Raw genomic sequence first — 72089 nt, forward strand, 5'->3', positions numbered from 1 at the left:
AACTATCTCATGATTAGCCTTTCTCTTTACCATACGATCAAACTGTTTGACCTTGGCCGACCCTTTTCCATTGGGACGGAAAATCTTTTCTGGACTACCATTGTCACCATTGTCAATTTGGGAGAGTCACAGGAGGAGGAGGTGGAAGAGTTGAAGAAGCATGATGTCTAGTTCCACCATTTCCCGAAGAAGAGAAAATATTTTCACCTTGATTAGAAAGTGGAAGATCATCTTCAAAAGGGAGGGGAAAACTTTTTCCAAAGGAAAGAGAAAGACTATTATTGTCTGATATATTCAACTTTGTGCAAGATCAATGAGAACAATGATTCTGATACCACTGATGGGTTTTATATGTTACAAAAATCTATTTTTTGCGAAAAAACATAAACCCTAATTTCACATGCACCCTAAAGGATCTATGTTCTCACTATTATTTGCAAACAACTATTGAATATAAAGAACCCAAGAAGTATGTTACTATTTTCAAAAATATCAAAGGATTATAGAAATTACATACCTTTTGTTTATTATAGTAAATAAACAATGATTCCTTCTTAATCTAGCTTTAGAAAGCAAACACTAGAAATCTTGTGCATCTAATGGTTCACACTCAAACCCTAGAAAGTTGGAGGCTAAAGAGGAGAGAAGAGAGGGAAGGAAATTTTTGTTTCTACCTCTTGTAGAAGGGATGAACGAAATTGTGAACCCTTAGGAGGGTTTATATAGGTGACTAGAAGAGCTAGGATAAGACAAGTTTCCTTGGATAAGCCCTATCCCTTTTGCTTTACCCTAGGCATCCAAGTTTCCTTAGAGCCCAAGAAAAGCTCTAGAAACCCTCTAGAAACCTCATAACCATCTAGCATTTCGTCCCCCCTCATAGGGAGGTTCTAGAATTGGTTAATGTTCAACTTTTGAACATTGTCACCTTTTGTCCTCCCATTCTTAATTAATCCCAAAATTAATTCTAATTAATTTATGATTAATTCTTAGTTAAATAATACTATTTCTAATTAATATGTTATTCTCATAATATATTAATGATGATATATGGTCCATTAGCATGGCCTTGACTGCTCTAGCGTGCCAGCCCTGCTTAGTGCGCTCCCGCTAGCCTCGCTGGGGACTCCCTTGCCAGCCTTGCTGGGGACACCCCCGACAGCCCGGCCTGGCGCTCCCTGGCCTGGCTCTCCCTTGCCAACCCTGCTGGGGACTCTCTTCTGCCAGCCCGACCTGGCGCTCCCTTACCATCCTTTCCTAATGCGTGCCCGCCAGTCTTGCCTGATGCGTGCTCGCCAGCCCCGCCCGGCGCCTCCGGGCGGCCTCGCCTAGCTCCTTGCTAGTTGGGCCAGAATTGGGCTAGCCCAAGGCCTGACCTAATTCCCCTTGACCTAATTGTCCCCTATATAATGAACAGTACCTCCTCCATAGAGGAGGATCTTCCCCTTGGCTCAGCCGCCGCTCTATACTCCGGCCGGGTGGCTCAGCCGCCACACGCCGCCGTCATCCACCATACACCAACACCAGCACCAATATGGTTCTATCTAGCTAAAGAGAACCATCTCAGATCTACCAAATGATCTAACTTGACCGTCGGAGTCCGCTCCCGGGCCACAGTCCCTGGGGCGGCTCTAACGGGCTTGTATGTTGTGACCTCGCTGATTTGTCTCCGACGTAGAAGCACTCCCTCAGAGCAGGTGGTCGGAGCCGATGTCGCATCATTTGGCGCCATCCCAGATTCGAGCAAGTAGCAAAATCCTCAGTCGGTTTCAAGCTCGTTCTTCCTCAGATCTGATGTATTTTCATCTCAGGTTTCCTCAGATCTGTTAATTTCCAGTATCATTTGTTCAGATCTATTTGTTTCTTGAAAAGATCTGATCAAATTTGCTTCACAATCTTTTAGATCTGTAGATCCATCACGTTTTCTAGTTCAGATCTATGGATCTATATGATTTCCTTCACTCAAATATTCCCAAAGTTTGCCAAAATCTTTTGAGATCCGTTTTTGTTCATATTCTGTGGATTTGTTGAGCAAGTTCAGTAGAAAAGAAATTTTTATATGTTTTTATTTCATTTTTAGCTCATATGTTGTTAGAAAATCGTTTTAGTTAAGATTTTCTATGAACAACTTCCCTACTTGCGTCAGCTGTTTGTAAGTACAGCTGAGATGCTTGTATATTTCAGAAAAACAAAAAATCGAATTCTTATCTTATTTTGTTCATATTTTGGTGTTTCGTTTAAGAGCTTAAAGAAGGAAAACGAAATTTTCAGATCTGTTCATTCTTATCCCTCATCTAATCAGATCTGTTCGGTTCTTTTGAAAATCTTTTCAGATCTGTTTTGCCATTGTTTAGATCTCAAGATCTACTTCACTTTCAGTTTAGATTTCTTGAGATATTTTCGTTTTTTAACTCAGATCTCTAGATCTGAATGTTTTTGTTCACATAATCACCTCTCAAGTTTAAAAATACCAATTCAACCTCGTTTTTACTTATATTTTCGGAGATAGAGGAGGTTTTTGCGATCTTTCCTCCATTTTTGTTCATATTTTGGTGTTTATGGAACCAACTTGAGAGTTGAAGAAGTTTTTGGTAAATATTTACTTTATTCCCAGTTTATGTTGTGGAGAAATCACCTTCAGTTTATGGTTTTCTTTACAAAACACTTTTAAGGCTGTCTATTTTCTTTAGATGCTTAGAAAAGGAAACGAAAATTTCTCAGATCTGTTTGCTGTTCATACTTTAATGGTTTGTTGAGCAAGCTGAAAAGAAAAGAAAGTTTATGAGGAAAAATCCTCATCAAATCCCGTTTTTTGTTTATATCTTAAGGCTTTGCAGCAAATTTTGACAAGAAAAGAAAATTTTGTTATTTATTTGGTGTTTTTTCCTTAGAAGTTTGAAAAAAGAAGAAGAAGAAGAAGAAGAAGAAGAAGAAGAGATAGCTTTTCATGGGTTTTTAGAAAATCCCATTTGGGGTATGATTTTCAAGTTATTTAGAAGCTTGAAAGAAGAAATAAGTTTCTATAAATTTTTTACCTTCTCAAATTTCAGAAAACTCATTTTTCATTGGAGTATTTTTATATATTCTCAGTTTAGATCCTAAGACCTGCTGAGATTTTTGAGCATGTTTGAAAGGAATTTTTCAAATCTATTTTTGTTCATATTTTGATGGTTTTATTCAACTTTGAGAAAAAAGGAAGTTTTTATGATTTTACCAACTTTCAGTTTACATATTGTTAAAAGTTCATTGTAATGCATCTAAATGTACAACCTCCTTTTAAGTTATGTTGTAGTTCGTTTACATTTCACAAGGTAAAAGTTACCTTTGCCCTATAGTTTACCATCGGTAAATGGTTTTCCAAAAAAAAAAGAGATGCATACAAAAAAAGGGGGAAAGTATAGGTGTATACTGCGTACACGAGAAACCAAAAGACAAAAGCTTGGAAATAAAACCATAAATGACAATCGATTCAGAAAAAGCAATGAGTAAGGACCCAAATGCATTTCCGGGTGGGGCCACCAGGTTCAATTCTCGATACACACAAAGTCAAACTACAGCTGACCTGACATTTGTTGCTACTCTCCACACATAAAAATGTGTGCGGGCCCCGCTTTGCTCTCTCTTTCCAAAGGAAGGTTGGTCTTTTCGTTGCACAATGAGTCACCGGACACATAAAAATGAGTCGCCAACAAAACAGCCCAACAGCTATTGCAGGCCCCCTGTACTCGATTAATCATCATCGGCCCAAGCAATGGCACAACCAATCGCCAGACCACCTGCAATTCAACCACTCTCAACCCCGGTAACCTAACAGATATATGCTGTCATTCGCCTCCTTGGCACCCACCTTCAGCACAGGTGGCATAAGAGAGTAGCACCACCCGACGAATTATAGCTTCGGTCGCATCCAGCTCCTCTACTAATCTGAACCTCCGGCAAACAGCAGCGCATTACCACTCAACTAGCAGCAAACTCTAGACTCCGGCTACAATGGATTAGCTCCAGCAACAATCACCGTCTCCGGGTAACCCTAGCAAGCTCCGATACCTCCCTGGCGAAGCACCTCCTGCCAACGCCAATGGAACCAAACCCACCTTCCTTTTCTCTATTCGCCGGCAACTGCTAAAGCAAACCAACCACCGATCATCACCGATCACCAACTGCTAAAGCAAATTAGCAACCTTCACCAGTCATCCCAAGTTAGCCGACAGCCTCCGTTACCTTCTCCAACTGGAGCTGCAACCGCGACCACCACTGCTCTGACTTCGTCCCTAGTTGTCGATCATTTCAATTAGAAAACCATTAGGCTTGCGTCGCCGGTAAAGCTTGCTGCTCCGACCTCCTTCTACGTACAAGCGAAGAGTCTGGCGAAGAATGAACAAAGCCATCGCCGCCTGACCGCTCCTTGCCGCCGAGCACTTCCAATCGTCGACCCAGCAGCTCCCGATGTCCGGCGACGAACCACCAGGATTATTCGACATTCGCATATTGATGAAACTCTGCGATTGCTGATTTTTCTTATTCGACGTCGAGCACCAATTGACGGGTCTCGAGTTTTTCCCCAAATCTGAACAAGAAAGAACATTGGGTCAAAGATGTACCCTCCATATTACCTGGATGCAGCCCACACAAAAAGAAAAACTCGGGCCTATTGCTTTAAAATGGGTTGCATGACTTAAATTGGGCTCCCTATTATATTGGCTCTCATATTGGATTGGCTCAACAAATTAATGGGCTAATTCTGTAAGACAAGGATCGACAGTATAAATTTCGCATGTTGCAAAATTCATTTTGCATAATATGCATTGCCACTTGAACTCGTGCGACAGTTTCAAAAAAAAGGAGGGAGAAGAGTAGTACGCTACCACTACTCGTGATGCGTTCTGAAATAACCCTCAACAATTGTGTTGCTCGGCTATCAGCAGCTATGTTGACCAACTTCAGGAAGTCTCGTTGCTCAACCCTCACCAGCCATGCGACCCAGCTCAGCAGCTGCAAAACCTAGTCATCAGCAGTTACGTTGTCTGACTCCCTACAGTCATGCTGCCCAATTTTTGTTAGTACTTGGCTCGCCTAGCTTTCTTAGTAGCTGTGTCGCCCAATTTCCTGCAACTATGCATCCATCATTTCCATTCCCCGCCTCCTCTAAGAAAAGGAGGAGGGAGTAGGGTTGGTACGACACTATGTAGAAGTGATTTTTATTCCCAAGGGGAAGAGTTAAAGTACATGAAGAACTGACGCTATACATGATGGTGCATCCCCGAGGTAACATTGGTATTTCGGATTGAAAGAGTACCCTCGTGGTCCGACTCTCGGTAGTCTTGTTGCCCAACTCTCAATAGTCGTGTTACTCACCTATCGCTAGTAGCTCGCTGCCCGGGCCTCAACGGCCCTGCTGACCAGTTCATGACAGCAGTTTCGCTGCGCACCTCTTAACAGTAGCTACACTATCAAGTTCTAATTAGCACCGCCACATAGCTCTCCGCAAACAGCCAAGACACCGATGCATCAATTATTAGTACGACTAGCGATGCAGAAAAGCATCAGGTACCATTCCGCTTTAACCCACATTGATCACAAGAGCTAGACACATAGATTGTGGGGTGCTACGCCCAATCGTGCGAGGTTCAGTACCCTCGCCTCGAGTCGCTTGGCTTCTCAGCCCGACTCCATTATAGCGGCAAGCTCCGCATGCGAGGTTTAGTACCCTCGCCTCGAATCGCCTGGATTCTCAGCCCGACTCCATTATAGCGGTAAGCTCCGCATGCGAGGTTCAGTACCCTCGCCTCGAGTTGCCTGTCTTCTCAGACAGAATCCATTATAGCGGCAAGCTCCGCATGCGAGGTTCGGTACCCTCGCCTCGAGTCGCCTGGCTTCTCAGCCCGACTCCATTATAGCGGTAAGCTCCGCATGCGAGGTTCAGTACCCTCGCCTCGAGTCGCCTGACTTCTCAGCCCGACTCCATTATAGCGGCAAGCTCCGCATGCGAGGTTCAGTACCCTTCGCCTCGAGTCGCCTGGCTTCTCAGTCCGACTCCATTATAGCGGCAAGCTCCGCATGCGAGGTTCAGTACCCTCGCCTCGAGTCGCCTGGCTTCTCATCCCGACTTCATTATAGCGGCAAGCTCCGCATGCGAGGTTCAGTACCCTCGCCTCGAGTCGCCTGGCTCCCCGTCCCGGCTCCACTACGGCAGCATACTCCGCCGACGAGGATCAAAGGCTTTCTACCTTTGGCTATATGATTCCACGCGATGCTCTCCCGTGTGATTTATCTACGATCGTTGGCAGCCAAGCCCGATCCATCCCACGCGATTCTCTCCCGCGTAAATTATCTACAATCGCTATTAGCCAAGCCCGATCCATTCCACGCGATGCTCTCTCGCATGATGTATCTACGATCGTTGGCTGCTAAGACCGATCTATTCCATGCGATGCTCTCCCGCGTGACATCTCCTCGATCGCTGGCTGCTAAGCTCAAACTATTCTTCTAAGTCGCACAACATAAGTCGTGTGTTGTCGCGCATCGTAAGGCATGCATCATAAATTCAGGTCATTCTTAGCACCATATTTGGTGTCTCTTCTCTTATAATCAACATGGTTTTCCTATGCTCATACAATCAATAAGGCGTTTCCTACATCTGGTTGTCTATCATCATAGAAGACAACCTTGCTATGTATTCTTATAACAACCTCGCCTATGCACTATAGTCTGATACGACTACCTCCACAATACAAAAAATGACCCAATTTTGCAAACCAAAATTAACAATTTGATACTCGCGCACCGCAAGCTCCGCTCAACAGAATGCGTTGCGACTCGAACTCTAGCGACATTTTCAAGGAAAAAAAAGGAGGGAGAAGAGTAGTACGCTACTACTACTACTCGTGAAACATTTCGATAGAGCCCCGGAAGAAAATCAATTGGTTTATGATTTAAAAAAATACTAAATATTTGATCAAGTTGTCTTTTCAGATAATCGTTCCAGCATCGCGACACTCAAGGTGCGCCAACAGCAAACTTGTGGAGCAAAGCCCGGTCTGTAAAGCATTTACAGGGGACTTGCGAAGTGTGAACCGCTGACCAGTCACTCAAAGTTCCCATTCAGCGGGGATAGAAATATAACTCCCCACCTGGTGTTGGCTGCGGGTCTCGTCCCCCTCACCAGGGTGCGCGCGCGATGCTCAGAGCGTCTATTTCTATTAACAACTTTCAACTGTGACTGGAACGCGGGAATCATGGACCAAGTACGTTGTATCTATTTACAGACTTCGGAGCTCGACAACGGTCTTAGGGATTGTATCGAGGTTACGCTTCTTAGCCACCCCGAACTGACATTTTATCGACATTAGTGTCGCGTAACACTCTTTAGCAGCCTCGGTCCGCATGATCGCAACAACAGTTACGTTACATCGCACCGAACAGCTTGCACTCCTCTCAATAAAGGAGTATCAAGTCAGCTCAAGCTGCATAAGCAATGTTTGGCTCATATCACAACCCCACGGCTCTCGTGGGCGAGGTTCGGTCATTCTCTATATTATTTAATGCATTGGTGCTTTATCTAGTCCGATCCGATTGTCAGCACCCCAATCGCATCAGACTAGGGGGACTTGACGACGCACAGTTTATATGACTAAGTCCAGTCCGATGTCATTGACCGTGTACTAATAATATCAGACTGGGGGGACTTGATTATATATGGTCCATTAGCATGGCCTTGACTGCTCTAGCGTGCCAGCCCTGCCTGGTGCGCTCCCGCTAGCCTCGCTAGGGACTCCCTTGCCAGCCTTGCTGGGGACTCCCCCGCCGGCCCAGCCTGACGCTCCCTGGCCTGGCTCTCCCTTGCCAGCCTTGCTGGGGACTCCCTTGCCAGCCCCGCTGGGGACTCTCATGTCGGCCCGACCTGGCGCTCCCTTACCATCCTTTCCTGGTGCGCGCCCGCCAGCCTTGCCTGGTGCGCGCTCGCCAGCCCCGCCCGACGCCTCCGGGCGGCCTCGCCTAGTTCCTTGCTAGCTGGGCCTGAATTGGGCTGGCCCAAGGCCTGACATAATTGTCCCCTATATAATGAACAGTACCTCCTCCATGGAGGAGGATCTTCCCATTGGCTCAGCCGCCGCCCTATACTCCGGACGGGTGGCTCAGCCGCCACACGCCGCCGTCAGCCACCATACACCAACACCAGCACCAAGATGGTTCTCTCTAGCTAAAGAGAACCATCTCAGATCTACCTGATGATCTAACTTGACCGTCGGAGTCCGCTCCCGGGGCACAGTCCCTGGGGCGGCTCTAACGGGCTTGTCTGTTGTGACCTCGCAGATTTGTCTCCGGCGTAGAAGCACTCCCTCAGAGCAGGTGGTCGGAGCCGATGTCGCATCAATTAATATATCATTTATTTTGATTTCTAATTAATTTATTAATCATATAATAAATTAATAAACCAGTCTCTCTCTCCAAAAAGCATTTCAGTCAATTACTAGGTTTGAGGGCAACCCAAAAGGACTTTGCTAATAATTCAATATTATACTAATTTAGTTATTGGCTTAGACACCTAATCCAACAAAAATAAGATTAAATATATTTGGTTTGGAATATAATTAAAAAAGAAAGGATTAAATCCATTAAACCACTGAATGATCATACAACTCTCACATTCAACTCTCCTCCATGTCATCACCCACACTCCATTCAACTTTTATTCAATCCTAAGGCTGAAGGGAGTGGTAACACCCTTAGGATATCGCCACATCATTTCCCGTGTCGCCACATCATTTTTTTGCTGCCAACTCACTAGCATGTTTTTCTTACAATTTCGTAGGGAGTGGTGGTGTGTTAAATTAATATGGTTTATTTTGAAGAAAAAAACAATAGCTATAAACCAATCAGAATTCACCAATATATTTTATCTCTCCTCTCTCCTCTCGTTACCTACTTGGCGACCAATTCTTAACACATCCCTTAGCGAATCATAAGGAGTGGTGTTTGATATTTAACGAATTGCTCTGCGAGAGAGGTGACGAGTCCACTCCCTCAAGCCTAATCACCCTCTATTCAATACTTAGGCTACAGTGAATGGTAGCATATTAAGCACATTGACACATCACATTTTTACCTTCCACCTAAGCTTTCATGTATACTTGATTTTAAAATGATAAAAGAAAAAAAAAGTCAAATGAACAAATAACTAATCAAAAGCCTGATTCCAAAACAAAAAACAAAAAAATAACCAATCACAAGCAAGCCAAGTCTCTCTCTGATCTCGTTAAGATGGTAGCGAGTGTTGCTTAACACCTCCCTTGGCACATGCTAGCGTTGGGGGTTGCCTTGTGCTAGCGTGGCTAACGAGGGTCTAAGCGACCCCCACTTCCACCAACCTTATTAAACCCCCATTATGGATATTCTAAAGTACAAAGTCGTGGACTTTCCCCTTTTACATTTTAAGTCTCTACAAACACAAACAATTTCAATTAGTTATGTTCTATTTTTTTAAAAAATAAATTAAATTGCAATTTAATTATTATGTGTAACAATGTCAATTCATGTTTACTTAATAAAAATTGGGTAAATACCAAAAAAATCTCAAGTTTTACACACAAAGTTGACAAAAGCCCTAACTTTTATTTTTAGTTGGTAAAACCCATAGGCTTTCTGATAACCTTTCGTTTTTTTAAATAAAATTTTTTCTGAAAACTTATGGTTTTTACCAAAACAAAAAGTTAGGTTTTTTGTCAAAAAGTCGTGTAAAACTTTGACTTTTTTGGTATTTTATACAAAAAGATCACACGTTTTGTTCGCAAAGGTCTTAAATTTTTTGTTTTGGTAAAAATCATAAGTTTTCATATAAGTTTTCATTTTCTTTTAACAAAAACTGAGGTTAAAAATAAAATGATTTTAAAAAACTTATGGCTTTTACCAACAAAAAAATAAAAGTTCTTACTTTTGCTAAGTGTGTGTAAAACTTAATACTTTTTGCATCTTCCCATAAAAATAGATCGGCTCAAATGCTTTTTCTCAAGAAAAAAATCCGAAACAAATATATTGGCTAACAACTCTTTAAGGATGACTTTTATGTGGGTCGAAATGGGTTCAAAATACATAGTTTTTTCCTTAAACACTCATTGTCCATATATTAATCTAACTTCTTGTAATACATAACTTGTTAATCATGACTAACAAACTATGTAAGAAGAATAATAATATAGGGTTTTGAATAATATAAATCAAGTTGTATGCTAAAAGATAAACATAAAGACTTTCTAGGGATGTCAAAAAGTCCCGTAGAATTCCAAACTCGTGGTTCTTAAAACCTAGAATCCATTGGGGGGTTTGACAAAACAATAATAGTCATTATCTTTTATCTTTAGTTTGAATACAATGGTTGTTATTGTGGGGGTGTGAAGTCTTGATCAAAGATATTTTTGGAAAACAAAGATGTTATTGATGAGCAAAAATGCTCTCAATGAGCAAATATGTTATATGCTCACTTGTTGAGAGAATGGTCCCCCAGTTGGCGAAATGATGTTAATTAAAGTCCTTGAAGTGATTAGATAGTTAGAGAAAAGCTAAGGCATTTGGAGAATTTCTAAACAGTTTGGATTTAGTTTGAATAAGACTATGGAAACATCGATGGATGCGTAGTGACGACGTCAAAAAGAAGGACAATGACCGTAACAAATAAAAGTTTAAGGGAAGATTAGTTGAAAAAATTGGACTTTATTAGAAAAAAATCATATAACTATATAGATCGTTTCTAAGTTTCAAGGGCAATTTAATAATTTTAAGCTTGTGTCCTATCGTGTCCTAGTCTTATCATACAGCTGCACAAATAATTTGTTTGGTTCCGTCAGTTACAGTTTCGTCTAGTCCCATTCTGTTTCGTCCAACCATACCCCATATACCAAACACCGTCTAATTCACTCCCATGTTTTTCTACTCATTATTTTAGTAATTTCATTCTCTCCTATTTTGTTCCTATAATCAAATTTTATATAATACCTTCTTCTCATTTTCCATTTTATTAATACAAATTCTCGTGCCTTGTTGTTCATCTGTCTCCACTTTACCACATTCTTATTGGATTTGGGTATTCTTGTTGCATGAGATGACTATTAATTGATTTATTTTTATTTAAACCAACGATTTTAGCTTAATATGATATATGTTTCTTTCTATGCTTTACATGTAATATTAATTTATACAAAACATTTTTGAATGCAATTATGCACTTTTGTTAATTATATAATATGATTAAGTGATTAACAGATAATTGTTGTAGGAGTACATAAGTTTGATACGGAAATTTAACCTCCCAATATAGAAAATTTTAGCTTCAATGTCAATGAATATTTACGTCAGAATTACCATTTTCATCTAAATCGATTTTGATGTGTCCCTACATTTTTGATGCTTTCCTCTTTCTACAAGATTTTCCTATTAAATAATACCAGAGCTCATTGTCATCTTCGTAAAGATCTTTAACTTCTACTTTATTTTAAGAATAAATGGGCTGACAATGAAATATAATTGGCGTCGACATGTTTATTGTAAAATTGCTCAATTAAAATTGCATTTTATGGATAACGAACTAAATAGATAATACTATTAAACACACACTCAAAGATTTATGATTTTCTAAACTTTATCCTAAATATTCTTTGGATAAATACTTAGACAAAAATTTGTATACTTGTGATAGTCATTATTATTACTCTTTTTGCCTAGGGTTCATTCAAATTCATTTCTGCATATGTAAAAAAAAGGTTATTTTCATAAAATACCTTATATTTTGATTATTTTTTCTTTTTAGACCTAAAACTTTTTTCTTTTTCGAAAAAGACTCAACTTTTACATGTTATTTGTTATTTTAGACCCTAACAGGTCACCAAAAGGGAAGTTAAGTATTATTATTTCATAAAAGACCCTATATTTTGTATTTTTTTTCCAGTTTAGACCTAAAATGTTTTTTATTTAGACTAGCTGTATAAAAAACATGATTATATCATTTTAGTTTAAACATAGACATCGATTTAAACAATGTAATTATTATGCCTACATTTATTTATGATTGGACAATTCTTTGTCCATGTATATTTAAAAATAAAATAGTTGTAAAAGCTATTTTTCACTACACCAATTTCATGTAGCTTAATTTCGTCAGGGCATAAAAAACATAATTATATTCCTTTAGTTTAAATAATAGACAACGATTTAACTTTTGCATCTTTTGGCATCGTATTGATTTACGCATTAAACATTTTTTTAAACCATTACACATACAACGATTTAACTTTTGCATCGATTTATGCTCAAATGGTTTCATTCCCATAATATAGTTTTATGTATTTGTATGTGATGTTAACATTTTTTAAGAATGTCTTAAACTTGAATATGATATATCTAAGCAAAACTATTACGAATGTTTAAGATTAATATTTTTATGTATGTATTTGATATAATTATAACATATTATTCAATAATGGCATGGCCGGTCCTAGAGATGTATATATCCTCAAATGTCCAGGACGAGTCAGGGAAAAATGACCCATGTCGCTATTATAAGTTTTTTATTTTTAAATAAATGTATGTGTGTGTGTGTATATATATATATATATATATATATATATATATATATATATATATATATATATATATATATATATATATATATATATAATAAAATATAATAAAAAAATTAGATCATGTGCAGCTGCCCACTTTGTCCCCCTCAACGCCACCCATGAATAATGGGCTAATGCTACAAAATATTCTATGACTTTGGTTTAGGAGTATAATAATGAGTGCGTTTGTTAACTGTTCTAAAAAATTGATTAAAAAATTCGACCAAAAAAATAATATAGAAAAGTGAGAGAGAGAAATATGTCCAAACTCACGAAATAAGTATAATAGACAAACTAAAAAAAATTATTTTGTATACAGTTTGTTAAATTACGTGGTATGTTTTTTTCTACAAATAAAAAAAGTTGTTATTATGCTAAAAGATTCTTCCTAACCATGTATTATCCATGTTACCATAAAATATCAAATTAACATCAAACTTTTTATTAGCGGTAATAATAACATTTTTTATAAACAATATATCAGGTTTAATGATATATATATATATATATATATATATATATATATATATATATACATCCAAGATAAAGTTTAATTATATATTTTACACAAAAATAAAATTTTGCAATTCTTGTAGGTTATATTCGCTCAAAAGATAATATATTAGATAACATTATTTAGTTTATACATGTATACTTTCTTTTTCGGTGTAGTCAAGAAGTACTTTATATATTTGGTCTTGAAGATTATTACCAATTTTAAAGTTGAATTTATTTTGAAAAAAACATTTTAGGTCTGAAATGGAAAAAACTATAAAATATAGGGTCTTTTATGAAAATAAAAAATACTTAATTTACCTGTTGGTGACCTGCTAGGGTCTGAAATAACAAATAACAGGTAAAAGTTGGGTCGTTTTTGAAAAAAATAAAAAAGTTCTAGGTCTAAAAAGAAAAAAAATCAAAATATAAGGTCGTTTATGGAAATAACCCTTTAAAAAATTTCTTCTACATGGACTTTCATGTCCCTACATCTTCAATACTTTCCTCTTGCTACAAGTTTTCCCTCTTGGAGTATAACAGAACTCTTTGTCATCTATAAAAAGGTCTTTAACTTCTATAATTCTATTGTATTTTAAAGATGTATATAGGACCCTACGGTGCTCATTTTATAACCAAATTCTTATATGTACCCGCATATCTTCTTTACAATGTTTAAAAATACAAAAGACTACTATACGGCTATACCAACTACAGGCTCTGTTGCCTACAAGTTCATTGGATGTTTCTCTTTTGGAAGCTTCCCATTTATTCTTTTCAACTAAAATTATAATTTAATAAGAAATGTTATAGTAATGATTTATGGTCTAAAATATTTTTTGACATCCATTTTATATGGAAAGAAAAGGTTAGTGAACACCTACCATAATGAAATGACTCGTTCAGTTATATATTTTGTGCAGTCTCTATCGCAAAATGGATCAACCTCACGAATCTTTTGTATCGTTCGCGGCACTGAAAGGCACTTTTTTGGAACTGTAAAATTTTATTAATTAACTAGCAAAGCACTTGAAAACAAACAATCCATAACATAAAAAGAGCTAAATCAAGATTATGCAACCAACCAACCTAGTTGAAATTACATTTTTTTTGTTCCCATTAGGCCATTACTAAATCCAAAAGTTTCTCAACCATCTTGTCAAAGAGCTCCACCTTTCTAGTCTTTCACAGTTCCACAAAATATTGTGTCGATAGTTCCAAAAAGAACCCATATACATGTAATAATGATTTCATCAAAACTTTTCAATATTTGAGCTACATTTAGCTTAATTTATCTGGCTAAAAAAATCAAATACGCAAAAGTATTAAATGAAAGCATATAATTAGATTATGAAGTGCTTATGGTATTATATTTGGAAATAACATACTGAAATGTTTTTGGTAGCGTCTTCATTAATATGTTATACGGTATGGGAATGAAGTAAAAACCTTGTGGCTTATGTGGAAATGCCAACTCATGGTGAACATCACTCCAAGCAAGAGTAAGAACTTTGTCGTAGTGATATGAAGTGACTTGAGCTACAAAGCTCTCTCTCTCTCTCTCGTTTATATAAAAGTGATGATATGGATTGGTAGTTCTTTCTTAACGTGAATAAGGATGTATTAAAGTTGGTGTGACCTGAGGTATATACGTTATAGCCTAACTAACCATAGTGCGCCACTTATTCATATATTCGAAACTAACTCTATATATGAATTGTTTTTTTATGTATATCTCCCTTAAACATTATATACTATCGAAAAAAAATATAAAGTTATCCCCAATCTTATATTAAAAATGTCACTTTTATACTATAAGTTATATTATAATGCTCAAACCCTATATTATACCTAACACTATATAGTATTGAATTTTAGTGTGATATTAAATATAATGTTGAATAAAAAAAATATAGCTAAAATATTTTTTTAATGTTAAATATAATGTAATAGGTTTGAGGACTTTAATTTTTATATATATCTTTTACACTGTAATTACTATAAAAAAAAAATATTAAGGATGAGAGCTAGTGTAAGTAATTGACATTGCTCTACACAAGATATATTTTCAACCAATTAGCTAACCTACCCACATGGCTACATGTATGCATTGTGCAACGAATATCTGTACAATTGCTAAATTATTGCACAAATGCACTAAAAGGTACAACCTCCCAATGACTATTGTCACAGAGAATTCTAATATGTTGTACTTTATTCACAAATACACAAGATACATATATAAGGCTACATACAGTAGGAAACCCACGAAAGAAAGAGCTATACAAGGAATGGATATGACTAATAACTATACACAATATTTTCTATTGTTATATAATCTTCTCAATAATATTCAGAGTTAGTTTTGCCTCCTCCAAAATTAGCTCTCGTCAACACTCCCCCTCAAGATGGAGAATGTATGTTTGTCATTCCCAGCTTGTCCAGAGAGTTGTGGAAGGTGTTCTTACATACCGCTTTAGTTAGCATATCAGCTAACTGATCTTCAGAATTCACAAATGGCAGCTTAATTGTTTTCTTCTCTAAGTGGTCCTTTATAAAATGACGATCAATCTCTACGTGCTTCGTTCTGTCATGTTGTACAGGATTATTTGCAATCTTAACAGCAGCTTGATTATCACAATACAAACTCATTGGCTCGTTTACTTTAATTCCAAGATCCCTTAGAATCCTTTTGATCCATAGTAGTTCGCATATCCCGTGCGCTTGACCTGGCCACTACCTTTTGCTTCTTACTCCTCCATGTAACCAAGTTACCCCATACATATGTAGGGCTGTTCACTGTTTGGATAAAACCGAATTGTCCAATTGGACAATTTGGATTGGACTATTTGGTTCGGATATTTGGATTTTTTGGATTGGTTTTCAACAAAACAGAATTATTATTTTGGATTTCGGATTGGTTTGGTTTATAAAATAAGAACCAAATAATCCAAAAAAACCGAATAAACATTTATTTATAATATATATCTATAGTTATTTATTAATTTTGTAATTTATTTTTTCCAATAGGTTCAAAACGTCTCACATGATAAACAAAACATTAATATGCATTTTCTCTCAAAAGTTTTCTATCTATAAAATATTTAACTATAATATATCTTCTTAGTAATTGTTTATAAATTTCAAATCACAACAAAATAATTTGTTTTCACTTCTTGTGTAAAGTTGGGTAATATTATAATTATATGTCGTTCTAAAATGTTTCGGTTTTTTAAAACCGAATTATAAAAACCGATCCAACTGAATTGCAATTGGATTGGATCGGATCGGATTTGAATTTAGTTTGGACTATTTGGATCCATGTTTTGAAAACCGAAATCAATTTGGATTCACTTGATTGGATCGGATCAAACCGATCCATCCAAACGAACACTCCTATACATATGTGAAGTAACCTGAGGTAGACTTCCCGTCTGACTTATCTCCGGCCCAATCTCCGTCTGTATACCCGTGAACACCTTGACTGTCACTCTTTCCAAAAAATAATCCCTTTCCAGGACACGATTTAAGATAACGAAGAATTCTGTATACCGCCTTCATGTGATCTTCATTAGGTGCATGCATGAATCTGCTTACGACACTCACTGCATATGCTATGTCTGGACGTGTGTGAGCTAAGTAGATTAATTTCTCAACTAGTTTTTGGTATCTTTCTTTATTTGCGGGTACTTGAGCCGTTTGTAAAGTTAAACCATGGTTTATTTCAATCGGCGTTTCTACTGGCTGACAGTCAACCATGCCGGTTTTTGCTAGAAGATCTAGTACATACTTTCGTTGACACATAGTAATACCACGTTGCGATCTTGCAACTTCAATACCCAAAAAATATCTCAACTGACCAAGATCCTTCAGCTCGAACTCAGTAGCCAAAACCGTCTGTAGCCTTTTTATTTCATCAGGATCGTTGCCAGTTACTACCATATCATCTACGTAAACTATTAGAGCCGTCATTTTTTTACCTGTATCTTCACAAAAAGCGTGTGGTCAGCATCGCTCTGTTTATACCCCACGGTCTTCATGAAGTTGGAAAAACGCCCAAACCAGGCCCGGGGAGATTGTTTCAGACCGTACAGTGCTTTCTTTAACTTGCTTACTTTATCTCCACAATTTATTCCAGGTGGTGGATCCATATATACTTCCTCCTCTAGTGTGCCATTTAGGAATGCGTTTTTACATCAAACTGATGTAACAGCCAGTTCTTATTAGCAGCAATCGATATGAGAATTCGAATAGTATTAATTTTTGCCACTGGAGCAAACGTATCACCATAGTCTATCCCATATTTATGCGTATAACCTTTCGCGACGAGTCTTGCTTTATACCTTTCAATCTTTCCTTCAGCATTCAATTTAACTGTGAAGATCCACCGGCACCCTACCATCTTTTTTCCTTGGGGCCTCGAGACTACATCCCACGTACCACTCCGTTGCAAGGCATCCATCTCATCGTTTACGGCCTTTCTCCATCTCGAGTCCTTTAAAGCATCATGTATATTCTTTGGAATAATTACCGTTGACAGCTCTTCTATCATGGTTCTTTGTGGTTTTTCCAACTTATGGGAGGAGACGTAATTATTAATAGGGTACTTGGACCCTGACTTAAGTTCTGGTTGGTACTGTTTCTTGGGGACCCCCCGATTTTTACGGGATACCTAGTTTCGATAGTTTCTTCCTGTGTAACATCCTGGTCAAGAGTAACAGATATAGGAGTAGGTGATATACCTTGCGATGGATTCGGATCTGGCTCCACAGTTGTTGGGATCGGGTCTGATGTACTATCTTGAGGTGAGTTCACATCTTCGTCAGTTTCTTGATTCATGTCCCTGTTATGTTTATCACCTTCTTCATCCATGTTCCCGTTATTGTTATCACCTTCCGTTCTATCTATTAAGCTTTCAGTTTCGTTTTCTGTTACCACTTCACGGATGCTTTCATCATTAGACAGCATCATCTCCCCCTGAGGGAAGCAGCCGGGTTAAAAAAAAGATATATTTTCATGGAACTTAACATCCCGAGTGACATACATCTTCTTCTCCTTTGGATCATAACACCGATAGCCCTTCTTGAATTCTGCATATCCAAGAAAGACGCACCGGAATGCTCGCGGTTCAAGTTTTCCGGTATTTTGATGCACATAAGCCGTACACCCAAAGACACGTGGCTCGAGATTCAGAACCATTGGAACATTCATTATTTCAGCAACTGTTGTAGGGGAGTTTTAAAATTAATAACTCTTGGTGGAGTTCGATTCATGATGTACGCAGCAGCCCGAACCGCCTCACCCCAGTATTGCCTTGGGACTTGCATGTCGAATAAAGAAGCCCTAACAATCTCCAAAATTTGTTTATTTCTTCGTTCCGCTAATCCGTTTTGTTGTGGTGTATTTGCACATGAAGTTTAATGCCTAATTAGCTTTTCCTTGCAAAATCTCTCCATGTCTTTACTTATGTACTCGCCTCCGTTATCGGATTGGAGTACCATAATGTTACTTTGATATTGTGATTTTACCACCCCATACGGTTCCTGAAATGCGTTACATACTTCTCCTTTGTGTTTTAAGAGAGCAATCCAAATCATACGGGTACATTCGTCAATAAAGGTAACAAAGTAACGATAACCATTAGGTGTGGGAATTTTTGCGGGGCCCCAAACATCGCTATGTACAACCATGAATGGAACAGCGACTTTTTTCTCACTCGGCAAATATGAAACCCGATGACTTTTGGCCATTTCACACACACCACAACTAAATTCAAATTGTTTTTCATTCAAAAAAATATCCGGTTTCAGTTTTTTTAAATAAGTAAACGATAAATGCCCTAATCTACGATGCCATAGCCAAGGCAGTGATCTGGTTTCTTGTTTTGCTTCTGTATTGTGTGCTGCGACATGTTTTTCTTCCTCAAGATAGTACGAATTTCCCTTCCTAATACCATAGCCAATTATCCGATCAGTCGCTATATCCTGAAATATACAATTGGTTGGCCAGAAAGTTACATAACAGATTAATCTGTCTATAATTTGGCTAATAGAAAGAAGATTTGATGATAAGGAGGGGACAAAAAGAACAGTATCAAGGTTCATTGTTTTTGAACCTTGAGTAGATCCTTCATATGTGTGACATCCCCAATTTCACGGCCAGAAAAGACCGATTTGTTTATGCTTTGTTTTTAAAATCAGAGTAATCGTTTAAAGAAAACTGTTGCGGAATTTGTCCCCAAAACAAAATATGACAAGAATTTATCAAAGCATTTCTTAAAGAAAAGTATTTTCATTATATAACAAAATCTCGGGATGTCATGTTACGATACAGACACATAAGCATAAATAGAACTTACATTTATTTACACTAATGATTTACATCTCCTTTAATCTCTCAGTGAAATATGTCTTCGTATTGATACCTGTGATACAAAGAAAACTGAGTGGGTCAGGCTTGGGAGCCTGGTGAGCATATAGGGTTTTCAACCCACAATAATACATTTATTATTCAATCATCAAACAATCAACCCAAATACTCATCCCCATTATCTCCTTTATTTCTTAAGGTTTTACCCTAAGAACCAATTATCCTTCATTCATTCATTCCTAAGGATTTACCTAAGGAATTGGCACGAAGTTCATTGCTGCCAAAATTTATCTATCAAATACTAAATCCATAGCTATCAGGCGCTAACTCCATAGTCACCAAGGTTTACTCAACAGGCACGAAGTCACATCGTCACCAAGTTTTATCAAATAGGCATGAAGTCGCATCGTCACCAAAGCTTACTCAATAGGCACGAAGTCGCATCGTCATCAAGGCTTACTCATTAGGCACGAAGTCACATCGTCTCCAAGGCTTACTCAATAGGCACAAAGTCGCATCGTCACCAAGGTTTATCAAATAGGCACGAAGTCACATCGTCACCAAGGCTTACTCAATACCATCGTTCATCACACACCAACTATTCCATCTACCCATGTTCTACCCAACATTCTCGTAGATATAAATACTTACACAGTTTAAATCATTAAACACCCGTATAAAAACATCAATTCCAAGCCCATCTCAAATAGACAAATAATATATAACACATAGCACGTATTTCATAGCTAATACTTTATATTTATGTGTTAGAAGAAAGTAACTATACACTCACTTGATCAGAGGATGATCGGACAGCGTTACGGCTTGTAGAAGTAGTATTCTTCAGTGAAACCGGGAGATCTTCATAAAAACCGGGCTTCTGGCGGGCAGAGCTTTGGCTCGGAAATTTCACTTCTCGGGATCTTCGGGGCTTTGGGACTTGCTTCGGGGCTCGAGAATGATACTGGGGCTTCGGGGTATCTCTTGCACGAAAATCGATGCAAAATGGGAGAGAGAAGAGAAAATGAGCAAAGGAATCGGCTGCCCTCGCATTCTATTTATAGGGTGCTGAAACTCGATTTAAGCTGGGTGTAATTTCGGAGTACGTTGGGCGTACTCGGTACGCTGGGCGTACTAAGCTCTACGTTGGGCGTACGCTTCGGATCAGGCCGGAATCATCATCGCTTACGAACTCATGCCCTCGAGTATTGGGTCAGGTCGACGTGGCCCATTTCAGTTCATGCATATGGGTACGCTGGGCGTACTCCATTACGCTTAGCGTACACCGACATACCAAACTTCAAAATTGCGTAACTTTCGCATACGAGCTCCGTTTTCGACGTTATTTATATCCACGTGTAGGTGAGACTAAGCTCTACAACTTTCATTTAGACTCCGTCGGATAATCTTGACTTTATTTTTATTATTATATTTTTAACAGGCCGGGACAGGAAATGTCCGTTAAAAATTCATAACTTCTTCATCCGACGTCCGTTTTCGTCTGTCTTTTTACCGTTGAACTACTATCAACGAGATCTTCGATTCTTGTTTAGAGTGTTTCGGCTAGAAATAACTCGATCTCGATTTCGAGTTTCGGGCGGCATACTGCTAAGTCGAAATTTAGAAAAATCATAACTTCCTCATACGAAGTCAGATTTGGACGTTCTTTTTATGCACGCTCTCGGTTTAACGAACTCTACGACTTTTGTTTATATCGCTAAGGCCAAATATCACTCTAACATAAATTCACTATTTACGTCGTCCTGTGTCGTGCCGGTTCTGTCGCGAAACTTCGACACGTCATAACTTCTTCGTTATAACTCGGATTTCGGCGTTCTTTATATGTACGAAATCCTTGTAACATATACTACAACTTAGTTAAGATTACTCTAGGGATGAGATTTAGAACCGGAAAACCGGACCGGAACCGGAATCGGACCGGAACCGGAACCGTTAGAACCGGAATATGTAAAACTGGTCCGGGTCCCGGGTTTAAAGAATGGCTCTATCCGGGTTCCGGGTAATCCAGGTTTCGGGTCCTTCGGGTCCGGGTAAACCGGGTTTAAGAACCGGAACCGTGTTAGGAACCGGAACCGGTTTTAGGGGCCGGAACCGGTTTCTATGGAAAGTTTAAAACATGCATATCTCATTCGTTTGAAGTCGGATTGGCATGAGGTTTTTTCCATAGTATAGTTTATAGTTTTTACATGATTTTAGACTATAATTTTGTCATTTTTGGGTTTATATTCATTGACTTATAGTCTCTCAAAGTCGGGATATCAAAGCTGGAAATTTTATATTTTTCAGCTTTTTTTTGTATTCTGTGATAGTTTTAAAACATGGATATCTCATTCGTTTAAAGTCGGATTGGAATGAGGTTTTTTCCAAAGTATAGTTTATAGTTTGTACATGATTTTAGACTATAATTTTGTCATTTTTGGGTTTATATTCATTGACTTATAGTCTTTCAAAGTTTGGATATCAAAGCTGTAAATTTTATGTTTTTCAGTTTTTTTTATATTTTGTGATAGTTTTAAAACATGCATATCTCATTCGTTTGAAGTCGGATTGACATGAGGTTTTTTCCAGAGTGTAGTTTATAGTTTGTACATGATTTTAGACTACAATTTTTTTAGTTTTGGGTGTTTATTCATTGACTTATAGTCTCTCAAAGTCAGGATATCAAAGCTGAAAAATTTATGTTTTTCAGCTTTCTTTGTATTTCGTGATAGATTTAAAACATGCATATTTAATTCGTTTGAAGTCGGAATAGCATGCGGTTTTTACCAAAGTGTAGTATAGAGTTTATGCATGATTTTAGACTATAATTTTGTCATTTTTGGTTTCATATTCATTGATTTATAGTCTCCCAAAGTTGGGATATCAAAGCTGCGAATTTTTTTTTTCTCAGCTTTATTTTTGTATTTTGTGAAATTTTAAAACATGCATTCGACCCACTTTACCCGGTTCCCCGGGTTTTTCGGATTTAGACCCACTTTACCCGGTTCCATTTGACCCACTTTGATATTTCCGGGTTTTCCGGTTCTAGACCCACTTTACCCGGTACCGTACCCGGAACCGAACCGGAACCGGTTCCTATATACCGGTCCGGTTTCCGGTCCTAAAAAATCTCGTTAACCGGTTCCCGGGTTTTCCGGGTCCACCGGTCCGGGTTTGGACCCACTCTCATCCCTAGATTACTCCTTCTAAATAATCTTCCATCAAAAAGTCATTTTTTGACACTTATCGTCTCTAAATTGACTAGCCCTGATCTACGGGCGTTACAATATGTAACATCCGCAACTCCTCCATTTGCAGTTTTGACCATGGACTGTTTTGGAAGAATTCGAGTTGTGAGTTTTTTCGGATCATTGGTCATGTGATCTGTCGCCCCTGTGTCAATAATCCAAGAATTATTCGTAGTTTTAGAGTTGTTTGACATACCATGATTGCCGTGTGATTCTGTGTGGGCTGCAAACGACGTGGTCTCGTCGTTTTTTGTTGTGGCTACATTGGCTTGACCTACCTTCCTCCGTGGTTTCTTTGATAAATCCCACCATTCTGGGTAGCCTATGATCTCATAGCATTTTTGTTTCGAGTGCCCTTCTTCTCCACAATGAGCACATACGAAATTTGAGTTTTTGTTGTTCGGGTTTTTTCCTTTCACAATTCGGCTCCGGGTTGCAAGGTTGACCATACTATCCGATTCGGGTTTGCTCTCATCCATGGCGGATCTCTGACTTTGATCCTTCCGTACGAATGCATAACATGCTTTAAGATCAAGTGGTGGGTCTTTCCTCAGTATCTCACTCCTTGCTTGATTGAATTCCACATCAAGGCCTGCTAGAAAAATATGCACATGAAGACGCCCTAGTAATTTGTTTAGGGATACTACCTGAGTTACGTCATCTTCTTTGACCATCAGTCGTGTATCAATCTCTTGGAAGATACCGATAAGTTCGTTGTAGTATGTGGCAAGGGGCTGGCCATTCTGCCGGGTGCTGAATGACTTTCGGTTTAGTTCGAATAGTTGGGTCTCATCAGTCCCATCATAAAAGGTCTTCGCAACTGCATCCCATATCTCCTTTGCAGTCTTCAATCGAATGAACTTTGGAATCAACGTGGGGCTCATTGAGTCGATGAGCCAGCTCTTGACTTTGTTATTGTCCATGAGCCAGTTCTCGATTTGTTTTTCACCAGTCTCTGGTTTCTTGGAGGATCCGGTAAGGAACCCTTGCTTGTTACGTGCCGATATTCGCATTTCCATCAACTGTGACCACAGCTGATAGTTCGAGTCATCCAAGATGATCCCTGTTGGGAACGGAGCATCTTGGACAACTATCCGGGTTTCAGGGGTAGGGATTTCTTTGCTGGACATGATGTTTTTAGTGTTTCGGATACGAGGGATAGAGAAATTTCTATGGGGTATGCTCTGATACCATGTCACAGAGAATTCTAATATGTTGTACTTTATTCACAAATACACAAGATACATATATAGGGCTACATACAATAGGAAACCCACGAAAGAAAGAGCTATACAAGGAATGGATATGACTAATAATTATACACAATATTTTCTATTGTTATATGATCTTCTCAATAATATCCAGAGTTAGTTTTGCCTCCTCCAAAATTAGCTCTCGTCAACACCTATAAGTAGAAGTTCACAAGGACGATCAATATTCTTAAGACAGAGAGGATTGGGCTCACAAAATACAGACTTGGGGATCGGTAAATTCAAAGCCATGTGTTTACATTGGACCATTTATTTTATTCTTTGGAGCTTTGCCACTCCATCCATGATCCATCTATTTATCATATTTTAATTCTTAAAAGTCTGTTTTTGATTTTTTACGAACATGATGAGCTCCATTTATCATCGTTTTGTGTTTATAAACACAACACATTTTGCATAAATGATGTAGATTAAGGCGACCTAAAATGTATACATCCGTTTGATTCTTTCATTAGTACATATGTTAAGTCAAACTTCAAATAAGTATGACATCCGAAAGAGAGATTAGTGATGCAGAACGAAAGTACAAACACAGAAAATGTTAAGAAATTACAAGGGATAATTTTATTAATTTCCATGGACCTCATAAAGTTTACAAGAACCTTATATATAGAGGATAGCTAAATTTTACAAGTACGACAAAAATTCTGAAAATTAAAATTGACATCAAATTTCTCTAATTAATCTACTAGTTAAACTTTGAAAAAAAATGGAAATTAAATATCTTGTCATAAAAACAACATACTAAGAGAAAATAAAGACATTAACCGAAATTGAGGTAAAATCAAAATTGAAGGCCTAAACAACCTTTTTGGTGACGACGATATGGCAAACCATCTTTGGCCCGAAAGAGCTTTCAGATGTTACAAAATGGACCTTGAGATGACGAATCAAAAAAATTTGTTACAAGAACTTTTTGTGTGCAAGTGTTCAAGCAATAATTAATATTCACATTATATATTACTACCAACTAAAAAATATAAAAGAAACTTATAGATATTGAGTCGCAATCCTAAACGTATGATAAAGGGGATAATATTCTTTTGTTCATGGTATGTCTTGAAAAAAAAGCACTTAGAGTGGTGACGATCTCTCATTTTTTACGGTGTCTATATTATTATTATTATTTTTCTTTATTTTTCTATTATATCCTTAAATCTAATCATCTTTATATATATATATATATATATATATATATATATATATATATATATATATATATATATATATATATATATATATAGGGGTTGAGATCGGTTGAGAACTCATAGTTTTTCGAAAACCCGATAACTAAAAGTGGAGTGTTAGATCAAAACTAGTTCATTAAGGGCATGATCGTAATCTTATCGATTTCATTTAATGTTTAATTTTTTGTGTTATTCTACATATTAATAGAAATGTCTAAAAAATTACATAATAAATCAAATTTTCGGATTTTTTTAAAAAAAGTATTTTTTTTCAGTTTTTTTTTAAGTGCAAATTTTTTTAATTTTTTAAAGAAAACATGAATTTTTGAAATTTTTTTTTCAGTTTTTTGCAGATTTTTTAAAAAATAGTATTTTTCAGTTTTTTTTTAAAATAGTATTTTTCAGTTTTTTTTTAAAAAAAATGCAGATTTTTTAGTTTTTTATAGAAAACATGAATTTTTGAAAAAACAATTGAAAAAATATTTTTTTTAAAAAAAACTGCATTTTTTTAAAAACATTTAAAAATCAATAAAAAAACTGGAATATTTAAAAAATACTATATTTTTTTAACCAAAAAAATCAACATTTTTGGTATATTTATGCATATTTTTACAAATGCATATATGCATATTTCATATACTATAATATTTGTAAGAAAATCATAAGAAAACTCATTTTATTTACTAATCTATAAACACAATACAATAAGTATTTTATTCGATACAATATAAAATATAAAAACAAAAAAATGCTACAAAATTTCAAAGCATTTTCATGTCTTCATGTCAATATTTCCATATTTTCTTCAATTTATCATTTTCCACCTCTTCAATATTCACCACAATTTCTTCCAAATCTACAAGAAAATTAAAAATAATCTGATTGATGCAAAAACTGTCACAAAAATACATATATGATTTACATGTGAATTGTAACGCCCCATTCCTGGTACGTGTTTAACGTATTAAATGTCTTTTATGAAGAGCTACTCGGCGAGTTGTAGCCCTAACTCGCCGAGTAGATGTCGAGTAGGACGCGAGTTCTAAGTGATCTACTCGGCGAGTCCACGCCTGGACTCGACGAGTAGACCAGTCAGGAGGAAACCCTAATCCTTAGGGTTTGCACCCTATTTAAACGTCCTTATAGCCCATCCCAGCCTCCATCACCTTCAGAACGTCTCTCCCTGTAAACCTTAGCCCACCATTATTAAGTTTGAGTGAGTTTTTCCTAATTAGTGTGTTTTGTGTGCATTTTGGTGTTGAAGAAGAGAAGGAAGGAGAGAAGGTCCAAAGGAAAGGAAGGAGACCCAGATTCTAGGCCTCATTTGCTTCATATTCTGGTAATAAAGTCATTACCTTGCTTATTCCTCCATTAAACCCTCTTTATGCTTGCTTATGCCTCTTTTGGAAGCTTTTTACAATATAAACTAGAGATTTGAGCTCTTCTTGTGATGGAGACTATAGATCTGATTACCATTGAGCTCCAGGGGCTCAAAGTAGCTACCTTTATGCAATCTTGGCCTTGTTCCAAACCCTAAGTGCTTGTATTTGATGAGTTTGGGTATTTTAGCCTCATACCCTTGTGCATGCACGTAAAGTTGGAAACTTTACGTGTAAAACCAGTCCTAGAAGTTCAGATCTATGTTTTGGAAGCACTGGAATCGATTAGAATCGACTGAGTAGTAATAGCATGTTGGGAACTCGGCGAGTTGTTCTTCAACTCGGGGAGTTGTTCTTCAGACTCGGCGAGTTGTTCTTCAACTCGGCGAGTCGGATGAAGTTAGACTCGATGAATGTGTCGAAGAAGAACTCGTCGGGTCTTCGCCAAACTCGACGAGTAGAAGCTAGCAAAGGTCTTGAACAGATGGAAGGGACTCGGCGAGTTGGCGGCCCAACTCGGCGAGTCCGGTCAACTGGAAGTTGACTTTGACCAGGAAGTTGACTTTGACCAGGGGTAAAATAGTCATTTTACCCTGAGAGTAGTTATCAGTATTTGATTCAGTGTTTATGGGATTTGTAGCCTGGGAGTTCCGGAGCAGCAGTCAGACAGTCTCAGGTTTAGCACCTCAGCCGCCAGCGTTACGAGGTGAGTTTCCTTCCAGTAGGAACGGGTCTACGGCCACAATGCCGGCCCGTTTAGTTAGCAGTAGTTCCAGATTTCGGTCTGATGCAGTAGTTCAGTGTGCTTGATGTCTTTGTGATTCAAGCATGAATTTGTGATTATGTGTTCCGGAATTCGGTCTGATGCAGTGTGCAGTATATGTGTTTATGCCAGTAGTTGTGATTATGTTATGCTATGTTCAGTCAGTTCCGGATTTCGGTCCGATGCAGTTTTCGGACTTCGGTCCGATGCAGAGGGCAAGGCCCTGGTTAGTTCCGGACTTCGGTCCGATGCAGTTTCCGGACTTCGGTTCGATGCAGAGGGCAAGGCCCTGGTTAGTTCCGGACTTCGGTCCGATGCAGTTTCCGGACTTCGGTCCGATGCAGTGGGCAAGGCCCAGTAGTTGCTTATATGTTATTGTATGGTATGTGGTAGTTTGGGGGAGCTCACTAAGCTTTGTGCTTACAGTTTCAGTTTTTGTTTCAGGTACTTCCGCAAGTAAAGGGAAGAGCTCGGGATGATGGCATCGCACACACCACAGCTTCAGTTTTAGTCCTGGGAGTTTGATCAGTTTATTTTGATATGAGACGATACAGTTTGATACAGTTTTATTACGATATTTTTCTATGGTTTGAGATATTTGACGTACGATTTCTATGATATGATATTCAGTGCATGATTTTAATTATTAATTAAACGAAAATTTGTAGGTCGTATTTTGGGATGTTTCATGAATCACATGTAATTCATATGTGAATCACATGTAATTCATATGTGATTTACATGTGAATCACATGTAATTCATATGTGATTTACATGTGAATCACATGTAATTCATATGTGAATTACATGTGATTTACATGCGAATCACATGTAATTCATATGTGAATCACATGTAATTCATATGTGATTTACATGTGAATCACATGTAATTCATATATGAATTTCATGTAAATCACATGTAATTCATATGTGATTTACATGTGAATCACATGTAATTCATATGTGATTTATATGTGATTTACATGTGTGTTACATGTGATTCATATGTGATTTACATGTGAATCGCATGTAATTCATATGTGAATCACATGTAATTCATATGTGAATCACATGTAATTCATATGTGAATCACATGTAATTCATATGTGAATCACAAGTGAATCACCAAGTTAGTATGTGAAAAAATATGTATATGTATAGATACCAAGTTAGTAAACAACTATGTGAAAAAAATATGTACATGTATAGATACCAAGTTAGTACCTATATACCTGCACATTCCAGGTTGTTTATTGGTTCTGGAGATAGTATTGCATTTGGAGCTGGGGTGATTTCTATTTCTGGAGCCTACCATAAAACAATGTTATTTTGAAAAAATATTTTTCAAACAAATAATCAAAAACAAATTAAATAATACTATATACCTGCATATTGCCTCTGTTGATAAAAGTTCAGATGCTGAAATGTCATTTGTAACAGATTTCTAGGATTAGTATCAAATCAAATAATATTAAATGGTTCTAAAAGAAACTTTAACAAATACAGGACAAAATCAAGGTAAAAGATCCAAATCAAACCTAGATATATACAATAAACCACCTTCAAAATCAAATAAGAACCAATATCACTAGCATATAGACAAAAAAGAATATATCAAACAATAAAATTGTATTTCAAAACATCAAAATCAGGAATCAAATTGTTAGAGACACATGAAAGAAGAAACCTGTTGGTAAGAGCGAGTATCCCAAGCCCTGACAGTGTCATCAGACGAGCTTATAAGGTTCATCAAAGCTGAGTGAATGCCCACATTTTGTACACTGTATTCACCTCGATTAGACCGATGAAGGAACAATATATTAGTTCAAATCTAGACAAAATCGTGGATGTGCAGAGGTTGTACATTATGATATGGAAATTGTACCATTCAACTCTTTTTGAATCAATGAAGGATGAAATGCAATGAGGGGTGACTTGAAGCAAGAGTAAAGAAAATTACATCACAATTATGGATACAATGATAATCAGAAAGTCCAAGAAAATCATTGATGTGGAGTTAATAAAGTAAGAACAATTTTAACTGATGACTTTATCAAATTAGGGTGCACAACTGTAGCTCTAGCAACAAAACCACCCATAGAGTGGCCAACTAATATGACATTATTAGGCAAACTACCAAATTCAAAAGCACCTTCTTTTTCCAACTTTCTTTTCAAATCCAACATGGCAATTTTAGGAAGAGAAGCTGCATCATCAATGGCTGCTGTTGAAGGTCAACAACAAAAAATTACACTTCAGAGATTAATTTCCATGGTATTATTATTACTATTAACTATTAACTATTAATAACACTATAATTCTCAAATTCGCAACTAATATGACACTAAATAAAAACAAGCTTAACCACAAAATTGAGATGGAATAATATTAGTTACCTCTGACCGATGAATGTTTCAAGAAAACCGAATCCTTGAATGCTAAATCGCACCTTCATATTGTTGATAATTGCCACAATGAAGCCTGGATTGTTCGATGATTTTAGATTTTACATCAATCAAAGCATGTTTTTGCATCATAACTCTAAGACAAAAAAAATTCAATTCAAACAAGAACATAATCAGAATAGGTAATTCTGAAGTGTAAAATCATATATATACTAATGGCGGAATTAAAATAAAATGAAAAATTAGAACCTGTGTTGTGCGAATATCCGTACATTGGAACGAATTCCATTGTCAACCACTAGAGTTCATTTTGTTAATCTCCTCTTCCAGATCTGATCGGAAACAAGTTCGATCGATGGAGACGGAACGGAGGCGATGAGGAAGGCGATCAACTGATGGGGTGATGATTGTCGGAGGGGACCATGGATTCTTAACGGTGATTAGTTCAGAGATGCACATCATACATTTCGTTTTAGTGATCCACGGATGCCTAGCTCGGAGATGCACAACGCACATTTTGTTGATCCAATTTGGATCTGGAAAGGCACCTTTACTACCTTCTTGATTTCATTAATGGCGGATCATGTAACCTGATGATTTTAGGGTTACGATTTTGTGTATGAACAGAACTAAGATCAATGTGGTGGAGACGATGGTGATTTTAAGGGAAGATCGGCAGACTCGATGATTGAAACCGATGGTGATTGAGGTCGATCTAGGGCAGATGGGTGAATCAGTGAAGAAGACGACGTGAGTGAGAGAGAGAGAGAGAGAGAGAGAGAGAAAGAAAGAGAGAGAGAGAGAGAGAGAGAGAGAGAGAGAGAGAGACGCAAATGAGATATTTAATCTGGGGAATTAAAAGAGATATTTGATTCCTAAAATGCCCCTGATTCATTTTAAAAACATACCGCCCTGTCTTATTTTGTCTATGTATTTACAAAAATGCCACAATGCATCTTGGCCATCCTTTTGTTTTATCCAACGCTCCACTTTTAGTTCTCAAGTTCTCGGGAAACTATGAGTTCTCAAATGATCCTTCCTCTCTCTCTCTCTCTCTCTATATATATATATATATATATATATATATATATATATATATATATATATATATTCCATCTTCCCGTTACATTAAATCGTTTAACCACGAACATAATCACATTTTTCATTTTTCTCATCCCACGCCTTTTTTATTCAAATGATTCAAATACAGGAAACTAATAAAAAAACAATTAAAAAAATATGAAACTAGTAATTAAAATATCATTTCATTAATAAAAAAAACTACAAGCTTAAATAAATACTAATAGTTAAAAGCAGGGCCGGTTCTGAGGATTCAAATGTCCATGACGAGATGGATAAAAAAGGCTCTTAGGCCTTAAGGTGTAACAAATTAACTTACATAAACTAATATTTTTATTAAAATGACGATAAATTTTATAGCAATAAACAAAGCAAAATCATAGTATTTTAATGAGTAATTACATATCCTAACAGCTAACCGACGATCCGTGAAGCTGTCCTAGCATTCTTTATTGCAAATTGGTTGATCAACTCTTCATAGTCTATACTCTCTAAGATTTCGTTCTCGATAGATATCATTGCCAAACCGCTAAGTCTTTCTTGTGTCATTGTGGAGCGTAAGTAAGATTTCACAAACTTCAATTTTGAAAAACTCTTTTCTGCAGATGCAACCGTTATTGGAATAGTCAACAATATTCTATATGCAATACTTGCATTTGGGTAATAATCAAGCTCTTTCAAAAACTTCAAAACATCTATAGGGTTGCTAAATTCATTGGTTTCCAATGTCTCAAATAATTTCAACTCCGTATAAAGTTCCTCGGCATCAATATCCGATCTTTCTTCAAACTTGAGTGCTTTTTCAAGATGATGACAATACGACTTAAGATCTTTATCTTCAATTCCCCTTAAATTATGTGGAAATAAAAAACCAAATACTTTGTCATACTCTTTGAATTATTCAAATCTTGTCTCAAGAGAAGAAATAGCTTGATCAACAATGAATAAGAAATAATTGACTCTAAAATTCTCTTCAGGTGTAAATGAAACTTCTTCGCTAGTTGAACTCTTATCAAACCTTCTTTTCCTTTCAATCAAACGCTTTTGTGGAAATATTGGATCAATACCCAATTCAATAGCAATCTCCTTAGCTTCAACAATCGCTTTTGAAAAACCAGTTTCTCTATAATTCTTGAAGTACCCAATCAATTTGTTTATTTCTGTAATAGCATTATCAAGATGCATATCCTTTGATTGTAACTTCTTACTCACAATATTCACATGGTTTAGTACTTCATACCAAATAACAGCTGATACCAAAAATTCAGAGTCACCAAGTTCTTTTTCTACTAGTGAGGTTGCTTCACTTGCAATTGCAGCCTCATTATCTTTTTCTCCAACTTGAAGTAAAGCTTCCCGTACATCCACAAGTTGAAGTTTAATAGCCTTTACACTATTAACCCGACTTTCCCAACGAGTTCGACACAATGACTTAAGACTCCAAGCTTTAACATTATCTTTCAAAATTTCCCACCTCTTAGTAGAATTTGCAAAGATAGTATAAATGCGTTGAATGAATCCAAAAAAGTTTTTTCCTTTAACACACTTGTTAGCCATATCACATAACGTTAGATTAAGAGAATGGCAACCACAAGGAGTGTAAAATGCTCTAGGATTTATATCTAAAAATCTCTTTTGCTCTCCTTGGTGTTTTCCTTTCATGTTTGCTCCATTATCATAGCCTTGACCACGCATATCATCAATTTCAAGACCAAGAGACTTTAACTCCTCAAGTGTAATATCAAATAGTCCTTTTCCAGAGGTATCATCAACATTCAAAAAACCTAAAAAGGACTCCTCGACAGTAACCGAATTATATGATAACGTTAAATACCTCACTATTATAGTCATCTGCTCATGGTGACTTGAATCGGGAGTACAATCAAGTATGATTGAGTATTACTTTGCTTCCTTTATCTTCTTGATAAGTTCTTTTTTAATTTCTTGAGCTAGCAAATATATTAGTTCGTTTTGGATTAAGTGGCCAAGATAATGCACATGAAGCCCATCACTTGTGATCCGCCACACATGCTCTTTGATAACCGGGTCAAACTCTTCCAACATTTCAATGACACCCAAAAAATTTCCGTTACCTATTAAATACAATTAACAAATAAGAAGTGAAATCAGTCATAATAATTAACAAAAAAGTATTTTGTGGAATTAGAACAAAAAAATTACAATTTATAGTTACCTTTTTTATACAACTTTTCATTGGATCCACGAAATGCTAAATTATATTTAGCAAGAAACTTCACTACTGCAATGATTCTCAAAAGGACTTGTTTCCAGTAATCTCGTTCTTTATTGAATTGATCGTATTGAACTTTATCAATTGTTTCATTCAAGTTCAATCTTTTACGCATATCAAACCACTTATTCTTATTTGTAAGATGATTCAATGAAATTTCGTGTTCTTTAACCCTAGTGGTAACATGGTGCCAATCTGCATAACCTTCACCATCCAATTTACCTTTTGAAATCCCTTTTCTAAACACTTTACAACAGAAACAAAATACTGTATCTAGCTCTTTTGAATATACTAGTCATTCTCTATCACCCTTCTCCAAATTTGGTAAAGCTCTTGTATATAAAGCTGCAGAAAACCGACTATCAAATTTATCGTAGGGACCATACATAATACTATTATCTCTTTTAGGGCCTTTCTGGACCAAAAGTTTAATCTCCTAAGAATTAAGTTTTTCCCACCTTCTTGGATCATATATATCAACAAGTTCTTTAACGGGCTCTTGCTTTTCTGCCTCTTATACTTCTATATGCTCTTGCTCTTCCACATGCTCTTCAATGTGCTCTTCAACATGCTCTTCAATAGGTTGTCTATGGATAAACTTATCTAGAGCAGCGGCGTCAGCCTTCTCTTTTCTTCATCTAGTTTTTTTTATTTTTTTATTTTTATTTATTTATTTATTTATTTTACGTTTTTGACTACCGGATGGTTGTTTAGACTTCATCTCTACAATTTTACAAACATAAACATAATTTGATTCTTTAAACACTATGGTTTCTGAATTCCAAATTTCTGATAAACAATTATAAAATAAACATAATCTCATAATTTAATTTCTGTTTCTAATAATCTAATTCAAAATCATTCATTGATTTCATTCAACATTGTGAATCATTCAATCAGATTTCAATATGATAATATGACATAATGACAATACGACATAGTGATAAACAATTAAAAATTCATGAATCACATTCAAGAATCTGAAAATTAAACAGTTTATCTAAACAATTACACAAGAATCTGAAAATTTGATAATACATTCAACTTATTCAAGTATGCAATTGAATTGAGAATTATAATTTACAAACTCATAATCCTTAATTCCTTATTCCCCTTTCCTTAATTTCTCATAATCTATTACATTAGCAGGACCAAGAATCAAGAATGAAGAATCATTGTCATTGATAAATTGATAACAGGAATAGGAATACAAGATAAATCATGAATGGATAATTGTCTAATACTCTAATTGTCTAAGACTCTAATAGTGATCGACCCTCACCTAGAAAGTAGAAATTGTTGTATCGATATTCAATGGAGGATGGACGATGATTCGATGAATGATAATTGTTGATTGTTGCACGCTGTGTGCCTGTGTCGATGTCGTTGGCCTGATGGATGATGCACTGCCCTTTCGTTTCCCTGCTCTGATTCCACGATTGCTGCAATCGACTTTTTTTTTTTTAAGGAAAACGAGCAAGATGAATCGATGATGTATTAATTGAATGATCGATCGCTGATGATGTATTAATTGACGCTGATTTCCGAATCTGAAATTTCAATGGTGTTGGATTGCTTGGGGCTGACGGATATACTAGAAAAAAAAATTTTGGGCCCCTAAAATTTTTGGGCCCTATTCCATTGCCCCTATGACACCTACCTTAATCCGGACCTATTTTAGTAAATGTACATTGGGAATTGAGTGCTTATATATTAGTTTTGATCGTATGAACCCGTATCTTTACTTTTGTTTCGGTTTGAACCGGACTTTTTCAACTTGTGCGAATTGAATACATTTGAAATTTTGTAAGATGCAAGAATGTAATTGTCGTGAAGATTGATAGAGAGTTGGTTAATGGTGTGGAAAAATAACAAGATTGGTTTCATATTTTATAGAACATTTTTAAAATAATTAAAAATTTTGGCCAAAAGCTCCACACACATGCCATGAATCGGGGTCTTGATCACAGGGTGTGGATGCTGGTATCGCCTCGACGTCTCCTGTTCTAAGCTCTTCCAAAAAAACATATTGTCCAACATTATTATGATTACATCTACACGAATGGTCCCTATGGTTTAGGGTAATTTATACGTTTGGTCCCTAATTTATTTTTTTAACTTGGAAGGTCCATATTGTTTGTTTTTGTTACGTGTTCGGTCCCTGTCTAACCTAAAAGACTACTTTGCCCTTGTTTTTTAATTTATTTAAATAAGTACACCCTAACCCCAACCCCTCACCTTATCTTACCTACCCCACTATTTTTCCCTATTTAAATAATAGTCTTTTTAGGTAAAACAGAGACTAAGCGCATAACAAAAACAAATAGTAGAGACCAATCGTGTAACAAAAAAACAAACAGTATGGACCAAACGTATAACAAAAACAAATAATGGGACCTTAAGTTAAAAAAAGAAATTAGGGACCAAACATGTAAATTACCCAAACCATAGGGACCATTCGTGTAAGTTTTCCGTACCTCATTTTATAGCATTAATACTTACAAAAAAAAGTTAAAATGACATTATGGTTTGTAATAATGAACGATACCATATAAATATAAAAATACAAATGCAAAAATAACTATTTTACTTGATAGTTCTGAAACCATCCATTCTTATAAAAATTATTAGTCGATCACGTTATATCTTTTACTATTTACATATAGAATGATTTTTATTACACAAATTAGAAAATACATTTCAAGTTGTTAGCAAAATACGTAAGCAAATTGATAATGATTTTTTACACAAATTAGATAAAGTTTTTATGGTTGCTAATTGGGATAGAAATCCACCAAAGAATTTATATGGTGATTGTTATACTCAACATTATCCTTTTCTAGCAAATGCCTCCTTTGGCGACAATTGGTTTAAAAATAATAATTTCAACTGATTTATTTATTAATTTGTAGACGTGTATTATATTTTATCTATAATGATTTATATACGTAAGAATGTAAGAACGTAAGATCAAAAAATAATCTATTTAAGTGGGCCAAACAAATTTAGAACCACTTAAAAATGTATGCAATCCTTTTAAATTATCTTAGCCAAAAAGTTATTGTTAAAGTAGGACTTGGAATCTGACAGTCTGAATAGATAAGCCGATCCGAAACAAAGCGGAAAAACTTGAGTTGCGAAATCAACATGATATATGTTTGACGAAGGCCGAGGGTCGTTAAGACCAAAGTTGTATACGATAGTTGTTAGGATTTTCGGTTATACATATTCGTAGTTAAGGTTTCCAATTTATCAAGTGAAACAATTGAATAATACAAGATGTCTCTAATTCATACTTGTGGACGTAGGTCAAATCTCTTTAACCAAACCATGCAAATTCTTATGCAGTGTTTTCTTGCTTTTCTTTGATTTCGCATAACAATTATGTTGTCATTGGAATGTAGTTTTTTATAACAATTTATATTTAAGAACTTAAATATTTACTATTATACAAATAGTGTTTTAGAGCCAAACCATTTCGGTCTGTACAAAAAACTTAAACATTTCGACTTGTTATTCAACTGGCTTTTTTGCAACATCCAGAATAAAAAAAAACAAATGATGCATAATACTAACATACAAGTTAGTGTTATGTAATATATTGGTTAGCGGTGTATTTTATAATTATTTTCTTTGAAGATTTTAGCGATTATATTATGTCAGAATACTTTCCTCATCGAAAATAGGTTATAATGTATGAATATATATATATATATATATATATATATATATATATATTGATGAATACATATCTAATGGGCCTGCACACAAACTATAATAATGGGCTATACATGAATACAAACATGTATACTAACACCCCCCCCCCTCCCGACGCAGTTTCAACAGGAATATAGATATTTAAACTGGAACGAAAGTCTGAGAAAAGTGATGAAGGAAGTCCTTTGGTGAAGATGTTGCTATATTGAGCAGACGATGGTACATACATGAATTTGGCCCCTGGCAACTTGGTCACAGACAAAATGAAATGTCGATCTCTATGTGTTTTGTTCGTTGATGATTAATCAGATTTGCAAACATGTACACAACATTGATGTTTCCACAGTAAACGGTTGTCGCTTTGGTTGTTGGGCAACATAGCTCACAAAGAAGATTACAAATCCAGCTTGTTTCTGCGACTGAATTGGCTACGTCTTGATATTTGGCCTCTGCACTGGAACGAGAGAGAACACCTTGGCGTTTGGAGAACCAAGAGATGAGGTTATCACCGAGGAAGACACAATACCCGGATGTGGAGCGACGAGTGGTGGGGCATCCCCCCAGTCTGTGTCAGAGTAGGCAACAAGGTTAGCAGTGGGGGATATGTGAATCTGAAGACCATGATCAATAGTGCCCCTGGTGTACCGAAGAATACGCTTAAGAGCATGAAGGTGTTGCTTTCGAGGGCCATGTATATGAAGACATATCTGTTGGACTGCAAATGTAATTTCAGGTCTAGTAAAGGTCAAATACTAAAGAGCACCAACAAGACTGTGATATAGAGTGGGATCCGCTACAGGAGGTCCTGATGACTGAAGTTTGTGAAGAGGTTCAGCAGGAGTGTGACATGGATTACAATTTAATATTTTTGCTCGTTTCAAGATGTCAATGGCGTACTTTCTTTGAGAGAGAAAGAGACCCATGTCTGATCGAACTGCAAATATACCAAGAAAGTAGTTAAGTGGCCCGAGATTAGTCATGGAGAATTCGTGACTTAGATGACTAATAATCTGCTGAAGAAGTGGTGTGGTAGAAGCTGTCTGAATGATGTCATCTACATATAAAAGAAGATATGTTGTAGCTGATGCAGTTTGGATGATGAAGAGAGGGATCTATACGAATTTTGCTGAAAACCGATGTTGGTGGCATGTTGGGCAAAGCGATCATTCCATGCCCCGTGGGCTTGTTTGAGACCATACAGAGATTTCTGAAGTAAGCACACATGATCAGGTCGAGATGGATCACAAAAACCAGGAGGTTGATGCATGTAGACCGTTTGCTTAAGATAACCATGAAGGAAGGTGTTCTTTACATCAAGTTGGTGAATGGTCTATTTACGGGAAATAACCAGGCTAAGAACAATCTGAATTTTTTCCGGATTAACAACCAGGTTGAATGTCTCATCACAATCCACTCTTGGCAGCAGGCTACGTCCATTTTCTACAAGTCTAGCTTTGTAGCGAGAAAGAGTACCATCTGCATGAAACTTGTGACGATAAAGCCACATAGACCGAATAATATTGACCCCTTGAGGTCGTGGTACAGGCTGCTAAGTATCGTTAGTCTTAAGAGTATTAAATTCATTATTCATGATTTTTTGCCAATTAGGGTCCTATAAAAGCTTGTAAGTGAGACCGAGGGACGGGGGAGATAACTGATGTATGGAGATTAAGGCGTTGAATGGGTTTATGAATTCCGCTTTTAGCATGAGTGTTCATGTGATGAGTAAGTGGAGGAATAACAGGTTCGTGAGTATAACATCCAAATTTCCAAACCAAAATTTTCATTTTAAATTCATATAAAAACATTAATCATAATAACCATCTCAAGAAATTCACCAATTTCAAATATAGATCATCATCAAAATATTAGAGTGTCCCAAAATATCCGGAATAATAAACTGCACGCGAATGTGTATAATCAAGCATTCTCCTTCCTGTGATCCTCAAAAGTACATGAAACACATTTAATAAACAACATTAAGCAGGAAACTTAGTGAGTTCCCCAAAATACCACATACAACACAACATAAAATAAACAGTTATGGGTTATCAGCAACCCTGGAGACTACCCGAAGTCTCAGTGGGCAAAAAAAACGCCTTGTGGGTTATCAGCAATCATGGAGACTACCTGAAGTCTCAACACACACACAGTAACACATATCACAGTAATAACACATAAACCCAGCTGGTCATCACATACATAAATATATTCTACCATACATGTAAGAATAGTGAGGAGACTCACCTTGCATAGATGACTAACAAAACTCACACCCGAACTGTCGGAACTAGACTCCGGTTAATAATTACACCAATTTACCCTAATTAATAATTAAGGTAATTGTCCATACTCCACTAATCCCAAACCAAGTATAATCCATATTTAGGGCAAAAGACCATTTTTACCCTAATCAACCCATGGTCGTATGCGCGACATACATAACTCTACGTTGGGCGTAGAGCACTTGGCTGAGAAGGAATGGGTTCACAACTAGCTACACTGGGCCTAGTCAGGAGTACGCTTGTCGTACGCGACTGATCCCAAAGCTTCATTTTTAAGGTCTTAATCTTTAAGATACTTACTCCAACTTCAGATCTGATCCTAAAAAGACGTCCTAATCCATAAAGTCTATGACTTTATGCCTTTGCATGGCTAAAGAGAGCTTAATCCCAAAACCCTAACATTTCACTTCACTAAAATCTCCATAACTCATGCATGGAAGAAAGGAAAGGACCAAGCTAACATTTTTATGACTCTAAGCACCCTAAAATGCCTGAAAGGACAACTCATATGCTATGGATTATTCCATACTCACAAAGATCAAGATTTTGGGAAAAAAATGAACTTAAATCCAAGTCTAAACAAGATCTATCAAAACAATCTCCAATGTTTGAACTTTATACCTTCAAAATGTGAACATAGAGATGTAGATTTTGGATCCAAAGGCTTGAATACACCACCACTTCTTGAATGGCCTTCCTTCACCACCAAGAACACTCAAGGATCACTCTCAAGGTTCAAATCTAAGTAACAAGGGCTAGGGTTTCGACTTTAGGGTTTAGAGGGATGGAGGTTGGTCATGAGAAGGTCCAAGAGGGATTATGATGCTTAAATAGGGTCACAACCCAACAAATTAGGGTTTAGGGAATGCACGAGTACGCCCGGCGTACTCACATGTACGCCCAACGTACTCTACCTATGACCCACCACAGGCATGCTGACTTACGCCCGACGTACAACCTTGTACGCCCATCGTACAACCTTGTACACCCATCGTAAGGACGTCATTTGCAACAGTTTTATAACATAAAGGACTAGAATGAGAAATACATGATATCGGGTGTTACAGTGAGGAACCGTGTTAGAGGAGGGAGATGAGGATAAGGGAGAGACCGTAGATTGGTCAAAGGGAGATGAAGATGAAGAAGGATGGGAGCTGGGTGGAGTAGGTGTGGTGGAGATGGGGTTTTGATACGGTTGGAGGTAATCATTAAATTTGAATGATGATGATGATGTGGGAATGGTGTCAAGAAAATCATAGATGGTGGTGCGTTGGGTGTGACAGCTTTGAAAGAAAATATGGTTTCGTAAAAAATGACGTGAAGGGATATAATGATTTTGCGAGAGGATATATGTCACACCCCAAACCAAGGATGGCGGAAACGTCCGGGGGTGGAGGACTTCATGTATAGTATCACAACAACGAGTATAATAGTGCTTAAAGTAAGTACAACCATCATAAATATAATTGAAAAGGTTACATCATGGAATAAGTTTACATGTTTCAAAATCAATTACATTATGATGACAAAATGAAACGTTTGACGATTTATCGTCCCATCCTCAAAATGCTGTTGGTTTTCCTGTTTCACTGATTTCCTGAGAATACAAGTAGTTTTGAAAAAGTGTCAACAATTAAGTTGGTGAGTTCATAAGAATTTTGTTTGAGAAGGAAACCGTTTTCCTTGAAAAAGCGACAGAGTATGTTTCCAGAAAATCCAATATTTTCTTTATTAAGTGAAATGAATGCTTCTATGTTATGCGATAATGAACCCTAGAAAGACCCATAGATTCCTTCTATAATCGCCTAGTGTATATAAGTTATATAAAATTTAAGTTAAATAAACCGTTGAATATAATGGATCTGCCCTAGGTCCACAACCAAACAAGGAACAGGAGATGAGGCGGGCCCACCAACTCTAAGTCGATTGTAACTAAATTCTTATATAACTCTTATCATATACACTTAACAATTATAGCTGAAGTCTAACAGTTCTAGCTTTATGTAGTTTTAAATTGAAATATGTTCCAAAGAAAATCCTATATTTTCCTTATAAAAGTTAGGTAGTTCTAAATCCCAGGACCGAAAATAAACAAGTATTTTCCATACTTAAAGATATAAAAGCGATTTTAAATCGGCATAAAACCCTTTTTAAAGTTAGGTGGTCCTAAATCCCAGGACCGAAAACAAGTATTTTTCCATACTTAAAGTATTTCCTGTGAGTTAAATCGACATAACTCGCTAATTTAAAAGTAAGAACCCGTAAATCTTATGATTTGTTAATACCACATGTGAGCTATTATAACCATGCTAAGACTAGTTTAGATGGCCTCGTAACACGACGTTCTTCAGGCGTCACACATTAAATGACACTTGTCACCACAGACCTGCCGGCCTAGCTGTTGCATGCAGCTCAGGTGTGGGTTTGTCAAACCCAATATAGATCTATACACAACTATCACGTTCTCCCTACAAGAGACTCTGGTTATAATTTACAGGACTTTTTGATTTTGTTACCATGAAGGTAACACGAAGCGAATGACTCACAAATTTATTCATTAACAGATTTACGTGAACTTAACTGAAAACCTTTGGTAAATGAGTTTGAAATGTAAATGATACATAAACTATACCTATTATAGTTTATCCAAAACGTTTGTACTGAAAAAGAACTCTTTTATGAAAATACATTAGTGCTATGAATCCATAAACTATGCTTATTATAGTTATTTATATGTGTTTCGAAATAAATGAAAAGTCTTATCATGAATGACTAAATTTCAGTTTATGATGATAAACTAACAAGAAATTACATTCAATATTTAGAACTTATTGTTATACACTTTGCTCAACATAATACAAAGTGTTATGAAAGTTATAAGCTGTTAACTAGTTTTTAGGCTTTCTGCACTGTTTTAGAAAAATCATAGAAAAATCATACGAAGTCGAAAACTGAATCCGTAAATTCTGAGAGTTCATAAAATGTGTCTAGTTTATTCATAATTTTTATTATCATTTTTAGAAGTCTTTAACTTGTGTGAAAATGTTCATATTCACAGACTGGTCCGAATTTGTTTCTGAAATGATAGGCAGTTTTGTAAAAATCACCATAAATCGTAGAAAAATCGTATGGTGATGTGCAAGTAGTCATTTTAAAGGTATGAACCTGAACTATTTGCACCTAATACAGTTTTGAAAACTAAAATGTTTAAGTTGACCATAACAGTCCGTGAATGGAGTTGAACTTTTCTGATGACGGCTGTTAAATGAGTTTAGTTGTGTTCTTGGTGTTTTAACTTGTATTCCCCCCCTTAAAACTTAAGAAAAACATGAAAAGATAGGGGTATGAATTCACCTTGAGTGATTTCAGTAGATGGATGATGAAGTAAGGAAGTGTTCAACTCAAGAACACTTAGATGATGCTTGAAGATTTCAAAGATCTAACAACAAATATGACGATATTTGTGTAAGGAACTCATGATTTGAGTGAAGAAGCGTAATAACCATACAAAAGATGATGATACTTACCAAATGAAGAAGAAAAGTCTTGGAAAAAGCCTTGGAAATCTCGGAATTGAAAGAGAGAAGTTGAGAGAAAAGTGTTTGCTCTTTGGGTGGAAATGAGAGAAATGAGTGAGAATGAGGAGAGAGGGTGAGTTTTCCAGCTCTTAGGACGTGGGGATGGCTGGAGATTGATGGAAAAGTACAAGGATGTGACTAGGTATGGTGGGGAGGGGTGTGGGTTGGTCATAGAGTGAGTATGGGTGGTTGCTTGTGTCATAAATCAAAGATAAGTCAACACACCACCCCCTTGTACTTCACCCACTAAATCTTGGATATGATTGGCACTAAAAACGTGGGGATTAATGACATATGGGGCTTTAATTGTTAAAATAAAGTTTTTGGTGAAAATCCCGCGTTAAAATGATGAAAAACGGGCCTAAAATGAACTCGTAGTCGAAAACCGGGAAAATAAGCTAATTCTGCGAGGCTTCTCGCATGGGGGACCGAAGGTGCGAGGGTTCGGCCCTTGGAGGGTGGGACCGAACTTCGGTTATGTGGCTAGGACCGAAATGGGGCGAAGGCGAAGCGTCAGAAGCGAAGGCGAAAGGAGGTTCGGTCCGAAGTAGGTTTCAGGTTCGGTTCAAGGAGGTTTCGGGTTCGGTTCAAGGAGGTTTCGGGTCTCAGTAGGTTCGGTCCCTATAGGGGACCTTCAGTCCTAAGAGGGTTCGCTCCTTAGTGGGTGGTTTCGGTTCCTTAAGGCTATTTTACTCGTTTTTACCTCGTTTTAAGCGATTTTTGACCCGATTAAGGGTCGGGATGACCCGAATAATTATAAAAAGTTAAATGAACTTTTGAGAGAGATTTGGGAGAGATTTGACATTCTTGGAGAGATTTCTCATACAGAGAGAGATTTGGGAGAGATTTCATATTCTTGGAGAGATTTCTCATACCGAGAGAGATTTGGGAGAGATTTGACATTCTTGGAGAGATTTCTCATACAGAGAGAGATTTCACATTCTTGGAGAGATTTCTCATACCGAGAGAGATTTGGGAGAGATTTCACATTCTTGGAGAGATTTCTCATACCGAGAGAGATTTGGGAGAGATTTGACATTCTTGGAGAGATTTCTCATACAGAGAGAGATTTGGGAGAGATTTGACATTCTTGGAGAGATTTCTCATACAGAGAGAGATTTGGGAGAGATTTCATATTCTTGGAGAGATTTCTCATACAGAGAGAGATTTGGGAGAGATTTCACATTCTTGGAGAGATTTCTCATACCGAGAGAGATTTGGGAGAGATTTCACATTCTTGGAGAGATTTCTCATACCGAGAGAGATTTGGGAGAGATTTCAAATAGAGAGAGATAGAGTGAAAGAGTTTGAGGGAGATTTCGTTTGCGACCTCTTTGAGTGTTCGGCTTCGTAACGCAAGGTTCTTACACTCTGTTAAGCCTCGTTATAAATGTTATACGCTCTTGAGGGGTATGGAATAATGGTTTATCGAGTAGATTCATTACTTGTCCTGATTAGGGTTTAGAATTTCCGAACACGTGAAAACTCTAAGTGGTACTTTATATTAAGATTGCGAGTTGTTCAATAAGAAATATAATGGAAACCCTAATGTACAAGGGTGAGATGAGTTGACCGGCTTGACTTGTTGACTTTAGTTGACTTTGACTTGGCCAAAAATTGACGGTTGTCACAATATATCAATACATCAATAGTCATGGTTATTGGAGGGGTAACCAAGGAAAACACAAGGAGATGTGCGAGGAGATAGTTTATGAGGGGTAGTGAGATGGGGGTAACACAAAGAGCCAAACACACGGAGGTGAGTATATGTGGGGTGAGTTTGGAAGAGGCGGAAGTGGGTTGTGTCATTTTGAATTGAGGTGGATGGCAGAATGTTTGGCAAATGGATGGGCATATGAAGAGCTTCCACCTAATAGGTAGGAGGCATATGAGCTTGGAATATTAAGGAACAAATAGAGTTATTGATTGTGTGTAACATTCGTTCAGATTCACCATTTTGTTGAGAGGTGTGGGGGCATGAGAAATGGAATTAAATGCCTTGATTTGAAAAATGATCAATGAATTGCTTGTTATCAAATTGACTGCCACTATCACATTGGAATGCTTTTATGCTTTTACCAAATTGGTTTTTGATATATTTTGAGAATAAAAGAAATTTAGCAAACACATCGGATTTTTGTTTGAGTGGGTAGACCCAAGGATAATGAGAGTAGTGGTTAAGAAATATAACATAGTAACACACACCACTAATGCTAGCAATAGGTGATGTCCATACATCCGAGTGAACAATATCAAACATGTTGGAAATAATATTTTTTGACACATCAAACAGAATTTTAACATGTTTGCCAAGTTGACATGAGTGACAAGTACCATCAAATATTGTCTTATTATAAGAAATAAATTTATTTGAAATTAAAGATTATAAATCTTTATTGCCGGGATGACCAAGACGTTGGTGCCAAAAAGAGCGGCTTGCGGAAACGTGGCCTTGAGGTGTGGAAGGAAGAACCGGGTAGAGTGGGCCGTCACTATCACATCAGATTAAGGGTTGCTTGGTCCTGTAATCCTTGACAGTAAAATCAAATTCATCAAATTCAATAGTTGATTTGTTTTGACGAGTGGATTTACGAACCAAAATAAGATTTTTAATGATGTTGGGTGTAATAAGAATATTATGAAGGTGTAGTGGGCGATGAGAGTTATGTAAAGGAAATAACGAATGTTCGATCTTAGTTACAGAAATGGGGGACCCGTTACCGACTAAAACCGAATGATAATAGCCATTATGACTAAGAGTTTCAAGCATACCTTTATTTGCGTGCACATGATTGGTAGCTCCCATGTTTATTATCCATTCGTTTGTTGGGTCGTGAAGTGACATTGATGAAAACATTTGCGGGATGGAGGTGTGTTGTTGATTTCTGAACCATTCCCAAGAAGGGGGAACATTTTCTGTGATTTTCAGACTTGTTGAATTTTCTAAATTCCCCGAAATATGTCCTGAAAAAGTTGTTTGGCCTGTTGAATAGTGTTGAGGAGGTGGGCCAAGAAGCCCTTGCTGTTGGCGTTGATTTCTGTTGGGCCATGGGAGCCGATGGGCATGTTGGACCATTGTTGTTGGACTGGAGGCGGAAAGAAGACCCATCCATATGGCTGGGCTGATTGAGACGCAGAAAGAGCAGGCATGGGAGGTTGTTGTCGTTGTTCGCTATTGTTGTTGCCATGATTTCGCTGCTGTCGGCGGTCCTTTTGGGGCTGCTAGTGGCAGTCATTCTGGGTATTATTATGGTGCTAATCTGAAGCCAAGGAGGCATGAAGAATCACTGGTGGTGAAGAGTTTTCGAAATGTGATGTAGTGGTCATGTTTTGTGGGTGATTGAGATGAGTTTCTTCCAAAGCAAGAATGGAACAAGTTTCGGAAAACGTGGGAAATGGGATGCGATGGTGGAGCATAATAACAATGTTGTAAAACAGAGAGGAGAGGCCATTGATGGTGTGAATCACTAGATGTTTGTCGGATATTTTGGAGGTAGCATCAAAATTTTCAAGTAAGTCGGCGATGGTTTGAATCTTGGAACAATAAGCATACACCGATAAATCACCCACAAAGATAGATCAAATTTCACTTTTAATTTGCATGATACAAGAGTCTTTATTATCTCGAAAGAGCTTTTCAATTTTCAACCATATTTTACAAGCCAGAACATTAGGTTTGATGATTGTGTTGACAAGATTTTGAGACATTGTCAACCATATTTTACAATTTTCACAAGCGATATTTTACAATTTTACAATTTTCAATTTTCAACCATATTTTACAAGAGCTTTTCAATTTTAAACGAATAATATAAAATCAATTCTTTCGGTGTCTCCTTTCTCCGATTATGAGCACGAAAAAAAGTCTTATTCCTAAAGTTTCATAATACCCATCACATAGTCATTATGATAGCCTCCAACACCAAACACTTACAACTTGAAGGTTGAAGGGTATCAATCCAAGTGGTAACAACCTCCACCCAAATTGAATTTTGAATTTGAAGATCACACCATCTCCCAATCCAAGACCAATGATCGGTTCAACTTCACAAGCGATAAAAACATGAGTTATATCTTCTGGATATTCTATACATAAAGTTTAAAGTCTTGAAGGAACATCAATATCCTAACCAATTAAGTTGTCATTAATTGGTTATCTATTCAACTGATATCTCCAATAGAAAATATTCCTTTTTCTAGGCAAGAAACTGTTCCGCCTAGTAACAATGACACCGTGTGGCAGCAAAGCATCATCAAGGGATTTCCTCACTTCATTGATCATGAAAGTATCAACATTGCCAAAATTCTATATCCATAAAGGATGAAAAAAATCAATCAAAGACATCATTTCTATTTTCTACCATTTGAACTTTTTTAACTCCACCCAAAATACCAGACCGCAATAAAATTACTAACCATTTAAACATCCGTAGGTTGATAATATAATTAATTGATTATACTATCACAATAAAATTATTAACCAAAACACAAATTACGACTTAAATGGACCCCGAAATATTAAAACTCAAAATATAGACCACAAGTAAAATCATTATTTCCAAAATGAGGCTTATTTTTCATTTTGTATTATATAATGAAAGAATTGTAATAGGATTTGATTTAGTATTTTTTATTTGAAAATAGAAAATCAAATGAATAGTCTATATGTAAGGGGAAACCATTTTGGTAATATATATATATATATATATATATATATATATATATATATATATATATATATATATATATATATATATATATATATATATATATATATTAGTTGTGAGACACATGTATTACATGGGTTAATTTAAAAAAAAAGTTAAACATAAAGGTCTAAAGATTTGAGAACTTTGAATTTATAAGAAAATAAGAAAAAAATAATGAATTATTATAATGGAAATATTTTTTAGTTTTTAAATTTAAACAAATAATTTAAATAAATAAACAAAATAAACTAATATGTATTAATTTTAGGAATTGTGAAATTAAAAGGTAAGTTCATTAATGAAATTGATATTCATTTATTATTATATTTAATCCAATTATTACATTAAAATATTATGTAGAATTTAATAAAATAGAAAAACTAATAAAATGAGATGTGGAAAAAAAATAATTCAAATAACCACAAAATGACATTTGACAATTGAATGAAAGTGTGACAAGTGGGAAAAAAACATTCATTTGTTAGAGTACTAGGTGTGAAACCCGTGTACTACACGGGTTGATTAAAAAAATTATATATGAAGATATAACTTTAAATATTTTTTTTTAAAGAAAACATTAAATATTAAAGTGTAAACATTAAGTATTTTTTAAAATAAAATTTCAATATATATATATATATATATATATATATATATATATATATATATATATACACACACAAACAAAATGATGAATAAATAAATAATTCAATTTATATTAATAAAACAAACTAAGAAAAATAATTATATTTTGACCATATAACATTTTTTTAGTTTATCAATAAAAAGCAACAAAGTTTGATTATTTTTTATATAGACCAATTTGCTTAAAATGACAATGAACTTTAAAAGAAACATGTCAATTTTGAATTATATATATTAAAGGAAACATATTAAAATTTGAAAATATAAGGAAATAAATTAATGATACATTAATTACTTTCTATAACCTAAAAATTAGATAGTTAATTAAGAAAATCAAAAATTACCACAAAATGACAAGTGAAAATTAATTTCTAAGAATTAACCACAAAATTACATGTGTCCAAATGCATAAGAAATTGATAAGTGGCAAAAAAAAAAATTATTTACTAGGTGTGAGACCCATGTATTACATGGGTTTATTTAAAAAAAATTTAATATGAAATTTTAACAATTTGAGAAGTTTGAATTTATAAGAAAAATGAGAAAAAAATTTAAATTATTAAAATTAATGAGGCTTTAATACATTGAATAAATTACATATATAAATCTTTTCTAATAAATACCTTACATATATATTACCTTACATATTAAATGTGGAATTTTAATTTAATAAAATGAAAAATACAATAAAATGACAAGTGGAAAATAGAAAATTCAAAAATTCTAGAAAATGTCATGTGTCCAAATGAAGGAGAAAATGACATGTGACAAAAAACTTTGATTTATTAAGGAGGATTAGGGAGGATATATATATATATATATATATATATATATATATATATATATATATATAGGGAAATGATCAATTGAGAACACCTAAAAGGTTGAGAACGCGAGAACAATTCTGGACCAATCAATATACAAGGGTATATTAGTAATTATATATTTTAATTAAATTAAAATAAAATAAAATTCAATCAATTTCCCTTAAATTTAGGATCAGTTAAAAAAAACAAAAAAAATTCTATTTTTAATTTTACTTATTAATGGAATATAAAAAAATATTTTTACCAAAATTTAATTTAAAACTGAAAAAAAAAATCAGTTTTTTTCCTCGAATTTCATATTTTTTTTTCAAAAAATGAATAGAAATTCAATCCCAAATCAAAATACTTGTATTAAAAAACGAAAATTTTCTTCAAAAAACTTAATACCACTCCAATCACAAATGAATATACATTAATTTACAAATAATCCAATGCCTTTTTTTCATCAAATGAAAATAAAAATGGTGTAAAAATTTTCATTTCTTAAAAAAGTGAATACCTCTAATCATAAATAAATACACTTATTCATACATGAATACAATGTTATTCAGAAATAAAAACAACCATTCACACATGAATACACTGTTATTTACAAATAAATACACCGGTACTCATAAATAAATACAAAATAAAAATAGTGTAAGAATTAACAATACCTCTAATCATAAATAAATACACTCATTCACACATGAATACACTACTATTTATAATTAAATACACATTCTATCATAGATGAATACACCAAAATATAATATAGTTTTTCATTCTCCTTTAGCTCAAATTCTTCACCTTTCATCTTCTCAAACAATTCCAAAGGACCTTCAGAAAAACCCATATTCAAATACACATAAATCATTAAGTTCAATGAACTATATCTCTCTCACAAAATTCATCAAATAGCTTCCGTTCACAACCTTTTCTTGTGAATCTAATTCCAGGTCTACATGAAAATGATCAATTACAAACCAAAATAGTAATGTGTTTACTCCATATTAACAAAACCAAAACAGTAAATGATATCTATATCACCTTATTTTTAGAAGCAAATAAAGAAAACCAATTTAAAAAGCATTATAAGAAACTCAAAACAGGAATATATTGTTATTGTACCTTTATATGCATCTCTTTCAGCCTCAAAATCCATAGGGCACATCAAAAATTAAGAAAATTAATAGGTTTCACTGTTAGAGAAAAGAAGCTTCATACTCTATTACATATTCATCAATGAATAACATACAAAATTGTATATACAAAAAAAAATCAAGGTGTAAGAAGGCTAGCTATATTACATATTCATCAAGGAATAACATACAAAATATCTGAAGTCCAGTGCATTGTAATCACAAACGAAGAAGGCACAAAATTGTATATAAGATTGAGAAATAACAACAACAAAAAAAAAAAAAAAAAACCAATCAAAACTATATGAGATTGGGTTTTTGTTTCGAACTCTCCAAATTTAATCAACAAAAATAAACTACAAAAAATAATTTAAGAAGGCTAGCAATCAATCATAGTTAAGTTTTTTTTATCAAATCTTTAATATTTTGGAAATTACACACACCATTCATTAATGACTTTAGCATTATCATTGATTCTTCGTATTTAACTTAACTAAAACCAAAGGTCAAAAATAAAATGCACCTTCTGTTTTTTTCTTCTTCTTTTTGTTCTTCTTTTTCTTCAGTTTGATTGGCTTCACTTCCATTTCTTGGTCTTCTTCAATCATATCCTGCCACATTCAGAGTCTCACTTAAAGATTTAAAAATTGACAATGAAATATGAACAAAGATGATGACAACTTTTGACTTTTCAGAAGTAGATAAAGAAAGCACCTTATAGTCACCAAATGAGTTTACATGTTGTATTCTCCTTTCTGAATTTGAAGCATTGCCTGCATACAACAACTTACATACATAAACCATAAAATGATAGATACTACACCAAAATTTTCAATGGGATGAGGATGATTACTTGCTCTAACAGTCTCTTTGGCATTTTTCACAGCCAATTCCACAAGTTTGGGATTAATAGAAGATAATCCACTAGGTTCCTGTGACTTCCGTTCCAGAAACTTGGCTAATGCAACAACTTTATTAGTCTTCATTGGTCCTCCTGGATGTGCCAATCTGCAAGAATTTGTTTTTTCCAATTGTCAACATAATAACCCAATCCAAGTATCAAAAGGCAACTAAAAGAGTCCTACTACTTTGGCTGAATATTCTATTACTCATATTCAAGCCCAAGATACCACTTTTCCTAGCATTTGTAAAGAACTAAAAAAAAAATTGAAAAGACTAGGCGACATTAATCAGAAACAAACCACAACTTTCGACCACTAGGGTTGTCGTCTGCTCGTTGGGCCACCCGATTACCGCCGCAATATGCCGCAAACATCGCTGCTCCACCATCTCCCTTCTCGATCAGACGAGGATCGAACATCCCCCAATCGATTATGCCTCCCGATCCCTGCTCCATTCGTGAATCCTTCTCCTCCGATCAACAACAATTTGGAGATCCTGTTTCCCTTTCCTTTTTTTTGGCTTCAACGATTCCAATCGATTCCCTTTTGGTGGTGGATCAATAATGTAGGGTGGAGGCGTACCTAGGTTTACAGAGAGAGATGAAGAGAGAGACGGGAAATGGAAGGAAATAAGTGAGTGATTGAGGAATTATAGGAATTAAGTATCGGTGGTAAAGGTCCAATTACTATAATACCCTTATCACCATTTGAAGTTACACTTTAATACCTGTAACTTTTAAAATTTTACATAAATAGCCCATTCGATAATAACCTAAGATTTAGTTTTTTAAATGGTTCAGATCCGTTCTCGCGTTCTCAACCTTTTGGGTGTTCTCATTTGATCCTACTCCTATATATATATATATATATATATATATATATATATATATATATATATATATATATATATATATATATATATATATGAGTAGGATCAAATGAGAACACCAAAAAGGTTGAGAACACGAGAACAAAGTATATTCATTTGTGGAGAAATGATAAATTTTTACGCCTTTAATTTCAATTGAAGAGAAAAAACATATTCATTTTGATTGTGCGTAAAAATTTATCATTTTCCACAAATGAATACATGGAATCACAAATGAATATACCTGTTCTCACGTTCTCAACCTTTTAGGTGTTCTCATTTGATCGTTTCCCTATACATATATATATATATATATATATATATATATATATATATATATATATATATAGGTTCAGGTGTTTAAAGTAATTATTGTGTTATTGTATGCATAAATGTGGACCAATCATTTTAAAAACCTAGATAGGGGTAAAATTGTAATCTTAGCTTTTAATTAATTTTGGTAATTAATTATTCAAATCATAAACCCTTTTATTTAGGCAAAATCGTTTACATTTACCGCTTTAAAACCCTAGACAGAAAACATCGACCTTTAACAATCAAGCAACTCTCGGCTGCTTCTCTCCCGGTTCCGGCATAGCGTGTGAAGGGAAGAGAGGTGGGTGGTTCAATCGACAGGTTGAAGAGGCGGCAGTTGGTTCGAAGGAAGCAGTTATCGATCGGTGCCCTACCCCTCTAATAAGTCGAAGACGCTGACGGTAAGGGAAACGAAGGAACAGGGCATGTCGACGAAGCTTCTGTGATAGTTGGGAAATCGCGAGGAGGTGCGGAGGGAAGAAGCATCGGGACATCACCGATCCAGGGGGCGTTCGATTGTTGTGTTTGACAGGAAGAAGAAAATACGAGAAAGAGAGGGGAGACGCCCTTCTCCGGTGACTCTCTTATTGATCGGTGCCCTACACCACTGTGTATTCCATTACAACAAAATCGATTAGGCAGGGACAAGCAAAATTAGCGGCGGCAGTAGGCGGTTCTGCCACTTCTTCCTTTTTTTTCTGGTGAGGTGAGAACGAGAGACAAGGAGGTCGATGGGTACGAGTTTCTTTCTTCTTCTTCTTCTTCTTCTTCTTCTTCTTCTTCTTTTGACTGATTTACTGTAAACCAATGAAGTTTAATCTTCAAATGGGTTTTTTAATTTGATTTGATTTCAATATATAGAATGGATGTTTGGGTTGATTGTTTGACAGAAATCAAAGAAATTTTGGATGTGTTTAGGTTTATTGTCTAATTCTTTCAAGGTGTAATATTTTTGGTGAATTGGGAATTTGTTCTGATTGTTTAATTTTTACAGGAAATTGAAAGTTGGTTTGATGCACACCAAGCGCTCGCTAAAATGCTTCAACTGAATGATATTTCTTCGTTTATAGTATTCTATCAGAAAAGAATGTTTTTTATGATAATCATGAATATATTCTGTTAAAATGCCCCGAATTAATATGATTATTGGTAAATGAATTCCAATTCTATCATAATGGAATCACGAATTCCAATTATATTGGAATGGAATATGGTTATTTTTCTAACTAATTTATTCATTGGATTTGTTTCCACAGAAGCTGATGCTTGAAGAATGGACCATGAAATTTGAACGACGCCTCTTAGCAACATTATTCTTTTAGAATGTATTAATGTCTTTGTTAGATTTTGATGTTTTTTCCCAATTTGAAAGTTTTTAGTTTTATTGTTTAACAATAAATGTAATTCTTAGCAATTGTTACATGTATTCTATAAGAAATAATGTAATTTTTGTTTTAATTCTTCAATTGCTGGTTCGAGAATTTGTTATTCTACAAGAAATTTTTAAAGTCATGATCAAGAAATATATTCAAGAATATTTTTATTATTTTATGGTTCTAGAATATTTTTATTTTTAAACATATTCAAACATATTCTGTCAGAATGTCCGAATTAAAAACATTATAATTCGTAAAATCGGATTTTTAAAATTAATAGAATCTGTGATCCCTTAAAATATGCAAATTTCCTTTATTAAATCTATATTAATTGACTAAAATACCATTCTAGTTAAATTTGATGATATTTATCAATTATACTTAATTCAATAATATGTATTAATCACTTTCTTAAAATAAGTAACATGATTGGCTCACATTTATGCATACAATAACACAATAATTACTTTGAATATAATAACCTAAGCCTATATATATATATATATATATATATATATATATATATATATATATATATATATATATATATATATATAGGTAAAGGTTCATTTGAGACCACCTATATTTTGTGAGACATAGGGACCAAATATTAGCCTTTGATCAAATTTGATCTTGTGGTTAAAAAAACTCTGATTAAGGCGCTTAATTAAACACTCAAGGGTAGATTAGTCAGATTTTAATCATATAATGGAATCCCCTGATTTACATGATCTTTCCTTAATCAACGTACAAAATCATATTCGCTCTTTCATCCGATGATTTCCTCGGATGATTTTCTCAATCGCAATGAGTTTTGTACGTTAATTGTCACTCACGCTACGATGATTTGTGATTTTACAGGCTTATTGAAAGAGAATTCAATTATTTTAGACAATTTGGTTCATTAATCCGCTGTGATTTCAACAATCGGTCAGTAAGTTTTTGTTTTTTCATAGATTTACAATTGATCAGCAATCGTTTTCAGAATTGTTTCAATCACAAATCGCAAACTACAGAAGGATCAATAAGGAACGATTTTTTACAATTCATCATCAAAATGGAACAATTTCTCTATTACAGAAGGACCATATGCAGGGATTTATTTTCATCAATTTTCCTTTTACAGGAGGTTTGTAAGTAAGGATTTTAATTTTCACTTCATCAATTTTTCTATTAGAGAAATCAATTTTTAGCAATTTGTCATCATCTCCAATTGATCATTAATTTAGATCGATATTGAACAGTTTCAAGGTTTGAATTTTACTTTGAGAAAAGTTAATTCAACAACTCATCATTAGTAACAACTGATGTGCCATCTGTTTGATGAAGGAAGAATTATATCAAATAATTATTTAATACACCAACTGTTTGATGAAATGCCTAAGAGATGAATCATAACTTAAGATATAATACCTTTAAACTCTAGACATGTGCATAATTAATTGATATTTGGTAGCAATTTATGGCTCTGGAGTGTGAACTTTACATATATATGTTGAAGATAAGCACCATAAGAGCATTGTCACATAAAGTCAAGTGATCATGCACCTTCACTAACCTTGAAATGAAAGTAGGTACTTATCAAAATATTCTTTTCCTTTGGTTCGCATCTAATTGATCAAATCGTATTCTGGTTGATATAAATGTTATTATCTTTTTCATCATATTAAGACAAGTACACCAAATGGTGCATGTTTGAAAGATTGGTGTGAGCATGACAGGGAAATCTCAGACCATGTTGATGCTTGAAGCTTGCAGCATATTTCCTCTTTGGTTTTTTATTTTTGCTTATCTTATTGAAAGGTTTATGTTAGTCATTATCCTCCCTATCAATAGCATGTGAAGTAAAAGATGCATTTCGACCAATTTAGCATGAATCATAAGAGGTACTTGGCCCCATTTCATCACAATGTTACTACATCACATACTATATAGTATACTATTCTGACTTGAATAACTTGAAAAGCATTACTAATACGTCCTTACATATTCAAAAAATTCCTTTTAGAATATAATTTTGTAAATAGTTATTCAATAATAAATATTAACATAATACTTTTTGTACGTCAAATTAGTGATGGTGCTAAAGAATCTCACTTTAGCAATGAACTCATTTTAGCTAATGGTTTTTTAGCTTGGATTCCGAATATTCTACATGAAGAGATATATAGTGATTTAATTTGGATTCTAGATATTCCAGATAATACAATGGTCTAAATAGATACAATTCTAGAATATTAATCACATTTTAATTTCTTTAGTTCACAAAAATTATAATTTATAAGAATACAAGCTCTTAACATTATGTGTTTCACGGTTAATTTCAAAAGAATGCAAATTATTATGATCAAAACATAATTCAACATATTGTTATTAGTTTACATAATACATGATTCTAATTATAATAATTGAAAACCATTACCTATATGTCATTCCGTATTTCTCCTATTTATAATATTGTGTTTAGAATATAATTTGTAAATCATTATACAATGATAAATATTAGTAGGGTATTTATTTTTGCAGCTCAAATTAATGCCGTTGAAGAAAAATCTTATTCAAGCACTGAATTCATTTCAACTAATGGTTCTTTTGTTTGGATTCCGAATATTCTAGTTTGATTTTTTGTTGTTGAAATAATCAACTAGTTTGATTTTTTTTGTTGAAATAATCAACTAGTTTGATTCAATATATGTTATATATCGTGTTGTTACATGTCTAACTTTGTCATATTACACATCTAATATTATATGTTAGTGTTTAATCTAAAATTATGTGTAATATTATGATATGATTGTGTAATTTATTGAAATTATGTATTGAGGGTTACTATAATTTTGTACAAACAGTTATTTATAACCGAAATGTTATGGATATACTTTTGTAAATCATAATCCATGTTAAGTTTTAATCACTTTGTAAAAATGTCGTATTTTTATTCAAGTTTGTTTTTTATTGTTGAAATAATCAACTACTATTATGATACTAAGTTTTTTTAATGTAATAATTTTAATTTTAAGATAAGTATTCTATAAACGCTATTTTTACATGTATAATACCCTGTAACACTAATGTTTATCAATGACAAGATTTGTAAGTTAGAATTTCTTTCTATTATTCTATATTCAGAATAAATAACATTTTTATATATCACTGTTAATGAATATAATTCAAATATGCCAACGTGTTTAACTAGAACATTATTCTATTAGAATATTTTACATATAACTTATTTTGGTTTCCTATAGATTATTGCATATATTCTTGTAATACTATAAATTGTAAATTCAAAATATTACATAATGATATCATAATATTACATATAATATTAGAATCTTACATATTGTAAGTTAATTGTACATATTACAACACAAGTTCATAATATTACATATTAACAACACAATATTAATTATTGAATGGTTAGAATATCTAGAATAATATCATACCAATGAGTATTAAAAAAAACCTAAATTTAATTACGCATCACTATATTAGAATATTCTACTTATAACTTAGAAAATAATAGACCATTATTCTATTGAAATATTCTACATATAGATTATGAAAACATACAACATATAACATTATTCTATTAGAATAAAATATACTACATATAGATTATAAAACCATACAACATATAACATTATTCTATTAGAATATTTTATATGTACAGATTGTTTTCATGTAATAAATCAACTTATTCAATCGAAAACCTACAACATTATTCGAAAACATACAACATACAACATACAACATACAACATTATTGTATTAGAATATTCTATATATACACAATATTTTCATGTAAATGAATTAACTTATTTAACAAAAAAACATAGAATATTATGTTATTATATTATCAACATCATACATCATAAACTGCAACATTCTAATGATTTTAAACATCATACACTCTACTTATAAAATTTAGCTTGATTTATCACGTAAATTCTAAACAAGACAGAAACATCAATTTATGATAACAAACAACACATAACATTATTCTATTAGAGTATTATACATATACTTACTATAACATAAATCATAAATTATTATTCTAATAGAATATTATACGTACAATCTTTAATTTTAAATCCATCTTAGATGTGAAAGACATTACTATCATTACATGAAATAAACTATAACACTACATGTATTATTCTTTAACATATAACTATTGTCCAAACATAATATTGTTTTATTAAACTTTCACCAATCTTCAAACCTTCAAACCATAACTATTGTTTACCAAACATTAAACCATACATATTGTTCAAAATATAGAAAATATAGCCAACATTCAAAGAGAATAATACTCTTAATAACGATTAAACTCTTGCAAATATTTTATCATGTCGATCAACAATCCTCATTCCATTGCATCCTTTCTTGCACCATATTAAGATCCTTTGCTCAATCATATTTTCCAAACTGTATAGATTGTTCAATTAGTGCATATGTAGGTTAGCATTTAGTTTGCCTGCATCATGAAAAGTAAAATCAATGTAATGAAATATTTATCAGAAAAAAATATCCAGAATATACAAACTACATTCAATTAATAACATACATAAAAAATTTGTAACATTATAAGAATAATTAAAAATAGACTTTTATTCTAAAATTTTAGCACAAAAATAATAACTTAAAAATTCTAATGAGATCATAAACAAATAGTGTGCATATTAGAACACTTTTGTTGATTTTGAGTTTTCATAATAACTCAAAATCTATAATCATGACAATTTTGAGTTACTTACAGAGTTAACATCTAGATGCAAATATCCTAATGATTTCACATATTCTATATATATATATATATATATATATATATATATATATATATATATATATATATATGGGTTTAAATGACAGGTTGTATAATACTATATTCCATTACATCGTGACTTTTAGAGATAATTTTAGAGTAAAATATCTAAATTAGAATACATTGTTGAAGATACACAATGATTTTGACTAAAAACTATACTATAATCAGAATATAGAGTTTTATAGAATATTCCATACATGAATATATTAATGCAAAATCATACAGAAAAAATAAATTTGACGATTACCACACATTAACTCAAAATCACATGCTAAGATAAAATCGTGAAGAGATTATAGTATTATATGTTACCTATAACAACTCTAGATGTAAAATTTGAATTCGATTGTGTAGAATAAGCCATTTGCTGGAATAACAAGCTTCATTTTCTTTAATTTACGAATGGTTGGTGATCTAAAACTTGGTCTGATTTTCGAATCAGAATCACAAGCTTGAAAACCCAAATGAGAAGGAATCATAAATTATGTTAAATCAGAATGCCTAAAATATTTATGTATTAAACCTTATTTTAATGTATGTGTACTACATTATCTAATTAATCAAAAAAAGAACATTAGAACTCAATATTTACTAATCATAATACTTAGAATAATACATACTTCAAATCAGAATATGACATATAATTTCAGAATATATGGCACCGATTCATTATTTTGACTAAAAACTATACTATAATTAGAACACATCGTTTTATAGAATATTTAATAGGTGTATACATTAAATTAAAATCATACAGAGAGATAAATTTGACGATTATAACACATTAAATCAAAATCATATGCTAAGATAAAACAGTGAAGAGATAACTCTAAATGTAGAATCTGAATCCAATTATGTAGAATAAGCAATTTGCTAGAATAATTAGCTTCAGTTCTTTTATTTAGGAATGATTGATGACCCAAAATTTTATATGGTTTCACAATCAGAATCATAAAGTTGAAAATCCAAATGACAATGAATAAGAAATTGTGTTAAATCATAATGCCTAGATATTTATGTATTAAACCTTATTTCAATGTATGTGTATTGCATTATCTAATTAATCAAAAGAATAACGTTAGAACTCAAAACTAATCATAATACTTAGAATATTACATATTTTAAATCAGAATATGACACATAAATTTAGAATATATGGCATTGCTTCATCATTAACCAATTACTATTACAATACTTCACAAAAAGGTTCAAAGCAAAGTTGTTTCCAATAAAACAAGAATGTATAAGATCAGATATTACACATCATTTAACAAAAAGCATACAAACAAATTGTTTCCAACACAATCATAATGTTTAAACTGTAACGTGACACATAATTTCAGAATATATCATATTATCTCATAGTGAAAGGTTTAAAGAAAGTAGTTTCTAACAAAAGAACATCCAAAATCTAAAAACGAAGCAGGATCTGACTTATCAAATCATAATATGTATAATATCAAGTTATCTAGCACAAAATTACTTAACTTTCACTAGACCATCAAATTAATCAAACAAAATAACACCTAAAATCAAATTAAATTTAAAATACATGCAATCTAACTATGATTCTGTTCAACCATCGACAATCTATGATGAATATGTGATTTCTAGTGTTTTTCACTGTTAAAACTCGAATAAGACGCTATGGTTTTTCATCAGATCCTCTAATTAATCAGTCAAAATAACATCTTAAATCAAATTATATTTTAAAATACCTGCAATCTGAATATGATTCAGTTGAACCATCGATAATTTGTGATGAATGTGCGATTTCTAATGTTTTTCGCAACTAAAACTCGAATAAGAGGCTAGGGTTTTTCAATCCTATGGTTTTGTCGATGCCAGGGTTTTCTAAGTACAGATCCATTCGTTTTCTTGATGATGAGTGCGATTATTAGGGAATTTTGTTGAAAAACTATGGATTAAAGATAGATGAATGATTTTGATCGAGAAGAATTTGAAAGGGGGAGAAGGATATTAACGAACTCAAAGAAATTGGGGAGAAGAATGAAGTGAACGGTGAAGTGATCAGATCTAATCTATTGAGTGAAAAGTACAACTCTACCCCTTTGTGTATTTCAATTAAGCATGGACTTCAAGATAATTTCAATTTTGCCACCGCCTCCCATCGGATTTTCTGTTTTAATCTCAACCCTCTTTTTTTTATTAATCAATGGTCATCAATTGGTCCCTTTGTCTCACATTAACTCAAACTTATATATATATATATATATATATATATATATATATATATATATATATATATATATATATATATATATATATATATATATATATATATATGATGTATTTATTTTGGGCTGAATGAGAAGGGATATATAGTTCGCCCCGGTTTTTCCCACTCAACAAAAAGCATATTCGTTAAACTAGAAATACAAGACGCAGCACAAAGGCCAACGATAATGGACCAAAAAGAGATTATAGAGGTCATTTACACTTTAATTTAGATTTTAGGCACAATATTATTTTAATCACTTAAGTACTTTAACTGTAATATATGGACTTACAAATTAGGGTATAGTAGATAATCAAAACCAGTTTCAGTATCTTTCAATATCAAATCAAATTTCTAATATTGTCTTTAACAGTTACAGAAGCAATAAATAAACAAAGTAAAATCCTTGAGTATCATTTTCTTAATTATACATATTTGAAAAATTCTGCTCGGGTAAGACAGAACTTAATGACTTTTTTTTTGGGTAACGGTAGAAAGATATATTAAAAGACAAAAACTAGCAAGAAGCTAGCATAAAAATGTCTAAACCATTACAAGAAGGCAAGCGTTGGGTTTTGAAGCCATAACACTCAATCAATAGACAACTTAGACCTATTAGAACACTAAAGATAAGAATGAGAAACAATGTTATCCAAAATAGTACTATTTTTTGTTTTATCTTTACTAAAAACAATCATATTTCGAAACATTCATAAAAGCCACCAGGGCAACAAAGAACACCCCTTCCAGAACATCTTTCAAATTCTTCCTCATTTTGATGTTACCAAACCAATCAGACCAATCAATTGTAGACTTGAAGTCATGCTCCTCCAAACCCCACCACTTTAAGATTCTATGAATGACCGCCTTAGAAACAGAATAAGAAAAAAACACATGATTGACTGATTCCATTCCATCATTACAATTCGGGTATATAATCGATTGAATCTCTAAGCCTTTCAAAGATAAATTCTGTCAAGTAGGTAACCTATCCAAAAACATTTTCCAACAGAAAATATTAACTTTAATAGGAATCAAAGACACTCATCTAGTAGCATTACCACCCGAACCCAAAGTAGCCAAGTGCACCAAATTCCGAGTAGAAGAAACTGAATAATTACCCGAGGTATCTAAATCCCAAAACCATTTATCAGGATTCGAGTTAAGATAAATCAAAGAAAGAATGGAGGTTAAACCTGCCAACTTGACATACTCCGCCCCACCCAAACAAGGATGATGAAAAGAATCAACAATCGAATTACTTTTGTATTTAACCGCAACAGAGACTTCGTTATTACTCTCTAGGGAAAATAACTGTGGGAATCTATCTTTAAGAAGCATGTCTCCAACCCACACATCCAACCAAAACAAAATATTAACACCATTACCAATCGATTTCTTGCAATAACTAAATAAATTAACGCTTTTCTGACGTAAAGCATAGGAGGCACGAATAATATCAATCCAAAATGAATGTTGATTAGGTCTAATATCAGAATTCAAGAGACCATGAACCCCGCGAATAGCTTTGATAACACGCACCTAAAAAGAATCAGGAAAAGACCGAAACCTCCAAATCCATTTGAACAGAAAAGCTCTATTCAAAGCAAAAAAAAAACTACCCACTCCCAAATCACCATGAATTTTAGCCATCAACACCTTCTCCCAAGCCACCCAAGCAATCTTCCTCTCATCTTTCCCTATTTGTCGAAAAAAAGCATTTCTCAAAGCTTCCAGTTTAACAAGAATACCAGAAGGGACCTTGAACATCAACATATAAAAATTAGGTATAGAACCTATAACTGATTTAAGAAGAACGCGACGACCCCCAACTGAAAGGGTATCGATCTTCCATTTAGATAATCTCGACTCAACCTGTTGCACCACAGTAGACCACGAATGGAGTCTATTCATAGAACCGCCCACCATCGATCCAAGATAAATAAAATGAGTCTTAAAAGCAGCACAACCAACTGAAGAAGCCACCATCTCAACTTCTTGAAAAGGAACACCATTCCCAAAAGACGAGATTTGTGAATATTAATCTTTAACCCAAAAGCCAAGAAAAAACACTACAGAATATTGACAATGTTAGAAAAATTCTCCATTTTTCAATCTCCAATGAAAACTGCATCATCCATGTAAAAAATATGGAAATTCTGAAATTAGGCTTAATGACAAGAGGCGAAAAAAATCCCTCTGCCATAACATGAGAAAAAGCAATATGCAAAGACTCCATCGCCGCAATAAAAAGAAAAGGAGAAAGAGGATTTCCTTGTCTAAACCCTTTATCAAACTGGAACTCTTCCGTAAGACTTCCATTAATTAGAACAGAACCCATAGAATAATATAAATATCCCCTAATGACTTTGTGACTTTTATGCATGCAGGCCTTTACCAGATGATATGCACCCTTACTATTTTTCCCTTTTATATATATATATATATATATATATATATATATATATATATATATATATATATATATATATATATATATATATATATATATATATATAATTTCTTTGAGTAAGACCATTGTATGCTTTAGGTGTATGTGTATGATTATTGTTTAGATTGTTAAATTTCATTCTCATTTCATTTCAATTTTTTTAAAATAGATGTAATTCCTACGTGATTCGTATGTGTAGAATGGTCCAAAATCGAAAAAGTGGCGTTGGCCAGAGCATACACTAACACTTTTGAAAATAACCAGATGAATCAACATAGATCGTTATATTTATATCGATTGGTTTTGGATAATTTTGATGCAGTGGCTTGGGGTTCGGATCGTTCAACATATCAAATTGCTTCCAAATGGAAATATATGCATCAAAAAGTAAAGGAGTTTAATGATATATTCACCCACAAGATGAGTACTTGAGAGGCTGAAGTTTCCAACAAAGACGTTTTAAACTCAACAAAAAATGTGTATCACGAACACCATAACATGAAATATTTTCGTTACGAAGCGGCGTTGAATATTTTAAAAAATCACCCCTTATTTTTAGAATTTAAGTATTTCTTTTTAATTTTCGTTTGTCGTTTGTTGTTTGTAGTATAACTTTTTAGTTATTTCGTTTGTTGTTTTAGGATTTAATGTATGTTAATGTAGTGTGGTTTTAAATTTTGTTATTGTAGTGTGGTTTTTTAATTAAATGTTATTTTTAACATTATTTAATTTTTTCAATTTTAGATTAATATAAATTTATTTCAAAGGCTAAAAAAACTATAAAAATGTTATGTTTTATTTTCTTTTGGATTTTCTAAATAAGTTAAATTAAAAATAGTGACGTGCAAATGAGTTGAATGAGTTGGGATATATATTATTTTTATATCTTGTGGGTTTGAAAAAGATGGAAGAAATATGAAAAAGAAAAAATCAATGTTACAGTGGCTTGAATAGACCGGAAGGAAACAATTTCTTTTCATCCTAAGTGATATTTATTTTTTCCTTTAAATCTCTTTATGAGAATTTATGTATGATCATTTCTTTTAGTTTGTAGTTTGTTGTTTGTAGTATGCTTTTTAAGATTTAATTTATGTTATTGCAGTGTAGTTTTTTTTAATTAAATGTTATTTTTAGTTTTGTTTTATAATTTTGTTTTGGTTTTAAATTAGTAAATGTTTATTTTAAAGAAATCAAAAAATAAAAAAATGTATATTTTTTTTATTTTTCTAATTTAATTAAAATAACAATAGTGATGAGGCAAGTGGGTTGAGTGTGTTGCGAAAGATGAGTTTTCATAGGTTCTAGATTGAAAAAGATGAAAGAGAAGAGAGAAAAAAAGTCATGTGTCAAGTGAGTTGAGTGAGTTAGTACTAGGTTAAAACAACACTTCGATAAACGATAAACGATCTCAATCAAGATAATAATGCAAAATCAAAACACAAAACACAATTAATTTACGTGGTTCACATGATCAGGATAACTGACTATGTCCACATGGAACACCATATATATATATATATATATATATATATATATATATATATATATATATATACAAGTAGGTTCATGCGAAAACATAAATATTTTGCGAAAATGCGAAAACCGATTTTATTCTATAATAATCAAACACATATACTTTAGAAATTAAATTTATTAGCAAGATAATAAATTACAAGATGTTTCGGGTACAAGTATCGACTGGTTGTGAAAGGGTTACAAAAGGAAAGAGGGGTTGTTTATAATGAGATATTATGTCCAGTTGTGAACATAAACAATATCAAATTGGTCTTGGGTATTGTCGTTGCAAAAGATCTCAATCTAGAGCAGCTAGATGTAAAAACAACTTTTCTTTATGGTGACCTAAAAGAAGACATCTACATGGCACGACCAGAAGGTTTTCCCACGATTGGCAAGGAAAATATGGTGTGTAAATTAAAGAAAAATTTATTATGGATTGTAGCAAGTTCTAAGACAGTGGTATTTGAAGTTTGATAGCTCCATGTAGCGAAATGGGTATAAGAAATGTAAGATAGATCATTGTTGTTACTTGAAGAAGTTTGACTCTTCATACATTATTCTCTTATTGCATGTTGATGAAATGTTAATCATTGGAGCAGACATGTAATAGATCAATAAGCTAAAAAATCAGCTGCCCAGAGAGTTCGAGATGAAGGGCCTAGGGGCTGCTAAGCAAATATTAGGCATAAGCATAGCCAGAGACAGAGCTACGGGTACTTTGAAATTTTCCCAAGCAAAGTACATCAAGAAAGTTCTTGAGAATTTCAACATAGAAGAAGTAAAACCTAGAAACACACCTTTGGGAAGTCACTTGAGACTCTCAAATAAGCATCCCCCTAAGAAGAAAGAAGACAAAGAAGAGATGGATAAAGTCACTTACATCTCAATAGTTGGTAATTTGATGTATACAATGGTATGACGAAACTAGATATTGCTCATGCAATGGGAGTTGTGATTCAATTTATGTCTAATCCAGGGAAAGAGCATTGGGAAGGATTCAAGTGGTTGTTATGCTACTTGAAGGGTACTTCCGAGACTGCCTTATGTTTTGGAAGGAAAGGGGTAACTTTAGAAGGTTTTGCTGATTCGGATTTATGAGACTGTATGGATTTAGGCAATACACAATTGGGCATGGTTTCACAATTGGCGGTACTGCAATGAGTTGGATGTCTAGGTTACAAAAGAGTGTTGCTCTTTCAACCACAAAAACAGAATATATGCCTATTACAGAATCAAGAAAGGAGCTCATATGGTTGAATAATTCCCTATCAAAAATTGGTATGCAACAGGAAGATTATGTATTGCACTGTAATAATCAGAGTGCAGTTCATTTAGCAAAGAATCTAGTGTTTCACAGTAGGACGAAACACATTCAGATGAGGTATCACTTTATTCGTGAATTGCTAAGTGATGGGACTTTAAATCTAAAGAAAGTCTATGGTATGTAGAGTCCAACATATATGTTTACTAAGGTGGTGATCACAGAGAAGTTGAAGATGTGCATGGCTTCAACTGGCCTTCTAGGTACTTCAAGCGATAACGTACGTGCGCGCGCGCGAGAGAGAGAGAGAGAGAGAGAGAGTGTGTGTGTGTGTGTGTGAGAGAGAGAGAGAGAGAGAGAGAGATAGAGTGAGTGAGTGAGTGAGCGTGAGTGTGTGTGTGTGTATGAGAGAGTGAGAGAGATGGGGGTTACAATGTTCTTGATTTGGATGGCAGCAAATTGTTCATCAACCTCCAACTAGGAGATTGTTAAATATGGAGGTTGATTTGCTTATAGCAGTCTGTATAAGAAGGGTGCTTATGGTAGTCTAAATAACCTGAGTTCTTATGGCACTTTAAATTAGCAGGCTGCTTATGGCAGTTCGTAGGAGCAGTACGCAACCAACATTACTTAAGCGGTCAGAAAATGCTCGAGCAGTAGGGAAAGTTTTTTTCTTGAAGAGCAAGTTTTGACTCGCACGTTCAGTAGGACTAGTTTTGTCAGTTTTGACATCGGCCCATAACATTTTTTTGTGCTATTATTATTAAGTCTATCACTCTATAAATAATCTCATTTACTATAACCCTAATGTATTGAACAAAAAAGCCTTTTGCAACAGGAAATAATGAATCTCTCTCTCTCTCTCTCTCTCTCTCTATATATATATATATATATATATATATATATATATATATGGGAGGGATTTTACAAAAATACAAATAATTTGCGAAAACGCGAAAACAATGAAAACCTATGGATTGTGTCACCTCAACTTTATATTTTGGACAATAATCCATCCAAATTTTGAACTACCTGGTGATATCGGTAAGCATAACATCATAAAACACATGCAAGAGTCACAAATACATCTAGCATCCTTGTTGGATTAGGTGTCTAAGCCCATAACTATAATTGGTATATATTTGAATTGATTGTAGTAGAGTCCTTTTGGGTTGCCTTCACTCTTGCAACTTGAGAGGATGACTTTTGGAGAGAAGTTGAATTTATTATTTGGAATAATAAATTGATATAAATGATTTAGTAATATGTTATGAAAATAATATATTAATTATAAATCATGTTATTTAATTAATATTTAATCAGAAATTAATTTGGAATTAATTTTGGGATTAAAGGAATTAATTAAAAAGTACAGGGGCTGTTTTGCAGTTAATTGATAGTTATGAAATAGAGCTCTCGGACTCCTTAGAAAGGGGTGGACAAAAATTGTAGGGATGGCCCTATAATTTTTCATCCAAGGCACCTTGATGGGAAGTTCATGGGCTGCTTAGGCCTTAAGCAGGAAATTAGGGTTTCCATTTGCAAACCCTAGCTTTGGGACTAAGCCACCTCAAGTATAAAAGGGATCTAACCCCTTGGATTTTCGGCCTCACGCTTCTAACCCTAGAAGAAACGAATTTCTAAGAGCACTTCATCCTCTCTCTCCTCTCATCCTCTTGCAGAGAGCGTTTGTAAGCTATTAGAGGTGTCACATTTGAGGCACTTGCTTTTAAGAGTTCAAGAATCAACAAGGATTAATTGTTATTACTACATAACAATTGAGGTATGTATCTAAACCCTATATTTAGGTTAATTTCTATTTACTAGATGCATATTAGGGTTTTCTCTTTTGTATTCAAGTTTGCATGTTCAACTAGTGAAAACCTAGATCCTAAATATATAGGGTTGCATGAACACATAGGATTTGTAGTGGTATCAGAGCCTAGGATGTTTTTCAGTTGAATATGATGTAATTGTGAATTGTTCAATGGAGAAGGGAACATAATCGTCATTTTGCTCATAGAACTCGACGAGTAGGCCCAACTCGACGAGTTGGCCTGTCAGATCCCTGATTTTTCGATTTTGATAATTGTTATCTTAGCTTGATTAGGATTATTACCTTAATTCGTTTTTTTGCCTAAATTTCTTTTTTAAAAAAAGGTAATTATATATCCTTATCAAAATTCATGATTTGGTTAAATTTTTGGATAAAGATAAAATTAATTTGTTAATTTAATTATTTAAAATTTAACCTAGTATTTTTGAAAAGTTCTAAAAATACACCCTTTGTTTTTTTTTTAAAGAAGAAAGTTTTACATAGACGCAGCGGGTAAACGAGCAACAAGCTATGCCGTAACCCCTTTTTGGATGGCAAAACTAATTCTTTTAAAAACAACATTTGTAGATCTTGGAGTCATAACATTACTATGCATGACCCGTTGGACTCTATTCAGTAGCTGCACAGCTTCTGGCGCAAGGAAAGCAAAAGTATCAAATTAAAGGGTATAAACGTGTGTTGATTTTCCATGCACGCTTTCTCATGTTTTGCCACTTTGCTTGATGCAGCTTTTAAAGCAGCTTGCCCCACAGTGAAAACCTCACTCCCCAGACCCACAAGAGGGGAAACCCCTGTTAGATTCACGCATGCATGTTTTCCTCCAGCCCATCCAAATACTAAAACATCAGCTGGTCTAAGTGTTGATCTTCCTTCCAATGGGTCAGTCAAAAAACTCACAGGTGCCTCTTTCTTGGCGGAAACCCCAACGCGCCTAAATATATCGAAAAAAACATCCCTAACCAGATCATGTCGGTACTTGAAACCCGTGAGCTCTTTACAATGAACTGCATGCTCCCCAAAGGAGTCCAAGCACGCCTTATGAAAAACAGGGCAAGTCTCGTCAGCCGAAAATAAGGGGATCATAAGGCGATACTTGAGGATGGCACGATACTCCACTGGCAACATATGTTGGCCAAGACCGTCAATAGGAATAGTCATAAGGAAATCCTGAGCATGTGGGGCCCTTAGACACTCAAAAATTGCTTTCTGCCTAATCGTCTTGTCGAAGTGAACTTCCATGTCTTGGACAATTTAACTAAAAAGGGCACTCGCCAATGAATATTGGGCTTTTGGAGGGGCGGTGTCCTTATTAGTGAAAACGCTGGAATCAAATCCCGGGATCGTATCATGAAGACAGGCCAAAGCACAAACATAATCTGAATCCATACTACATATGCTGCTATTTCATAAGATGTGGTATTGTAACTCCCATGATTGAGCTCGTGAGGCCACAAAAGCATAGGAGGAAGCCTCTACGGCTGAGTACAACCCCAAACCACCGAGCCTGATTGGTAACGAAGCCGGACGCCATTGAAGGTCCCCAAAGAACGGACCCCCGCAAACCATAATGTCCTCAATCGACCCACGTAACCCTTTATCAAAACACAAAGCAGCCTCTTCCATGTGAACGGGTTGACACGTTCTCAGGCCAAAGAAAAGTTTGGTGATGCCCATACAAGATCGAAGCAAAAGGATTTCACTATGCGGGTCATGTAACTGTGGTAGAAGGCGCATCAAATCAACAGCCTTGGCAGCCCTCTTCATGGCTAACTCACTAAAAAAATCCGCATCTCGACTAGCAGCTCCCCTAAGAAGCTTCACCCCCACTGACGGTCGCCCAATATCAGCAGGGAATAAACCTGTACGAAGCTTCCTACCATCGCATGAAGGCCAAAATAGCTCAGTTTTCTTGATATTCAGCTCAAGCCCCAATCATGGGCCTACCGCCCTAATGATGTCCAATACTCTGGCCACCTCCTCTGAATCTCCAATGACGGTCCCATCATCGAGGTACGAAGCATGAAGAAGAAGCTTGCAATTATCTCTAATTTGATGTATAAGTGGGTACAGTACAAGAGCAAAAAGAAGTGGTCCCAAAGGGTCGCCTTGCTGGACCCCAATAGTGGACCAAATATGTTTATCTCCCAAATACAATCTTGCTGCATGTCCATATAAGAATTAGACCCATAAGGAAATGGAAGGGCACCTTATCCTGACCTCATAAAGTAAGGCAGATCTATCTACTAAATTAAAGGCATTCGAGAAATCCACAGTAAGCATTGCAAGAGATCCATCATCATGACGTGCACTCAACACCCTATTGACACTATGAAGTACAACTTCAGCGCCACCTGACATACCTACTCCAAATTGAAAGTCATTAAGGTATTATGCCATTTCTTTACCAACTCTTTTCATAGAAACCTTTGAGACTAAATGCCTCCATATAGTTCCTACAACAATAGGGCGGATTCCATTGTCAGGTTTTAGGAGTGGAGTAAGAGGTGCAGATGCTATAAATTCTGCCAGACATGACGGACATCTTCCCCCTAGCCACAGATTAACAACTGCGGTGATGGCATGTAAGAGATATGTAGCTATAACAGACCCTTCCCCACATAGAGCATCCAAAATGTGTTGAGCTCTCAAGCCGTCTCTCCCACACGAAGTTCCTTTAGGAAACGATTTAATACAACCAAGGACATTGTCAATGTCTACTATAAGGGGAGGCTTAGAATAAATGGTGCTCGACATGGATGGGGTGGCTTGTATGGATGCTTAGCCTCTAAAGCTTTGATCGTGTCACTGTCATGTGAAGCAACACCCGAGAAGAACAACACTTTCACTACTGCTGTAAAATGCCCATCAGCAACCTTACGGAGACATTGTCTAACATTGGCGCTACACTTAGTTCTGCCATCCTAAAAGTGATAAGCTCTTTGTCCTGATGAGCCAAGACCTACATTGTCAAACATATTTTCAACTAGTGTGACAATATCGTCCTCTTTCCCCCATGTAGCTAAAGAATCCAATATGCAATGATTTTGTAACAATTTCCTGTTCCCAGACCTACGTTCATGTCTGTTCTTAGGCCTGAACACCTGCAAAGTATATAGGGGAAGAAGTAATAGCCTAACCCATGATTCCACAGACTCGGGGTGAGCGACCACCTTATTAAGAGTTGTTTGCAACACTTGAGAGAAAGCCATACGACAACTATGAGGGATACTTTTGACGGTCGTGATAGGTGCCTTGAAAACACGATCAAGCAACTCAACATCCAAAGCCATCCCTCTAAGTGCTACAGTTTCATGACCTATGGAAGCTGTCTTTGAAATGCCAGTAATGTTTCCACTCATGCCATCGACCCCACCAGTAAATTGTACACGACCATCAGGGTGGTGGAAATAGTGACTCAATGCATGAATATTCATACAATTAGCACATATCCATTGACCAAATGCCTTTAATGTTTCTTCAACATCCATATACAATCCATGGTCCCTAGAAATAGCCTCCCACAACACATCTTTACGTTCATCGGAAGCAAGGTGTACCCTCTTAATATGAGATATCAAACGAGAAATCCCCTTAGACCCCACCTGACCATTCGGGCAACAATGAAACCCCCGAAAAGGACATGTCCAAGTACCGATCGAAGAAGTAGAAGAAAAAGGCATGAAAATAAAAGATAAGCAAATTAATCCTTGAGCTGAAGCCCTAAAGAAAACGCTGAAACCCTATCATGGAAACACCGCAAACAAAAGTTGGCGTGCACCAAAAGAAGAAATCACCGGGAAGAAAATGCTACATTTCATTGAAAGTAAAGGCGTTGGGCTCACAATCAATCTTGATTCTAAATCCGATGGATAAATAGCCTTAAAGAACTTTGTATAATAAAAGCCATGGTTTTCCGTGAGACGTAAAATAAAACAACTTGAATAGGGTTAAAAATGTGGTTGTAGTATTTGAAAATTTCACTTTGGCATTTTATCAAACACATGGTGGGCAGTGAAGTTGGCATTTGATTTCAACTTGTAGGAGGCATGCTTGAAACCCATCATTTGGTAACCATAAACAATAAACCCATTTATAGGTGTTCAATTCTCACAGTTAATCAAAATCAAAATTAGATCGAAAGAAAAATTCCGACTTTCGTTTCTGATTATGAGACTTTTGATTTGTGTTGTAATTCCGATCTCCATCAAAATTCTGAATCAATTGAGTAGACGAAATATGAACAATCGGAAACAAAAATAGTTAGCCCTCAAGTCCCGATTACTCCTTGAAGTTCCGATCACTCCTTATTTTCTTCCTTCTCAAATTTCAACTCTCTATTTTGTTCTCAACTGCGCTGGGAGCGAGAAATTAGACCGTCCTAAATCAGCTTAACCGGACACCCCCTCGGGTAACCCCTAAAGCAAAGAGGCATCAGAGCAAGAAAGCATGAAATTAGGGACGACACCTAGTTGACAGGTGGAACGGCCGTCAGTGGTGGTCAAAGCAAGGGAGTCAATGAGTGCATGTGCTAAAATACTGTCTCGAATCACAAG

General features: G+C 34.8%; 4 protein-coding genes and 1 long non-coding RNA gene across 5 annotated transcripts; 1 reads left to right on the top strand and 4 right to left on the bottom strand.

The window, feature by feature from the left end:
* Positions 1 to 17280: 17280 nt before the first annotated feature.
* On the bottom strand, positions 17281 to 19207 carry LOC145126372 (uncharacterized). The gene is made up of 3 exons (XM_079061750.1): positions 18665 to 19207; positions 17769 to 18080; positions 17281 to 17676 (listed from the first exon to the last, which is right to left on the bottom strand). Exons 1-3 carry the CDS (start codon positions 19205 to 19207, stop codon positions 17281 to 17283), a joined length of 1251 nt encoding a protein of 416 aa, XP_078917876.1.
* A 2732-nt stretch (positions 19208 to 21939) lies between these two features.
* LOC145126373 (uncharacterized) lies at positions 21940 to 23850 on the bottom strand. The gene is made up of 2 exons (XM_079061751.1): positions 22917 to 23850; positions 21940 to 21959 (listed from the first exon to the last, which is right to left on the bottom strand). The coding sequence occupies exons 1-2, from the start codon at positions 23848 to 23850 to the stop codon at positions 21940 to 21942; spliced, it is 954 nt and encodes a 317-aa protein (XP_078917877.1).
* A 5473-nt stretch (positions 23851 to 29323) lies between these two features.
* Positions 29324 to 32656, bottom strand: LOC145126374 (uncharacterized). The gene is made up of 3 exons (XM_079061752.1): positions 31824 to 32656; positions 31225 to 31652; positions 29324 to 29544 (listed from the first exon to the last, which is right to left on the bottom strand). The coding sequence occupies exons 1-3, from the start codon at positions 32654 to 32656 to the stop codon at positions 29324 to 29326; spliced, it is 1482 nt and encodes a 493-aa protein (XP_078917878.1).
* Positions 32657 to 32704: 48 nt separating this feature from the next.
* On the bottom strand, positions 32705 to 33444 carry LOC145126375 (uncharacterized). Its single transcript, XM_079061753.1, has 3 exons — positions 33366 to 33444; positions 33000 to 33302; positions 32705 to 32898 (listed from the first exon to the last, which is right to left on the bottom strand). The coding sequence occupies exons 1-3, from the start codon at positions 33442 to 33444 to the stop codon at positions 32705 to 32707; spliced, it is 576 nt and encodes a 191-aa protein (XP_078917879.1).
* Positions 33445 to 54070: 20626 nt separating this feature from the next.
* Positions 54071 to 56006, top strand: LOC145123272 (uncharacterized). Its single transcript, XR_013715078.1, has 3 exons — positions 54071 to 54329; positions 55203 to 55285; positions 55926 to 56006. It is a non-coding gene; the product is annotated as an uncharacterized LOC145123272 (long non-coding RNA).
* The last annotated feature ends 16083 nt before the right edge of the window (positions 56007 to 72089 follow it).

This window comes from Lactuca virosa, chromosome 7, assembly GCF_052849685.1.
Source record: "Lactuca virosa cultivar CGN04683 chromosome 7, Lactuca_virosa_CGN04683_v6, whole genome shotgun sequence".
Taxonomy (NCBI): domain Eukaryota; kingdom Viridiplantae; phylum Streptophyta; class Magnoliopsida; order Asterales; family Asteraceae; genus Lactuca; species Lactuca virosa.

Excerpts from the sequence above, each read along its gene's own strand:
- LOC145126372 (XM_079061750.1), bottom strand. The coding sequence starts at position 19,207 with ATGAACCTTGATACTGTTCTTTTTGTCCCCTCCTTATCATCAAATCTT. Across the intron at positions 18,081-18,664 it reads TCTTAAAACACAAAGGAGAA|GGGGAGATGATGCTGTCTAA; the intron begins GTATGTAACGCA and ends TGCTTCCCTCAG. Across the intron at positions 17,677-17,768 it reads CTATCGAAACTAGGTATCCC|TTGGAAAAACCACAAAGAAC; the intron begins GTAAAAATCGGG and ends TCCTCCCATAAG.
- LOC145126373 (XM_079061751.1), bottom strand. The coding sequence starts at position 23,850 with ATGTCCAGCAAAGAAATCCCTACCCCTGAAACCCGGATAGTTGTCCAA. Across the intron at positions 21,960-22,916 it reads AGAATCACACGGCAATCATG|CTTTGATATCCAAACTTTGA; the intron begins GTATGTCAAACA and ends TAAAATTTACAG.
- LOC145126374 (XM_079061752.1), bottom strand. The coding sequence starts at position 32,656 with ATGACTATAATAGTGAGGTATTTAACGTTATCATATAATTCGGTTACT. Across the intron at positions 31,653-31,823 it reads TTGATTGAAAGGAAAAGAAG|GGGAATTGAAGATAAAGATC; the intron begins GTTTGATAAGAG and ends ACATAATTTAAG. Across the intron at positions 29,545-31,224 it reads GACAGCTTCACGGATCGTCG|CAGCCATTGATGATGCAGCT; the intron begins GTTAGCTGTTAG and ends GACCTTCAACAG.
- LOC145126375 (XM_079061753.1), bottom strand. The coding sequence starts at position 33,444 with ATGTATGGTCCCTACGATAAATTTGATAGTCGGTTTTCTGCAGCTTTA. Across the intron at positions 33,303-33,365 it reads TTTACCAAATTTGGAGAAGG|TGTTTAGAAAAGGGATTTCA; the intron begins GTGATAGAGAAT and ends TCTGTTGTAAAG. Across the intron at positions 32,899-32,999 it reads TGAAAAGTTGTATAAAAAAG|GTAACGGAAATTTTTTGGGT; the intron begins GTAACTATAAAT and ends TGTATTTAATAG.